Raw genomic sequence first — 65,637 nt, 5'->3', positions numbered from 1 at the left:
TGAATCTCCAGAGTTTATCTTGCTGCCTGCCTCGGTGTGTGGGGAGATACATTTACCGTGAACTTACAGAATTAAAGATGTCCTGTAAAGGCAATTTCAGACCAATGTTTCTTCCTATGGTTTTTTCTTTGTTTTATATATTATCTAAATATATGCATATGCTGTGTAATACTCATAATCCGGCAGTGAATAAAATGTTACATTCTTGGTTTGTAAATTTGTTCTTAGTTTGTGTCTTTTTTAATGGTGACATTTCTCTTTCTTTATGGTATGAAAATAGAACTCTTTCCAAAGAACATCCCATACATTCATGCTGTGAAATAGCTTACAATAAGCACTTGAAGAACAAGACATCTATAATAGATACTGATTTAGAACAACTTCCAAGAGAAACTAAATGGAAAGAAACTGAATAGTGTATCACCAGTAGAATCGTCTTACTGAGGGGTGGGTCCCAAGTGGAGCTTTAGGCAAAACGGCATATGTTCCAGATTGCTCTTAAACACCTTAGGAAGGTGTCTTGTTGGAGCCTCACTTGCCCTTTTGTAACAATCAGCACATCTGGTGTTCCTCAGCATTGGAACAGATCACCCTCTCCCAATTTGAGCTCCAGATGAAGTACTTGCCTTGAATTTAGGGACTTGAAGGAAAAATGTTTCTTTAAACACTGGACTCACTTGAGAGAACTGAAATCTTGCACCACTCTCCCTGCTCACGCTTATTCTGGGGCCTGTGCTTGGTTAGTGAAATGACCCTGGCACAAATAGTTAAATTTACAAAAGTTAAACACTTACATGATACAACTCTATTGTATGTAATATTTCTGGAGGGAAAACAGTTTGGGGGCAGATAAGAGCATATGTAGATACACCTAGATGATCTCATAGGACACATAAGAACTGTACAGTGATTACTTCTGGAGAGAATGGTTGTATCATTTACGTACTTTTTTTGTACTATAGATGATTTCTTTGAAAGGTACTATTTATGTGATAAGAATTTCAAAGTCAAAAAAGAACAAAAGGCCATCCTGGATACTGTGCTCCCCCCAACACTCCCTCTGGATTTGGTTTCATCCCACAGGATGAGGCTGGAATTGTGGGCACTGGCTGTTTTGACTTTGACTAGAGGTAAAAACACAGTGCTGAATTCGTCATTAGTGTTGCTGCTTCCTGAGAAGTTAAGTGACAAGGAGCACTGTTCTCCCGCATCCTTATCCTCCAGAGTGTGCTCTGGGTGAACATGACCGAATCTCTGAGGAGGGCAGGGCTGCAGTGGGGGGAGGGCTGGAGGGAAAGGTGCTCCACTGCTGCCTTTGACACTCACTGAGTTCTCATTTCCCCTCGCAGTCGTCAGGACCTGGCACTTAGGTGGGTTCAGTCAAGACGACTTTGCCTTCCTCTTCCTGCTAACAGCTGCACTGGAGCCGCCTTCGCCGTGGATGCTGCCCCTCTCCTTGGAGAGTCCCCGTCGTTCAGCCTTGCAGAGCACCCATCAGCCCAGGTGACAGCCTGCTCGCTCAGGGCCAACTTCAGTCACATCTGAATATGGACCCGCTTCTCCATCCTGAGACACATTAGTATTCCCATTGTTAGACTCCGTGTGTCTGTCTCCCAAGCTTTCTGGGTTACAGAGGGGTCCTCAGAAATGGGTGGGGGTGGGTGGTCAGGGACTTCAACAGAGCTTCTTGTCTCTGGCCACTGTGTGGTGAAATCTTCCCTCCAATCTGGAGTCTGTTGTGGGATGAAAGATGCTTTTGTGGAGGCGAGAAAACCCGGTTAACTTTTCATCTCTCTCCGGTGCCAGGACATCAGTGGAGTGCTCCTGGAAGTCCAGAGAGATACAGTAATGCACTCTCTCCACACAGAGCCCCTTTCACCCCGCGGCACTTGTCAGACTATGTATGGGGATTACCTCACCACCCTCTTTGGGGTATAAGGCGGCAGCTGTTGACTTCCCAGATGCTTCACATATCCATCCGAGAGGAAGTGAGGGGGCGTTGAGGGTGATGGGATGTATTATCTAAGCTGGACCCAGGCCAGTGTGAATTGTGGCACCAACGACTGCATGGCCCCTGCCCTCAGCTTTCCAGCTCACCGGGAAGATGACAACGACTAATTGTGAGGCCAAGGGAAGGAGGAAGGAAAGGTCAGGCTGCAGGGGCTGGAGCCAGAGTGACCTTAGATTGAGGAAATTGCAGCAGGCAGAGTTGCGTTACCCGGCTCCTCGGAAGTCACGGTGTGTTGTAGGAGGCGTTGTCTTCCAAATGAGAGTGTTCGTTAATTGGCATGAACTTGGGGGGACAGGCATGCAGTCATTCTCAGCAGGGCCCATCTTGGGGGAGAGCAGATCCACTATGGCCCTTATTTGCTACCAGCACGTTGATTGCTTCGCCTGCAACCAAGCCAATAATACTGACCGTGCCAGTCCAGCCCCCTCCCAGGGCATTTCTTAAGGAGGCCAGTATGCCAGAGAACAGCCCCCAAGCTGATTTCCCTAGATCCTTGGCAGCTTTAGCCAAAAGCCTCAAGTGTCAGGAATTCACTGGAAAAGACCTTGGAGCCCTTCTTGTCTGAGTCCTCCCTTCTTCCATTTTACTGTTGAGGACACTATAGCCCAGAGAGACTCGGGCCGGCTCCTGTCAGAGTCGCAGGAGTAGAACAAGGATGAGGATCACCTGATGGGAGTCATATGCCATCCCTGCCCCCCCTTGTGCTGATGTCCCCCTGCTTCCTATGTGGTGGCTGTATCCTTTTTGTAGAGGCATTGACGGGTCAGATAATGTCTGCCTGGGAGGCTGGGCCAGGCCAGACTTGGCTGCTCAGGAGGACTAGACTCAGCTCTGCCTCTGCAGCGAGGGCTTGCCTGGTTTGTCCCTTCATGGTTGCACATTAGCTGAACTTTAGGGCCTGAGGCTGAGGATAGAAAGCTGTGGGGCAAAGATTTATGTTTAACTAATGGATCATAAAAGTAACATAGGCTCATGGGAAATTCAAACTGTACAAAGAATATAAAGTAAGATAAAGCCCCCATTCCCATTCCTGAACTGAAAGTATTTGAATGGGCCAGGCCAAGTTTGTTTTGTTTTTTATAAATTTATTTATTTTATTTTTTATTTTTTGGCTGCATTGGGTCTTTGTTGCTGCACTCAGGCTTTCTCTAGTTGTGGTGAGCAGGGCTACTCTTCATTGCAGTGCACGGGCTTCTCATTGCGGTGGCTTCCTTGTTGCGGAGCATGGGCTCTAGGCACACGGGCTTCAGTAGTTGTGACACGTGGGCTCAGTAGTTGTGGCTTCTGGGCTCTAGAGCGCTGGCTCAGTAGTTGTGGCGCACGGGCTTAGTTGCTCCGTGGCATGTGGGATCTTCCCGGAACAGGGCTCAAACCTGTGTCCCCTGCATTGGCAGGCAGATTCTTAACCACTGCGCCACCAGGGAAGTCCCATGTTTTGTTTTTTAATTTATTTTTATATAGCAGGTTCTTGTTAGTCATCCATTTTATACACATCAGTGTATACATGTCAATCCCAATCTCCCAATTCATCACACCACCCCCCCACCACCCCCACTTTCCCCCCTTGGTGTCCATACGTTTGTTCTCTACATCTGTGTCTCTATTTCTGCCTTGCAAACCGGTTCATCTGTACCATTTTTCTAGATGCCACATATATGCGTTAATATACGATATTTGTTTTTCTCTTTCTGACTTGCTTCACTCTGTATGACAGTCTCTCGGTCCATCCACGTCTCTACAAATAACCCAATTTCATTCCTTTTTATGGCTGAGTAATATTCCATTGTATATATATACCACATCTTTATCCATTCATCTGTCAATGGGCATTTAGGTTGCTTCCATGACCTGGCTGTTACAAATAGTGCTGCAAAGAACATGGGGGTGCATGTGTCTTTTTGAATTATGTTCTTCTCTGGGTGTATGCCCAGTAGTGGGATTGCTGGGTCATATGGTAATTCTATTTTTAGTTTCCCCAGACCAGGTTTTAACTACTTTACATGTATTTGTTTTACTGAATTATCACAACACTGAAACAAGAACTATTATTGTCATTTTACTGATGAGAAAACCAAGGCACAGAGATTAATGTGCCCAGGCTCACACAGTGGTGGTAGAAGCAGGTTTCAAACTCAGGCTGTTTAACTCCTATGCTAGGCTCTTAAATCACGTGACTTCTTTGACCTGCTGTTGCCTCCTCAACAAAATTAGCCTCATGATAAAACACAAGAAACTTACCTCAGAGCTGGGCTGGAAGAAATGTCCGTCTGTGAATGATAGATTAGATCATTTGTATTATCTTCACCCAGTGGAATACTATACAGTGATGAAAAGGGGCAAATTACAGCTAAGTGCAAGAAAAGAGGAACCACACAACCATAATGCAGTGAAAACAGCAAGTCACAATATAATAAAGATGATTCCACTTCTGTATAATTTTTAAATAGACAAAACAATATACTGTTTAGGATGCATTTATAAACGACAGTCTATACAGTAGTCCCCCTTTATCTGCAGTTTTGCTTTTCCTGGTTTCAGTTCCCTGTAGTCAGCTGCAGTCCAAAAATTTTAAATGGAAAATTCGAAAAATAATTCATAAATTTAAAATTGTGCTGCATTCTGAGTAGCATGATGAAATCTCGTGCTGCCCTACGATCCCCAACCATCAACATGGTTTGCTCTTAACACCCCGCCATTGACATTGTCATGGCTCGATGATGCAAGATCACCTGATGCAGATGATCTCCACCTGACATTGTCAGCGGTTCAGTAGTATAATAATGACATAATGCTATGTCACCCACCTCACTTCATCTCATCATGTAGGCATTTTATCATCTCACATTGCAAGAAGAAGGGTGAGTCTAGTACAATAAGATATTTTGAGAGAGACCGCATTCACATAACTTTTATTACAGTGTATCATTATAATTGTTTTATTATTAGTTACTGTTGTTAATCTCTTACTGTGCCTAATTTATAAATTACACTTTATCATAGGCATGTATATATTGGAAAAAAGTAGTAGTATATATAGGGTTTGGTACTATCTGCGGTTTCAGGCATCCACCGGGGGTCTTGGGACGTATTCCTTTGGGGACTCTAGTGACAGGCGGAGGGCGGAGTATCTGAAAACTCAGGAGTGCGCTTCTGCCTAGAGGTGTGGGGTTGGGGATGGGGATACAAGTGTTGGGAGAGGCACTTTTGGGGCGTTCAAGGACCATCAGTGCTTTATTTGTTAACCTGGGCAGTGTTTACACGTGGACGTTTGCTTCATTACTATTTGAATTGCACACACAGTTGAATATATTCTTCCGATTATGTTTCTCAATTAAAAAAAAAGTCAAATTTAGATTACTTAGCCCTGATCTATTAAAATGCAGGCTCTTGGGGCCCAGCTCATTAAAATGCAGATTCTCTTTCAGGAGCTCTAAATCTGGCCCAGAAATCTGCATGTTAACATCGTCCCCTGGTGATTTTTGATGTTTCTGTCACTTGAAGCTGCTCCAAGTTGGAGCGAGCAAGAGTTGATGTGATACCTCTTGAGTGCTGAGAAGCCAGATGCCGGGAAGGAAGGAGAGTGTAAAGCAACCCACCCTGGCACGTTTGCAGATAGCAATCCCACTACCTCTGAAATCCTTAACTTCCCTTTATACAAAATTCTAGTGTGTAACTTACATCTCTGTACCTTTTCCATAACCTGAAAATATGGAGTCCTGTAATACAAATCATGAGCACCCTTGGGCTGCAATAGAGGCCCTCCAAATTGTAAATCCATAAGGCATTGAGCATCTGGACGGAGCATTAGCCTTGGAAAAATTGTGCTTCTTGGTATCCATGGTGTCTGAAGCAAAGCAAAACAGTGTGCAAGGGTGGGATATGGAAACACATTGGACAGAACCCCTTAGTAAAGGGTGTAAAATGTCACTGAGAGCCTCTGCTGTTTTATTGCATGAGGGTAATAAATATTAATAAGGGCTTTCATAAGTTCTCTCATCACATGGGTTTCCCCTAACCCTTTTTTCCATAAAGTCTTAAGTTGTGAATCCTCCTGGTATTTGGGAGGAAATACAGTAAAATCAGGACATACAGTAGAATCAGTACACACACACACACACACACACACACACACGCACACACACACACACTCTCTAGCCTTTGGGTTCCAAGTCACCCTCAAAGCTGCCTCCCCTCCTCCAGGGCTGTCCTCATGTTCACTTGAAGCCTAAAGCATCCTTGCAAGCCTGGGGCCTCTCTTCTTGGTGTTGGAAACTGACCTAAGCCAGTCCTGGTCACTCTCGGGAGCCTGTATCAGAGGTAGTGGGAAGCTGAGTTCTCTCCCCTCTAAGCTGGCTACCCCGTGGTGTGCTATGAAAGCACGTCTCAGGACACAAGTACAAAATTGACAAGTGAGCGTGCAAAAAAGATTCCTGCCACCCGTTGCCAAGGCTCGGTGAAGTGTCTGCTTTCTCCCTCTTGGTGCACTTCTGTGGGGAATGTGGGGATATGTGGACAGTAGGATCACATGGGGATTCTCTGCTAAGTGTGTGGGCAGGAGGAGGGATGAGCTGCCGGTCCTGAGTTCCAGACTATACCGTTCTGAAGGTCTTAGATGGCTGCGCTTGCCAAGTTCTTATGCCCCATTTTAATGGGGACAGAGATACCTGTAAAAGGCTCAGTCGCATATTTTGGAATTGACTCATTTCTCCAGTGGAAAGATATTTCTTTTTTTTTTTTTTGGCCATGTGTGGATCTTATTTATTTCTTATGGAATGGTATTTCTGATATCCCTGCACTACTTGTAGGGAGTAAATAGTCATTCCCAAGGGTTGTGCTCACTTTGGTCCGTGTGCTGGCAGATGAGTGGGGGAGGGGAGATGCTCTACACCCAAAGCTCTACACCAGTCCTCACGCCCAGGAAATCCCAGCAACCTCAAGTAAGAGAAATGGAGAAGCTGGAGCTTCCTTAGGCAGCTGAGCCTCAGAGGGGCCACTGGCCTTCCCTGTGGGATTTGGACATTAGCTTTGTCCCATTCTACTCCCCTTGCCCGAGGAAGCTGTTGAGGCCTGAAGCGTACTTCAGGGCATCACCCCTTCCCCAGGAGGCTGAGCTTACCTGGTGTGGGGACCCATGGTGGCTGCCACCCTCCCCTCCCATTGGTGGCTCCATGGGCCTCAGAGCACCAGTTTCCTGCCTTATTTGTGAAACCATATAAAAGAAAAAATGTGTTTCTTTCTCTACTCACACAATACTTCTGACACCAACCAATTTTCCAACACCAGTTGGGTGTCCTACCATTCAGTTCTGATACTATCTACCTGGCGTTAGCATCAGATTCCACAGGTTAAGGGCTCAGTTCCACAAGACTTCCCACCCCGCAACTCAGAGGCCAATTGCAAGTAGTGGGTCCCCAGGTTACCCACACTTCTGTCTGACTGAGCTACAAATTGGGAATTCTCCTGACCCACTCCTCAGGTTTGATAATTTGCTGAGATGGCTCACCCCTGTGGAGTTGGGGTGCACCACCTTCCCAGTACACTGGATGTGTTCACCAGTCTAGAAGCTCCCCAAACCCTGTACTGTAGGGATTTTTATGGAGGCTTCATCATGTAGGCGTGATTCATGATTAACTCACTCTCTACCCCCTCTCTCCTCCCTAGAGGACGGGGAGGGGGGCTGAAAGTTCCGAGCTTCTGATTATGGCTTTGGTCTTTCAGGTAACAGCTCCCATCCAGGAACCCACCAAGAGTCACTTCATTAGAACAAAAGACATTCCTATCACCCAGAAAATTCCAAGGAATTTAGACCTCTGTGTCAGGAACTGAGGTCAAAGACCAAATATCAGAACAAAAGATGTTCCTGGCACCCTTATTGCTTAGGAAATTACAAAGGTTTTAGGAGCTCTGGCCAGGAGCTGGGGATAAAGACCAAGATAGGTATTTCTTCCTATATCGCAATATCACACTGTAACAAGGAAGGAGTTCAGGGCTGTGCGAATCCTCGTGGAGACGGAGAAGGGAGCCAGACTGCAGTTTCCTGGGTTGGCAGACCTATAGAAAGTGAAGTGGATTGAAAATTCATGCTAATATGGTAACCACTATTTAAATTAAATGTTAATTAATTTGAAATAAATTTAAAATTCCGTTCTCTCATACTAGCCACATTTCAAGTGCTCTGTAGCTACATGTGGCTAATGGCCACCATGTTGGTCAGTGCAGATACAGGATGTTTTGATTGGACAATGCTGTTTTAAATGCTTGCATTAAACAAAATAAGATTTTATCGCCACTACCAAAACATGTTTAATGTAATATGATCACTTCCTTAAAAATGGATCTGAGCAGGCTTTTCAGACATTAATGTGCATAGGAATCATCTAGGGATTTTGTTAAAACGCAGGTTCTGATTCAGCAGATCTGGTAGGAGGCCCTAAATTCAGCATATCTAATAAGGACACAGGTTGTGCTAATGCTTCCAATCCATGGACCACCCTTTGACCTGCAAGGGATTGTAGGATTAGTTACAAACACCTAGGGTGCATCTTTGGTGATGAGCCTCGGGAGTGGGATGCAAGTTCAAAATTGTATGAGTGATGAGCCTCATCTTTCACTCCTGGCCTTGGTCACTGACCTTAGCCACTGTGTAACCTTATTCAGACATGAAAGGCTGAGGGTGGGAGGGCCAGGTGCCACCTGCCAGACGAAGGTGTATTGACACGCCAGCTCTCTCTCTCGAGTTTGCTTAGGGAGGGACTAGCCTGAAAGTGTGGCTTTGAGAGCCCTTGTGACTAAGACCTGCAGGGAGAAAGCAACATCCATCAGGCTGCCTCAGGAAAGGGACGCAGGGACAATGGGGTGTCTGCAGAGGGAGGAGGATTGGGGGGCTAGGTGAACTTTGAGTGGCCCCAGGGCAGAGTGGCACAGGTACAGAGGGGCCATCCGAAGAGAGAAGCAGCAGCCCCAAAGGTAGTGGGGCGATGTGCACCGATGCTGGCGCTCATGTGACACAGCCCTGCCTTGGGGACTCAGAGCTCTTTCGGGGCCCTCCCCAGCCCAGTCACACCTCCCCTTGTCCTTTGGCTGAGCTGGCCTTGGGTGAGGTGTCACTGCTCAGAGTGAGGCCTATCCAGCTCAGTTCAACTCCAGGGTCCAAGGGAGCCCCCATCTCCTCCAGCTGAGGGTGGCTCTGCCCTCTCACTGAGTTGCCCTCACCAGGGGGTCTGTTCCCGGGAGAAGTACTGTTAGAGGTGGTTGTGCGAGCAGGTAAAAGGTGTAACTTCCAGTCTCTGCGTTTTGTTGGAGGCGCGGGGCGGATCGAGGAAGGCTCTGTGGAGGAGGACTCTGTGTGGCCAGGAGGCCAAAGGAGGAAAGGTGGTCCAGGCGGAGGGGACAGTGGGAGCAAAGGCCCAGAAGTGGAAACTCCAGCTTCCTGCTGCAATGAGAGCATGCAGTTCCTTTACGCCTGACTTTCAAGCAGCAACCTCAGGCTGGGGGGCCCAGTCCTGGCCACAGGTGGGCTGGGCTGGGGGAGGCAGCCGTTCCTCAGCTCCCTTCTTTCACCTCCTGCTCCTGGAGAAGAGGACTTCACTCCGGGGGGCAGGCGACCCTGGGTGCTGGATGCCGGGGTGGGGCAGGCCCCTCACACCGCGCCCCCGGCCCCGGCCTCCAGCTCAGTGGGTGGGGTTCCATTCCCCACGCCTAATCCCTTGCAGCTGTCGTCCTCCCCAGGAAAGACAGTTGTGCTGGAGGGAAGGGAAATAGTTATTTTGAGTTGGTCACTGGCTTCTGACCAGGAGAGGTAGATGGCCCTGTCCGGGCCTGGCAATGGGACCAGAGCCACGATTAATTACAGGGGCTGTTGGGGAGGAGGACATGGTCCCCACCAAGATGGGGGCTGTAGAGGAGAGTGATGGACCAGGGAGGAAGCAAGCCCCAGATGGGGGATGCAAAAACGGAGCCCATGTCCTTAGTGTACTCTGGATTTGGCTGGAGAGGATGGGGAAGGTGGACACAGCCTCCCCAAAATAGGCCCCTGTGCCACAGGAGTCCCTGTGACTGAGACTGGGGCTGTGGGGGGAGGGGTCTCCCACTGAATGAGCTTCCTGTAAGGGACTGGGCTGGCTGGTCACCGTCCCCTCTCTTCCAGGCAGGCCCTCTCCAGCACTGCCCTCCCAGCAGAAAGCAAGTCTGATGGAGACCAGATGCTCTGGGGCATCTGCCCTTCCCGCCTGCGGGGTCATTGTAGGGCAGTGAGATGAATGGATGTGCCCACTCTGGGCCTGGATAAGCCAAGTGGCCAGTGATTAAGCCCTTCCCTGTAGCGTGTGCCAGCGTGGGCTTGAGTCCTGGCTCTATTGTTTACCAGCCCTGTAAACTCAGCTACAGTTCACCTCACTGGGCCTTCCCATTTTACAGCAACAGGAATTACAGTAGTGATGTGCACCTCATAGTGCTGTGGCTGGGGTTCGCTGAGAGAATGAGGGGACCATGTTTAGGGCAAGACCCAGCACTCCTGGGTGGGAGTTGTCAGGGTGACGGTCTTTGTCCTCAGTTCATCAGCCTCATGGGTGTCATTGTGGTTGGCCTCCTTCTGGCCCAGGTGTGTCTGCCTGCTTAGAGAGGTTCCATGGAGAGGAGAAACGAAGACATCTTCATCAGGGAGGAAGACGGAGGCTTCCAGAAATGTGGGGAGGAGAGAGGAGCCCATTCAACTGTGCGCCCGAGAGGCCAGGGCCCACATCCGTTTCCTTCCCTGCCGTATCCTCAGCACCTAGGATAGTGCCCAGCACAGGTTTAGTGCTCAGAGCAAATTTTTTGAATAAATGAATGAACAGATTTTTTAGTGAATTATTGGCTGCCTGGGATGTGGAGCCTGGGCCCCTGGCTGAAGGCAACTGGCTGACGAATTCTTGAGCTGGTCAGTGACCCAGGACACGGCCATCAGGTCCCTCTGTCTGGAATCTGAACAGGGAAATAGAGAAGGGGACAGTTAGCAGCAGGGGCTCGGGAAACAGAAGTGAGAAGTGGGCCCAACAGAGCAGGGTGGAGTCAGCCCTTCCAAGAGGGAGGGGACCCTTGGGGAGAGAGTGGTACCTCTTCCCTCTCCCAGGGATTCCTCCATCTCCCCAGCCACCTTAAGTGGCCAGAGTGGGGAAGTTTGAAAGAGGAGAAGGCAGTGCTCCCTGGGGACTGCCCCCCATCCTAGAGACCCTCCATCATGAGGAGCTCATTCCCCTCATTCACAGTCCCCTTCACTGAGCAGACACTGAGCTCCTGCTGTGTACTGGCCATAGTGCTGGGATCTGGGGCTGAACCACAGCCCTACAGAGTGGCTTCTACGATGGGTAGAAACCCAGAGAGGGCCTCACAGCCCCGGCTTCACGGGGGCAGAAGGAGAGGGAGCACTTCTTGGAGGAAGCTGTGTCTACTGTTTGTATGGAGAGCTGAGGGATGGGCACAGGTTGGCCAGGAAAGAGAAAGGGGAGATGACCTTCCAGGCAGAAGGGACAGCATGGGCGAAGACTGGATAGAGCCTGGCCAGTTTGAGGAACTGCAAGAAGTTCCATGTGGCTGGGGTGGGGTGAGAGATGGGGCAAGAGGGCGCACTGGATGGGGTCTCCACTCCGGGGTCCGAGCCTGCCTGTGCCAGAGCATCCGACCGGGCACTGTGACGGACAGCTGCACTTGAGCGGCTTGTCCTCGAAGCAGAGCCAAGTACGAGGCCTGGGGCGGAAAGAGCTGGGCCCTGTCTCTTTCTGCCCCAGGCCTTCACTGCTGCTCCCTGGGACGGTTTCCCCATCTGCACAGTGAAGGACCCAGCTTGCTGTCCCCTAAGGCCCTGTCTCTGGCTCGGAGGGGCCTTGGGGGACACTGTGGGCTCATGGGGATGGAGTGGTAAGATGAAGGGGGGCATGAAGGCAGTCTGGAGGGGTCAGGCAGCCCCACGTTTGGCCTTTATAAGGAAGTCCCTTTTTCAGGGACCACTGTTAGCATCACTCAGGTCCTTGGATCAGGATTGAAAGAGATGGATTCCAATGGCTCCTGGCCTGAATGGCTTTGCCCGTCCCTGGGGAGACTGTCCCCATCCACAGAGCAGGCCCCAGGCCCCCTGGCCCTCCACTCCCTGCCAGGCCCTGGGCTGCCTGGCTTTTCAGGGACGGCTGACTCATGGCTTTGGCAGTCCCAAGCTCAGCCTTTTCCTCCAGCCGGGGGCTGAGGGAACCAAGCCTTTCTCTGGAGTCCTTCCCACCCCTGGCTTCCTGCCAGCTTCAGGCCTTTGCAGAGGGGTCTGTGGCTTTACAGTCGGGTCCCAGGAGCCCTTTCTGCACATTCTCACCTGTACTCCTCACAGACGCACCTGCTGAGCAGGTGTTACTGCCCCACTTTACACAGGGTGGGAGAGGTGGGGGGCACTAAATTTCCAGAAGCAGTAGGAACCCTGCCTAATGATGCACAGCTGGGAAGGGTCAGACTTGCAGGGGTGAGGTGCAGGGGAGTGGTGGAGCGGCTCCCCTGTTCTCACAGGGACAGAGCTCTGCTCGAGGACCTGGCATTGGGCCCCCGTTGGACCTGTAAGGGAGGAATTGGGCCGCCCGAACATTCTCTGAGGGCTGAGCCCTTCTCTCTGCCCTTCTTTCCTTGGGGTCCCTCCAGGCAGGGTCCCAGCACATGAGGGTGGCTGTCACAGGGAGATAGGGAACTATGGGTTAACGGCATGGCTTTTGGGGTCAGATAGCCTTGAATCTGAATCCCAGCTCCACTTTTTAAAAAAATATTTATTATTTATTTACGTATTTGTATCGGCTGCACCGTGTCTTAGCTGCAGCATGCGAACTCAGCTGCGGCACGTGGACTTCTGAGTTGCCGTATGTGGGCTCTTAGTTGCGGCATGCAGGATCTAGTTCCCCGACCAGGGATCAAAGCTGGGTCCCCTGCATTGGGAGCGTAGAGTCTTACCCACTGGACCACTAGGGAAGTCCCTCAGTTTCACTTCTTTCTCACTATGTAACTTGAGAAGTATCCCTCAGTTCCAGATGGAGAACCATTGTGCCTCCCTCTCAGGGTAGGAGAAAGGGGAAGTGAAATCATCTATACCTTCATTCAAAGAAATATTCATTGAGCACCTACTGTGTGTCAGGCACTGGGACAAGAGATAAATGAAAGATGAATGTAAGTTTCCTCACCAGACTCACATTCCAGCTGGGGAGACTGACAAAAAAAAAAAAATAATACAGACATAACAAATGACATGGTAGGCTGGAAGGTGAGGAGGTGGGATAAGGGGAAGTAGAGCTGGCCCAGAGGGGCAGAGGAGAGGTCAAAGTGGGCGCCTCTGAAGTGATGAGCAGTGCAGACGCAGGGAACAGTGTTCTAGGTGGGAGGAACAGCATTGCAAAGTACCTGCCTGGGCTGTGCAAAGTGACTCAAGAAGCAGTGAAAGCAGCGTGGGTGAGAGGTAGAGTAGGTGAGAATGTGGTCAGTGAGACTGGGTGGCAGGGGAGCTGCCCCTCCTCTGTGACCAATTCCACAGGAATTCACTCCTCCACAGCTGCGAAAGGTCAGGGCCTATGTGGATACAGGACACGACAACTCTAACCTTGCTTCCGCATGCTGCAATTTGAGTGTGTTCTCTCTCCTTTCCTGCCATCACATGGCTTCTTCCTCAGGTCCTTGGGCCCAGAGGCCTCCCCCAGTATGGCCTGTGACCCTCCTTCCCACAGGACAGAGAGCCCCACAGCTGCCTGTTACTGCCTCCTGTTTGGGGAGGGCACTGCGTCTGCTCTGGCCAGTCTCAGGGAGCATCACAAAGGCTCCTTTCACCAGAGGGCATTGTAGGGGGACTGGGAGGGGATGCGGTGCCCTCCTGCCCGTGGGCATAAAGACCCCCTTTCTCTTCTGCTGCGTCAGCCCTCTCTCGGCTGGCAGGCAGGGGGGCCGCGTGCAGGGAGATTCTTGTCTTCCTTTTAAAGTACAGGCGAGACTGGGGCCAGGCCAGACAATGGTGGTGATGTACAGTCTGCTGGGCTGCTGGGCTGCAGGGCTGCCTGCTGGGGTGGCACTTACCAGCCAGGAGTGCCTGGCATAGGGAGCCCTGCCCTGCTGAGTCTGGGGCTGCCTGCTTAGGACCCCACAGTGGGAGCCCCGACTTACAAGCTGTGAAGTGCAGGGGCTGTGCTGGTAATCTCAGAGCCCCCGAGCTCTGCTGTTCTGAGGTGCTACCTCAACTGGCCTCGTCTTGGATCTGTTAGCTCCTGGCTAGGCTGTCTTTGCCTCGATGTTTCAGCCCTAACCCATGTCAGGCCCCTCGCACTGCAGCTCTGACATTCTGTGCTGGACAGAGGCCTGCCTTTGGAGGGAGACAGGCAGGAAGTGGGGAGCATGCCGGGGCTGCACAGGTATGGTGAGAGCCTGGGGGAGCACTGGGGGAGGAGGGGCAGGCTGAGGAGCCGGTGGAACAGCTTGGGGAGATGCCTGCAGGACAGCTGGATCTGCGGCACAGGAGTGCTGGAAAGGCAAGGGGAGAGAGGGACGGGGAGTGGGGAGCAAAGGAGGGAGAGAGGAGGAGAGAGAGGGGCAGAAGCGGCAAAGGAGAAAGCCAAGGAAAGTGAAAGTGAGAGAGCGCCCAGGACAGAGAGAGAGACACGCACACACAAGAGAGAAAAGAGAGAACAAGAAGTGATTCAGAGGAAGAGAGAGGGAGGACACACAGGAGGGGGGAAAGCGGGGGAGGGGGGAGGTGGAGAACAGGGAGGAAAGAAAGGATGAGGGAGAGCTAGGCCAGAGCCCCGCGGAGCAGAGAGCGGAGCAGGTGAAAAGCCAGAGAACTTCTCCCCAGGGCTCACCAGCCTCGCCTTCTCACTGCCCGGCCCACGCCCCGCACCCTCACCCCAGGCGTTGCTGGCCAGGGAGGGAGGCGGGCATGGCAGGTGCTAGTCTGTCCTCCACTGGGGATGATCCGGCTGGACATAAGCAGGAACTTTTTGATGAAGAGCAAAACAGGCCCCCAAGGGAAGTGCCCCCCCTCGTTGGAGCCCTGGCCTTTCTGAGGCAGGGGACTGACCGTCATGACCCCTCAAAGGGTGTGGGCTGCACCGTTTTATTCTGGCTTGACAGGACCCAATGCGGAGGAAGGTGGTTTTCTGACCGTCTGCCTCGGTTTCCGTCTATGAGGCAGAGAGGTGGTCAGGGTTCTGGGCTCCTGGATGGGGTTGGGGCCAGGCTCTGGGGCCAAGTCACAGTGGGTGAAGTCACAGTGTCTCTGTCCAGGTGGGTCTTGGGGCCTTTCCACCCCCAGCCTTTGTTCCAGGAAAAGGCAGCTAGGGGAGGGGGTGGGAGGCAGGAGTGTTTCCAGGGAAAAATGGATCCTTCCATGGAACAGGCAGCCACTTCACCCCTCCACCCCCATCCTACCCCCCTCCTGCCAGCAGCGCCATTCCTTCCTTCCTCCCCTCTTGGCAGGAGGAACCCAGCAGCGGGAAACACCATGCTGTGCTCCCATCTCCCACCTCAGCAGTGCTGAGCCCAGGGTGGCCTTGCAGGGGGGGCGGGGGTGCATGTGAGTGTGTGTGCGTATGAGTGTGCACATGTGCACACACGCACGGCCTGGCCAGCCTTGCCTGCAGCCGTGGAGGTGGGAGAGGCAGGGTGCATCAAAGGGAAAGAGGCAGCCTGAACTGAGCACCGGGAGCCTCAGTTTTGTCATCTGAAATATGGGCACTAGCCTTGTCCTGCTTCCCTAATAGGGCTGATGTAAGGATCACAGAGCCACGGTGGGGGAGAGGGAACATGTCCCTGAGGGCCCTAGGTACCCGTTGCCCTCATACCGACCCTTGAGGCAGGTGCCCTTTCCCAGTGAGGAGCCTCAGGCTCAGAGATGTAAATGGCCCACAGGGGGCAAGTGACTGCCCTGAGACTGGAGCCCAGGTCTGACTGATGCAGTTATTGACAGGGTCCCTGGGTGCCTCTTCCTCCATCCTGGGCTTTGAGGCTCCTTGTCCCGCCCCTTGAAGAGCTGCCTCTCCCCAGGGACCGGGGGCCCTTCCTGACTTAGGGACTTTCGGCAGGTTGTTCCAGCCCAAAGAATCCCCGCAGGCCACCTGGTCCAACTCCTTGTCATTAATTTGAAGAGCCTGAGGCCCAGGGGCCCAGAGCTTCAGGTTGCAAAGCAAAGGGGCAGAGCTGGGATTCCAGCTTCCTGCCTGGTGGTCCCAGCTGTGGGCTGTTTTTCTCTCTTCCTTCCTTTAAGCATGAACCTGTTCCTGGAGGGGTTATCAACACAGGCGCACTCCCCTTCCTCACTCTCTTCTGCCTGGCCCAAAACCCACCACATTTCCCCTCCCTCCCCAAACACAGGGCTCAGCAGGGTAGGGTTGCTGAGTGAAGCTTCTGGACACCCTTCCTGGTCCCACCCCTTTCCAGCACGTGAACTCCTCCTCCCGCAGCCTGCTCAAAGGGAACCAGCTCTTCTCCAGACCCCAGCTCTGTACCCTGACCCCCTCGTCATGGCCTAAACACCGTGGCCTTTGGCTGGATGACTGAGGCCCCCTGAGACCAGCTCCTTGGTTGGTCAGCCTGGAGACCACCCTCACCACCGCCACTACCACCACCAGGGGACAGGAAGCAGCCAGAACCATGCCCCTTCCCCAGTATCACCTTTTTCCTGAGTCCAGGTCTGGGGAGGCTTCCAAGAGGAGGAGGGATTTAGGGAGCTGCTTACCCATCTAGACGTGACTTGTGTAGGGATGGTGCCCGAGGCAGAGAGAGGAGTGGAAGGTGGACAGGGCTGGGGAGAGGTCCAGAACATCCTTGGCACAGAGGCCTGCGGCCCTCATAGAGCCTGCTGGACACACAGCCGGGCCGACCAACACGACCCAGGGGAGGGAGGTGGGACACAGCCAGAGGAGATGAGGCCCAGGGGCACAGACACCAGGCCTGCTGGGAAGGCACTGGGGCAGGGGGTGACCCCCACATACCCGGGCTCAGGCCACAGAGTCAGTACCAGCCCTGAAGCTGCTGCCCTCCCTGGGTTCAGCAGTATGTCATGTGTCACGTCTGTCTTTGGGTGCCCAGTTCTGGGCTCTGGGGTGCCTCAGATTCCACACTTGCTGTGGGCAGCTCCCACTTGGTGGGGTACTCCCTGCTGCAGGCGCTGTTCATGTCCGCCCAGATCCCCGGGCTGGTGCTCCCATCCCTGAGCCGCTGTGCTATGGGCTGCTCTCAGCTCACCCCCTCCAGAGGCTGCCCTTGGCTGATGGGAGCCGCATCACCTGGAGATGCTCGGGAGGTTATAAGCAGTGACTGACCAACATGGGCGGTTAGCAGCCAGGTCCCTTGGCCTCTGGAGTCCACAGTGTATTTGGTACCGTTCACAATTTGGAGGCCTCGGGGATCAGGCTGAGGCAAGATTCCTCCTGAAACCACACCCTGTTTGGCTTCTTTCTCTGCCCTATTCTCTGCTTCCCTCACTTTCACATGGATTGAGGATCCCAGTAAACCACTTGCCTAAAAATTGCATCTCAGGCTCTGCTTCTAGAGAACTTGATCTCAGATACCCAGAAAATTGACCTGGTGGCCTCTCCTATAGAATGGTACCAGGGCTGGGGAAGGGGAATATGGGGGGCCAGTCTTAGGGGCACAGGAAAGCCTCCCTGAAGAGGTGACATTAGAATCAGGGCCTTGAAGGTTGAGTAAGAATTGTTGAGCTGAACAGCGTCTGCTTCATTTGATAAATCTTGCCTGATTAAATTGCTCAGGACAGGAGAGGCCAGAGACACAACAAAAGCAAAGGCCCTGGGGCAGGAAAAGGCAGGTCATGTTCAAAGGAGAGAGCGGACCTGTGGCTGGAGGGGTGGGGCATGGCAGCAAGGTAGGAGATGAGACAAGAAAGGAAGTTAGGGCTGGGCAGAGGGCTGCCGCCACCATGCTGTAAGCTCACGTCACCCAGCCCCACACAGCGCTCACGGCTGATGGACTGTCAGACTTGCTGAGCCCAGATAGAGCCTCAGAAGCCTCACGCTGTGCCTGGCAGGCTCTATCAATCTACTGAATTAGCACGTGAGGTGACACCCATTTATTGTCCCTACCCCAGAGAAAGGCCAGGCTGGACCGTCATGGGAGGTGTGGGCCAAGCCCAGAGGCCTGTGGAGAATGGCCCGAGTACAGTAGGGGCCTCCCCAGGGAAGTGGTCATTGTGGCCCATAAATAGGTTAGGTGGCCAGGAAACAGGAAATCCTGACAATACAATGAAGCCTGGGGCACAGGGGTTTCCTCCAGGCTGAGGGCTGGACTGAGGATGCTTCTTCGGCCAAAGGCCTCGCTGAAGCAAGACACCCTGACCACTGGCCTCAAGTGCCTGACTTTTCCCACAGTCCTCAGGGGGACTCTGGGCCCACCCTCACCCGACCCGCCCCAGCCAAGGGCAACTCAGGACAGGCCAGCACATGCCAGGACTGGCAGCAGAACCCTGAGGGAGGAGGGGTGACCGGCTTGCTCCCAGCTGAGCTTGGAACCAGGTGGTGATGGGAGCAGCTGGGGCAGCCAGACCAGGGGCCAGACGCCAGGCCAGGGGGACTCCCTCAGGATCAGAAGGTACTTCTGCCAGGCGCTCTGACCCAAGGAGCCTGCACATCTCTAAGCCGGTGTCGGTGGGCCTGTCTCTGCCCTGGGCTCTGCAAGGGCATAGCAAGCACCAGGCTGACCCTACCTGGACCCCAACAATGGAGAAAAATGAGTCCCTCATTAGAGAACCAGGCAGCCTATAAAACCACATCCCAGAAGAATTTTATTAAGAAAAGCAAATAACAAAACATAATGTCCTATAGGATCCCTATTTTGTTAAAATGCACACAAACGTAAAAATCTGTGTGGGTGCGTGTGTATGTTTGCGCGCCCATGCATGTGCACAGAGGAGACAGGAAGGGGGACCAACAGAATGTCAACGGGTGTCAGGGGATTTTTATTTCTTCCTTGTTCTTTTCTGAACATTCTAATTTTTCTACAATGAACTTTGTAACCATAAAAAAAAATCAAAACAAAACACTCAAATCCTGCAATACGTGTTTTCTTTTAAGTAAAATGTTTACTAAGAGTTTTTAGAGAAGTGGAGAAATGTTGATAATCCAAGCTGAGGGGAAAACAGGATACAACATTGTATACAACATATGTAAAGGACAAGAAGCTCAGGGCAGGAAGGGGACAGGAAGGAAGCACGTGGGGTGTCAGGGCCAATGGCTTTGCAGGGTCACCACCGTGGTTCCACCCACCTGCAGTGTTAGAAACCCCACACTTTTGTGCCCACTGTATCCCTAGTCTTTAACATTTTTGGCAATCCAGAGTGTAGAAGATAGAGTCTTGTAATTTGATCCCAGGGGTGGAAGATAGTCTCATAATTTACACATCCCTGATTATTGAGTCTCTTTCCCCCAAGAAACATTTTATTATGAAAATTTTCAACATACAGAAAAGTAGAAAGAATTGTACAGTGAACACCCATTTACCCATCATGTAGGTTCTGCAATTTACATTTTACTAGGCTTGCTTTAGCACATATCAATTTATCCATCCATCCATCCATCAGTCTTTATTTTTTGATACATTTCAGAGCAAGTTACAGGCGTCACTACACTTCATCTTTAACACTCGAGCATGTATATCATTAACTAGAGCTCAGTCTTTGTCTATCGCTCTCCCCCCTCATCTCTATGTAAAATTTACACATGATGATGCAAAAATCTTAAGTGTATCGTTTGATTGGTTATGACAAATGCATACACTTGTGTAACCCAGACCTTTATTATGATATATTTTAGAACGTGACCCCCAGAAAACTCTCTCTTGTCCCTACCTAGTCAATCTCTGCTCTGACTCCTCAGAGGCAATCACCATTCTTATGTTTTCATCAGAGATTAACTTTGGCTGTTCTGGAACTTCCTATAAATGGGATCATAGAGCTCATACTAGTTTGTGTTTGGCTTCTTTCATTCAACATTATGTCTTGTGAGATTCATCTATGTCATTGCAATAATTAGTTACTTTTTATTGTTGAATAGTGTTCCACTGTATGGACAGGCAAATACCCATACAATATTCATTGAATATATATTGTATGGATATACAAATGGATAGCCAGGTGTATGGATACATTTCATACATGGATAAGGATACACTGTATGGATAGTTCTCTTGTTGATGGATACCTGGGCTGCTTAAACTTTTCCTTATTATAAATAAAGCTGCTATGAACATTCATATGCAAATATTTTGTGAACACATGCTTTCATTGCTCTTGGATAAATTCCTAGGAATGCAATTGATCCGGTTGCTTTTCATGTTTGTTAAACACTTGAATTTTTCTTTTGCCTATTTTTTGGTCTTTTTCTCATTGATTTGTAGTGATTTTCATTATTAGTGATGAACCCTAGGGATGCAAAAAAATTTACTATAGTCCCTTGCCCTCAAATTGCTCAGAGTTTAGCAGTCATGGACACAGTTAGGATGTGATATGGTGGCTGCTATGCATTCATTTATGTCTTTGTAAGTCTGATCATGCCACTTCTCTGCTCAAAACCCGGCCATGGCTCCACTTCACTCAGGGTCAAAGCCAGCAAGACCCTACATGGTCTCACACGATCTGGTTCCCTAGGCTCTGGCCTCACTCCTACCACTTTCCCTGTGCAGTCTGCTTCAGCAGCTCCAGCTCCTTGGTGGTCCATAAGCCACCAAATCCCCACCCCAGGGCTTTTGTCCTTGAGAGTCTCTCTCCCTGGAACATTCTTCCCCACCCCAGATTTCCACAAGATTTGCTTCCTGTATTAGTTTCCTAGGGCTTCCATAACAAATTACCACAAATTTGTTTACTTAACATAAATTCATTCTCTAATGGCTCTGCAAAAACCTTTTTCCCCATTACACTTCCATTCAGAGGTTCTGGAGACTAGGACATAGACATATCCTTCTGGGGCCACCATTCAACCTACTGTACTTCCTAATCTTCTTCAGGTCCTTGCTCAAATTTTACTTTCTCCGAAAGACTTTCCCTGGACATTTAATTAATTAATTAATTTATTTATTTATTGCCACACCGCGCGGCTTGCAGGATCTTAATTCCCCAACCAGGGATCGAACCCGGGCTCCGGCAGTGAAAACGCCGAGTCCTAACCGCCAGGAAATTCCCATCCCTGGACACATTATTTAAAGCTACACACACACATACACACACACACCATTCCAGCTCTCCTAATCCTCCTTCTCTGCTTGATTTTTCTCTCTAGTCCTTACTTGCAGGTATACCGTGTGTAGTTTACTTTACATGTAGATCTTTATTGTCTGTTCCCCTATTAGAATGTAAGCTCCATGAAGACAGAGTTTTCTCTGCTCTATTCCTAATGCACAAAACAGTGCTGGCAACACAGAAGATGCTCAGTAAATAACTGTTAAATGAATGAGTGAATGATCATATTGAACACCAAGCTCTGCTTTAAATAGAAAGTTATAAACAGTAGGAGCACAGGAGGAGGGAATAAATCATTCTGTTTGGAGTCTTATCCAAGCAGGATTCACAAAAAGGGTATATTTGAGCTGGACCAGGTGGGGATGGGGAGGTGTGGGATTCCCCAGAGGCAGACAGGACAGGACCTGAGAAAAATCTTTTTGGCTGCCTGTGTGGAGGGTGGTATGGAGGATATGAGACTGAGGAGGGGGGTCTCATCTGGGACATGAAACAGGGCTCAGTGTGTGGGTGACTGCTGTGGCCCAGAAGGAAGGGTGAAGGAACCTCATTCCACAGTAGAAACAGAGGCCCTAGGAGACGCATTAGCGCATGGAAGTATTGATCATGTGCTGCGATGGCTCGGGTGTGGGGAAACGGGCTCCTGACACACTGTTGGTGGCAGTGTGAATTGGGGCAACCTCAGTTGGGGCAATTTGATGACTTTAAAATGCACATGGACTTCCCTGGTGGCACAGTGGTTAAGAATCCGCCTGCCAATGCAGGGGAAAACGGGTTCGAGCCCTGGTCTGGGAAGATCCCACATGCTGCGGAGCAACTAAGCCTGCGCGCCACAACTACTGAAGCCTTCGCGCCTAGAGCCCGTGCTCCACAACAAGAGAAGCCACTGCAATGAGAAGGCTGCACACTGCAATGAAGATCCAACGCAGCCAAAAATAAAAAATGTAAATACAATAAATAAATTTATTTTTAAAAATAAATAAATAAAATAAAATGCACACATCCTTTGAGCCAGGAAGTTCACTTCTAGGGATTTATTCCACACATATGCATACTTGCGCATGTATGTTAGAAAGTAGCCTATTGCTCAAATATATGACAATTTTCTATTTCCTAAAGAGATCAAAACCAAAAACAGCATCACACCTATTAGGAGGACTATTGTCAAAAAACAGAAGAAAATGAGTTTTGACAAGGATGTGGAGAAATTGGAACCCTTGTGCACTGTTGGTGGGAATAGAAAATGGTGCCACCACTGTGGAAAACAGTATGGTTGTTCCTCAAAATATTAAAAATAGAATTACCATATAATCCAGCAATTTCACTTCTAACTATATACAGAAAAGAATTGAAAGCAAGGTCTCAAAGAGGTATTTGTACACCCATGATCATAGCAGAATTATTTACAATAACCAAAATGTTGAAGAAATCCAAGTGTCCACTGATGGATGGATGGCTATATGAACGAAATGTGGTCTATACATACAACAGAATATTGTTCAGCCTGAAAAAAGGAAGGAAAATTTGACATATGCTGTAATGTAGATGAACCTTGAGGACATTATACTATGTGAAATAAGCCAGTCACAAAAAGACAAATACTGTATGATCCACTTTTACGTGAAATAGTCAAAATCATAGAGACAGAGAGTAAAATGGTGATTGGGAGAAACTAGAGAATGAGGAGTTATTGTTTTGGGGGGACAGAATTTTAGTTTTGCAAGATCAAAAGTTATGGAGATGGATGGTGGTGATGTTTGCACAATAGTGTGAATGTATTTAATACCACTGAACTGTAAACTTGAAAATGGTTAAGACAGTAAATTTTATGTTATGTGTATCTTACCACAACTAAAAATAATAATAATTTTAAAAAACCCAACAACACATTCGTGGACCAGCTTGTATTTATAACTTTTAGGTATGTAGGTTAAATAGTCAAATACTTAAAATATTTAGTGTATTAATTTTTTATACATATATTTTTAAAATCACATATTAGATAAAACATCACTTTAGAAATATAGCTTTGTCCCCTCTATCACATTAAACAATTATGTTCTACTTTTTGCATTACACTTCTGCTGATGCATCTCTGTTACCTTTTTGTCATTGTTACATGAAAAGGTGCTCAACATCACTAATTGTCAGGGAAATGCAAATCAAAACCACAATGAGGTATCACTTCACACCTGTCAGAATGACTATTATCAAAAAGACCACAAGTAATAAGTGTTGACAAGGATGTGGAGAAAAGCGAACACTTATGCACTGTTAGTAGGAATGTAAATTGGTGCAGCCACTATGGAAAACATTATGAAGGTTCTTCAAAAAGTTAAAAGTAGAACTACTGAAGGATCCAGCAATTCCATTCCTGGGTATTTATCCAAAGAAAACGAAAACACTAATTAGAAAAGATATATGCACCTCTATGTTCACTGCAACATTATTTACAATAGCCAAGATATGGAAGCAACTTCAGTGCCCATCAATAGATGAATGGATAAAGAAGATGTGGTGTATATATACAATGGAATATTACTCAGCCATAAAAAAGAATGAAACCTTGCCCTTTGCAACAACATGGCTGGACCCAGAGGGTATTATGCTAAGTGAAATAAGTCAGACAAAGACAAATATGATATGATTTCACTTATATGTGGAATCTAAAAAACAAATGAACAAACATAACAAAACAGAAACAGAGTCATAGATTCAGATAACAAATAAGTGGTTGCCAGAGAGGGGGAATGAGAAAAATGGGTGAGGGAGATTAAAAAGTATGAACTTCCTGTTGCAAAATAGTCATGGGTATGAAATGTACGGTGTGGGGAATATAGTCAGTAATTATGTAATATCTTTGTATGGTAACAGATGGTTTCTAGATTTATCATGGTGATCATTTTTAAATGTATAGAAATATGGAATCACTATGCTGTATAATAGGAACTAATGTGTTGTAGGTCAATTATACTTCAAAAACAAACAATAGAAAAAGGGATCAGATTTGTGGTTAACAGAAGCAGGGAGTGGGGAGAAGGGGAATTGGATGAAGGTGGTCAAAAGGTACAAACTTCCAATTATACGATAAATAAGTTCTAGGGGTGTGATGTACAACATGATAAATATAATTAACATGGCTGTATGTTATAGATGAAAATTATTAAGAGAGTAAATCCTGAGTTCTCAAGAAAAAAAGATTTTTCCATTTCTTTAATTTTGTATCTACATGATATGATGGATGTTCACTAAACTTACTGTGGTACCTGCTTCATGATGTATGTAAGTCAAATCATTATGTTGTACACCTTAAACTTATACAGTGCTGCAGGTTAACTATATCTCAATAAAACTGGGAGGGAAGAAAGCTTCCATTTAAACCATTTTTAGGTGTGAATTCAGTGGCATTAATTACCTCCACATTGTTGTGCGACCATCACTGCTATCTGTTTCCAAAGCTTTTTACATCACTCCAGACTCTAAGCACAAAGCAATAACTCCTTATTTCTCCATTACCCCAGCCCCTGGTAACCTCTAATCTACTTCCTATTTCTATGAATTTGCCTCTTCTAGATATTTCTTACAAATGGAATCATACAATCTTTGCACTTTTGTGTCTGGCTTATTACACTTAGTGTAGTGTTTTCAAGGTTCATCCGTGTTGTTGCCGAATCATATTGCATTGTATGGATATACCAATTTTGTTTATCTGTTCATCTGTCGGTGGACACTTAGGTTTTTTCTACCTCGTGGCTAGCTTGCCTATTTTTGAATTTTATATAAATGGAATCATACAGCCTATACTCCTTTATGTATACCCTCCTTCGCTCATGTTTCTGAGATTCTTCCAAGCTGTTACATGCTGTTATAATTTGTTCATTTTCAATGCTCTATAGTATTTGTATGTATATACCACAATCTATCCATTCTACTGTTGTTGACAGTCTTTGGCTATTACAAATTCTGACACCAATTCTGATGTGCGTTTTTCAACATTACCATCAGTCAACTCAATTCTGACGCTACCTGGAGATATCATTAGATCCCACAGGTTAAGGACCCAGTCCTACAAGACGCCTCCCCTAACCCACCCCACTCCCCTGGCCAACTTCCAGATGCCAATCAAAAGTCCAGGTTGTCTCCTGTGCTTTTGACTGACCAACTATAGATCAGAGGTTCTAACGAACCCCCCACTGGGTTCAATTAATTTGCTAGAGTGGCTCGCAGAACTCAGAGAAACAGTTTACTTTTCAGATTACCAGCTTATTATAAAAGGATATAACTCAGGAACAGCCAGATGGAAGTGATGCATAGGGCAAAGTATGTGGGAAGGGACTCGGAGTGTCTATGCCCTCTCTTGAGTACACCACTCTCTCTGCATCTATATGTGTTCACCAGCCTGGAAGTTCTGCAAACCCCACCCTTTGGGGTTTTTATGGAGGCTTCGTTACATAGGCTTGATAGATCAAATCATTGGCTATTGGTGATTGACCTTAATCACTAGCTCCTCTTTCCTACCCAGAAGTTGGGGCGGGACTGAAACTCCAAGCCTCCAATCATGTGGTTGGTTCCCTTAGCAACCTGTCCCCAATCTTACCTTACCTGGGGGCTTTCCAAAAGTCACTTCAATAGCGTAACGACATACCTTTATTGCTCTCATCACATAGGAAATTCCAAGGAATTTAGGAGCTATGTGCCGGAACTCAGAGGAAGACCAAAGGTATGTTTTGTTTTGTTTTGTTTAATTTACTTATTTTATTTATTTATTTATTTTTGGCTGCGTTGGGTCTTCGTTGATGCACACAGGCTTTCTCTAGTTGCGGCGAGTGGGAGCTACTGTTTGTTGCAGTGCGAGGGCCTCTCACTGCGGTGGCTTCTCTTGTTGCGGAGCATGGGCTCCAGGTGCGCGGGCTTCAGTAGTTGTGGCTCATGGGCTCTAGAGCGCAGACTCAGTAGTTGTGGCACACGGGCTTAGTTGCTCCATGGCATGTGGGATCTTCTCTGACCAGGGCTCGAACCCGTGTCCCCTGCGTTGGCAGGCGGATTCTTAACCACTGCGCCACCAGGGAAGCCCCAAAGGTGTGTTTTTTATTATCGATCACAATATCGTACTACTGCTTTGAATTTTCTTATACATGCCTTTTCATGAATATGTGCGAGCATTTTTGTTGAGTATATTTCTAGGAGCGAAGCTGCTGGATCAGAGAATATACATATGTCCAGCTTTCACAGATGATGCCAAACAGTCTTCCAAAGTTGTACAATTTGTATTCCTACCAGCAGGGTATGAGAGTTCTGATTGCTCCACATCCTTGTCAACACTTGGTATTGTCTTCTGTTTTCATTCTGGCCATTCTGGTGGGTAGATAGTAGTATTGCATTGTTGATTTAATTTGCATTTCCCTGATGGCTAATGAAGTTAAGCGTGTTTTCATATGTTTATTGGTCATTGGGATATCCTTTTTTAATAAAGTGCCAACTGAGTCTTTTATCCATTTTTCTTTTGTATCATCTGCTTTTTTTTTCCTTATTGTTTCGTAGAAGTTCTTTATATAGTTTGCATACAAGTCTTCTGCTGGCCATACAGATTGCAAGTATCTTTTCCTGATCTGTGGCTTCCTCTTCATTTTCTTAATGGTGTCTGATGAAGAGACATTCTTTATTTTTTTATTTATTTTTTTTTTGCGGTATGCGGGCCTCTCACTGCTGTGGCCTCCCCCGCTGCGGAGCACAGGCTCCGGACGCGCAGGCTCCGGACGCGCAGGCTCAGCGGCCATGGCTCACGGGCCCAGCCGCTCCGCGGCATATGGGATCCTCCCAGCCCGGGGCACGAACCCGTATCCCCTGCACCGGCAGGCGGACTCTCAACCACTTGCGCCACCAGGGAGGCCCTGAAGGGACATTCTTAATTTTAAAGCATTGCTTTCTAAAGTGATCTTTAAAAGGTTTGTTTACAGTGTTATTTTAACACTTGCAATTGTGAAGTCATATCCCCAGGAAAAATTATGGCATTTGTGTTAAATGCCTTTGCCTCCTTTTCCCCCTCTAACCAATTCTGTTGGGTGTCCGCCATAAACATCCCAAATTAGAATTCACTGAGGTCATTTCAGGCTATTGTATCTTCCGCAAGTAGTACTTCCTTGTTTAAAATAAAGGAATCAGAAAGCATCAGGTAATGGGAATTTGTATATACAGTAAAGGGGACTCCCTCTTTTCTGAGAGATTTTTTTGGAGGAAAAAAAGTTGCCTAATATCCAGGCATAGCCAGTCTGTATAGAAGTAGTCTCTGTTCCAATGCTGTAATAGAAAAATATTGGAAATACCCGCACATCCTAATTGTGGTATATTCATTCATTGGAATACTAAATAGCTATTCAACAAAGACAGGTGAATTTATGCATAAGAATGTAGACTTAAGATGGAAAAAAAAGCCGGGAGTGGAACAGCATGTGCATTAAACTGTGCACACATCTCTTCTTTTTTTTTTTTTGTGGTATGTGGGCCTCTCACTGTTGTGGCCTCTCCCGTTGCGGAGCACAGGCTCCGGATGTGCAGGCTCAGCGGCCATGGCTCATGGGCCCAGCTGCTCCGCGGCATGTGGGATCTTCCCGGACCGGGTCACGAACCCATGTCTCCTGCATCGGCAGGCGGACCCTCAACCACTGCGCCACCAGGGAAGCCCTCTTCTTGAATATGCAGTCTGCCTGGAAGGAATCACACTAGTGGTAGGAAGGGGATGGGGGTGCAGGAGTGGAAGGGAGCATTATATTCTTTTGCAAATCATTTGGGGCATTCAAAATATTTTTCAACCCGTGTGCATTTATTATTTATCCCCCAAAAGTAATTTAAAAATTGAAAAATACAAAATATAAGAATTTGAAAGGGAATAAAAATTTTCATCCTAAGAAATGTATGCAATCCTTTGAGTCCTGAATGGTTCCCTTCAAAGCTGTCAAAACTTCTCCCTACAACCTCTACTGTTGGGGTAAGGACCAAGGTGAGGGCTAAACATTGGGGTGTCTCCTTTTGGGGCTGTACTCTCAGCAGTGTGGGACCCACCTATGGCCAACTCTCAGGGCTAACATCTCTGTGAGGCATAGTAGGTGCAGTGCCTAAGGTCCACAAGAGTTCTAGCAGCTCATAGAAATGTTGGAATTGATTTAAAACAGTAGAAAAAGGATACAATCATGCCTCGATTATATTTGTCTTTATACCAACGCAGTCATAAAATATAATTATATATCTATAGCTATATCTGTAATTTTATGTGTATGTAACTGAGCAAGGACTCGTGTACCCACGGTGCAGAAAGCCAAAGTCTGACAGCCGGTGTCTGCAGCAAAGTAAGGGTTTATTTGCAGGGCACCAAGCAAGGGAGTGGGAGACAAGTCTCAGATCCACCTCATCTTGGTCTTCGAGTTAAGGATGTTTTAAAGGTTAAGGACAAAGGAACTGGGATTAGTCATCATCTTGTGACGTTTCTGTGACATTTCTTAATCATGTTTTTAGGAGTCAGGATGTCTCTGGCTTACGATTCTCTAGCCAGGTGGTCCATGGCTGAGGCGGGTGGCGGGAGCTGGTCTGTGATCTCATCTTGCCCTGGAGAAAGAACCTGAGTTTGTACATTAATGATGAATCTCTAACAGCAGTTTTAGGACATTACCGATGTTATGGACAACAGCAATCTTAGACATCTGACGCTGGTTGATTAGGGTTCAGTTAGCATAGGACTGAGATCACGGGGGACAGCAGGGGAATCAAGTTTTGGATAGAGAGATTAATCATAAATTCAGTAAGGGGATTTGGTTTTAGGGGGACTCGGATTCATATATATATATAAAAGCATATATATAGTTTTTTATAAGGAAGGGTTCATGAAGGTGCAGAAGTACCTAGAAAGTCATAATGTGGCCCTGGGCACATTTTTTCTGTAAAGGGCCCCATAGTAAATATATTAAGCTTGGGGGCCAGATGGTCTCTGTTTTGACTGAACTCTGCCTGTAGCAGAAAGGAGCCATAGACATACACAGATGGATGGGAGTGGCTGTGTTCCAACAAAATTTTATTTACAAAAACAGGAGGTGGGTGGGGGGGTTGGTCCAGGGCCAACCCTCTGCATTTGGTGCCCGGGAAGTTTCAGTATTTGTTGAATGAATGGGTGGACTGGAGAGGGGGGATTGCTACCAGGACTGATCCTCGTCTGGTGGTTGAGTTTGGGTTTGGGGGGTGGGGAGTGGATACTGGGCTGGGGGTCAGTTTTCACGTTCTCAGCCCCTAACTTGCTGTGTGACCTTGGGCAAGCTGCCTTCTCTTGCTGGGCCTCAGCTCCCTGTCTGTAAGGTGGAGGTTATACCTCCCATTTGCTGGACTGTGATGAGAGAACGAAATGTAACAGAGGATATGGAAGTGCCTGGAATAGGAAAAGGAGATTCCCACTGGGAAGCTCAGGGCAGGAACTGCCAGCTTCCTGGAGGCCTGGCAGCCCAGGGAGTGTCACTTTGGCAGAGGAAAGAAGGGGGTGGGGCAGCCAACAGCGTGACCCGAAACACAAACAGTCCCCAGAGAGGGGCCGAAACTCTCACACTGGTGAAAACACGCCTGTCAGGTTTCTGTCCTGCCCCTGAACAGGAGAGGGGAAGGCGCTCCAGGCTGGTCTCAATTGGCAGTGGCCGCTAGTGGCTGGCAGGGCCTGGGTCCCTCACGTGCTCTTGGGCATGTGTCCAGCCAGAGGTGGCCGCGGGTGCCCCAGTGTACAGCTGTTCATCAGTCAGGACACTCGCTCCAGAACCCGAGGCTGCACCTCAGGGGCCCGGACCCATGGGGGGAGCCCCACATCTGCATCACTCTGCAAGGTTACCCAGTGGCCCAGTCAGACAAGCTGTCGTGCGACCTGGAAGGGCAACGTGGAAGCAAGTATTAAAATAGAAAACACACATGTCCAGGGATCTGGGAATTTCAGCTTCTCTTCTGTTGTATTAGTTAGAGCCCAGGCAGGATACAGAATTCACTTCACACAGGACCAACAAAATGTAGTTTTAGTGACTTACAGAGGTGTGGTCAGGACCACTGGACTCTACAGTGCAAGTTGAGGCACAAGACTGGCCTAGTGGGGTGCTATTGCCACCCTAGACGCAGACCCAAACTCTGCTTGATTTGTTTATGAAAACAAGTAAGATCACTTGTTTATAAAGCCTTTTGTTAACTTGTGAATTCGCAAGGAAGTGAGGGAGAGTGATGGGGCTGTACATCCTGACCAGGCCAGCAGGGGAATGTGGCTGAGGAGGAGTGCATCTGGGCTTCCAGAGCTCTCACTCTACAGCTAAGTGGTATGTGACCTGGGACAAATCTATTCTCATTGAGCCCCAGACTTTGGTGACAAAGGACTGAATTAAGTGACAATTGTGTTCGGTTGTATTTTTTTTTTTTTGAGTTACAAATCACAGAAATTCCAACTCAAACTGGATTGACCAAAGAGAGTATTTATTGGCTCTCACAAGAGTAAGGGGGATGGCTGTCAGGTCTGGCTGTATCCAGGGGTTCAAACAATGCCATCTTTCTGTCTTGCGTCTCCGTTTCCTTGTGTGCTGCTCATTTTTTTTTTTTTTTTTTTTTTTTTTTTGCGGTATGCGGGCCTCTCACTGCTGTGGCCTCTCCCATTGCAGAGCACAGGCTCCGGACGCGCAGGCTCAGTGGCCATGGCTCACGGGTCCAGCCGCTCCGCGGCATGCAGGATCTTCCCGGACCAGGGCACGAACCCATGTCCCCTGCATCAGCAGGCAGACTCTCAACCACTGCGCCACCAGGGAAGCCCTGTGCTGCTCAGTTTCACACAGGTAGCTCTATGTGTGAACAAAGGCCAGAGATGACTTTGGACATAGCCCATCCCTGGTAGGGATGGAGGAGGGGATAGGGGACTGCCTCCACCTGGGTCTCACCTGTCCCTGAAGTTGGGGGGGAGGGGCAGCCTTTCTGCAATTCATGAACTCAGAGTGGGAGAGGGATGGGTCCCTAAAGGAGCCAAGAGATGGGAAGATGGGTGCTGGCAGGCAAAAGCACTGATGCCACCACAGTAAGCACAGCTTCATGTTTGCACATTTTTAAGTGCATCATTTCACCGATTCTTAGCACCAGCTCTGGAAACAACCCCCATCTCCTGGCAAAGGCTGAGAGCTCAAAGAGTTGCTTAGACAGAGCTGGTCTCCAACCCAGGATTTCTGAGCCCTGATCTAGGACTTTTTCTGGTTCACCCCACTGCCCTTCTCTGATGCCCCTTTCATGTTTCATGCTCCTGCAGTTCCGCATTGCCCAGGGAAGATTGCTGGGGCAGGGTGTGTATGCAGCCTGTCTTCCAATCAAACTCTGTGGCCCCTCCTGGTAACTGGGGACAAAGGGAGGACAGGGGCACCATTCCCTCACCCTCACCCGCACCCCGCCCAGGAAACTAAGCTCTGTTCTCTGGGACCCACTCCCCCATCGGTGACATCATCTGCACACACAGCCATTGTCTGCAGAATGTCTTCCTCTCCACCAGGAACCCTTAAGAGGCTCTGGTGGGAGCAGGGAAAGACACCAGGAGGGGCCAGTGGGAGGGGAGGGGATCTCACTAGGCAATGAACACAGCTGGCAGAGGCATCTTCCCCAGAACGAGCACAGCCCCAGAGAGCTGAGAGCATGGACTAGAGCCAGTACCCATTCTTGTCCTGGCCTCCGTTTACCCATTTATGGAACTTCCTGGCTCTAAAACTCATTGATTGACAAAGGGTCAATTTTGTCACACTATAAAAGGTTCCGGGCTTCCCTGGTGGCGCAGTGGTTGGGAGTCTGCCTGCCGATGCAGGGGAGATGGGTTCGTGCCCCGGTCTGGGAGGATCCCACGTGCCGCGGAGCGGCTGGGCCCATGAGCCATGGCCGCTGGGCCTGCACATCCGGAGCCTGTGCTCCGCAGCGGGAGAGGCCACAACAGTGAGAGGCCCACATACCGCAAAAAAAAAAAAAAAAAAAAAAAATGTTCCCACAAATCAGTGAGCAGAAACGCCCTCAAAGAAAACTGGGCAATGGGCATAAGCAGGCCTTCCTCCTCTCCCCTAAAAAAAATCCTCTAAACAGTTAACAACTAACATGAGAAAAATGTTCAAACTCAGCAGCAATCAAAGAACTGCAGGTAAAACCAACAAAACAATATTGCTTCCACCAATCATGTTGATAAAAACAATCTCATTCCAGGTGTGTGAGGGGTGGGGGGATGGGCACTCAGCCACTTGCGGGAGGGGTAGAAACAGGTGCTACTCTCCTTCTGGAGGGTAATTTGTCAGTATGTAATAAAAGCTTAGAACATTGTGGGCTGGTGATTCCACTTTGTTTTCATATCTAGAACTTTCTCTAAAGGCAAGAATCATGGATGTTTGCAGAGGTAGTTTAGCAAAGCATACAGTAGGCAGAGAAATATTCTAAAATCATAGATCCCACCTCCTCCCTCCCCATTCCTTAAAATACTCCAAAGTCTTCCTGTCAAGCTTAGAATAAATCCAACTCCTGACCCCGTGGCCTGGCCTTGCTCTCTTTCTCTCTCCTTTTCACCTTCCTTATCTCCTTTCTGTTCCTCAAATTTGTTAGGCTTGGTCCAGCCTCAGGATCTTTGCACTGGCTACGTCCTCTGCCTGGGATGCTCATCTCCCTCGAATGTGAGCCCCATGAGGGAGGGTCTCTGTGTTAGTTCCCTGCTGGATCCTTGGCCTGCCCCCTGACAGCAGTAGATGTTCATTGAATAAATGAACAATTGAGAGCAGGTGCGGCTTCAGTTCAGGCCCCACCACTGATTAGCTGTGTGACCTTGAGCAAGTTCCTTCACCTCTCTGAGCCTTGGGCTCCTCTGGTGTGAAGTACAAATAGAAGAACTGCCCTGTGGGGTTCTTATTAGGATTAATGTCAGTAAAGCATTAAAGTCTGGTGCAGTTATGAGCCCTCAAAAACTATTTGCAATAATTATGGATGTTTCCAAAATATTATCTGTTACTGTCCAGACGTGGGTTGAGGAATCTCCTCCAGGGCATCTGCAGAATGTATCCACCAAAAGCATGTTGTAGAAATCAACCTGTGGACATGAAAGGGTTTAAAGATATACTGTTTACTCACTTATTTCATCATGATGGGCATACAATGCATCCTCAGAAAAATTCAAGCAACAAATAAAGTGAAAGTCTCCTGCAGGTCAAATTTCTCAACCAAATTTCATGCTATATTAATGAAAAAGGCAGGTTATAAAAACCAACATGCCTGGCTTCCCTGGTGGCGCAGTGGTTGAGAGTCCGCCTGCCGATGCAGGGGACACGGGTTTGTGCCCCGCTCCAGGAAGATCCCACATGCCGCAGAGCGGCTGGGCCCGTGAGCCATGGCCGCTGAGCCTGCGCATCCGGAGCCTGTGCTCCGCAACGGGAGAGGCCACAACAGTGAGAGGCCCGCGTACCGCAAAAAAAAAAAAAAAAAAAAAAAAGTTGTTTGGTGAAAGAGTAGATATTGATGGCATTTTTCATAGACGGCTTTGGCTTTTCTGTGGTTTTCTCATTGTCTGTTACCTTATGCCATCTGAAAAAGCCCATGTAACAGTTAAGTGAGCCTCCCCACTCCCCTCACCTGCTACCATTTGGCTACGTGATTCCCAGGGCCTCTTGTGAAGACTCAGGTGTCCTATGTTGTCTTAGGCAGCATTACTGAGGCTGGGAGTTGTGCCAGGGACCCCAGTAAACATTCTCAGTAAACATTCAAGTGTTGAAGAGATGGGTGGCTTGTGGTCCTGGGGTTTGGCACTTTCCTGAGAAGAGTCCTAGATTTGCAAGAAGAATGTGTTAAGCTAAGCACAAACTTGGAACTCAGGGCACCCTGGGCATCAGTGAGGACAAACAAACAAAATAATCACACAATGGCTTAAGAAATAAAAGGAGTTTATTGGTACATGTAACTGAAAGAGCTTCAGGCACAGCTGGATCCAGGTGCTCAAGTGGTGCCTTCCAGAATCTTCAAGGCTCTATATTCCTCTGCTGGCTCTGCTCTGAGGCAGGCTCTCTTTGTGTGGTGGCAAGATGACCCATCAGCAGCTCCAGAGTCACACTCCAGGAGCTCAGCAATCCCAGCAGACAGAGGGCCTGTCTCTCCTTGGGGCTCCAGAAAAAGTCGCAGGGAGTCCCTGATTGGCCAGGCTTGGGTTTTCTACCCACCCTTGGATCATGCGCTCTGGTTCTGATTGGCTGGATTCTGGGTCATGAGATCATCTGGCCACCAAGGCAATAAGGCCAGCTCTACCAGAATCCACGGGCTGGGAGGAAGCGGGGTCTTGTTCTCACGGGACAATGGGGGGCTATTTGCAGAGGGCAGATCTCCTCTCCACTAGCTGTGTTGAAGGCTGAGCTTCATGTACGCATGAAGCAGAGAAATGCCCTTTATCAGGAAAGCTGGATTAACCACAACACCCTGACCTCAGTTCTTCCAAAGTGCAGAAGAGGGAGGCCCCATGAGGGGTGGGGAGGTGGCGTGGGGTGCATGGTGAGAGAGGGTGGGGGTGGAGGAGTCCTGCCTGGGCATCAGTTTAAAGACTCAGTGAGTGACTGTGGCCAAATCAGCCCCCTGTCCAGGCCTCAGTGTCCCCATCTATAAAGGAACCTTAATCTGGCTGAAGCCGACAGGTTTTAGGATGGCACTGTGTAATTTTCTGATGAAATTATTGGGGTATAGCTGCCCCTCCCTTTCCACTGACTCAATAATTTCTTAATGGAATCCAGTTTATTGCTGTGATCCATTCTGGCAGGGGAGGGGAATGATATAGTTTTTCCAGGAGGGGCCTGTTAGATTGGCTGCAAGAGAAGGGGAGTTCGGAGGCTATTTCTGGCAAAGAGTGAGGTGGGTGAAAAATGTAGGGGTGGGAGGTGACAGGAGCACTTGGGGAGAAAACCTGAGCTGGGGCCTCGTGCTCAAGATCTGGAAAGAAGGCCTGGCGCTGCGGGTGAGGAGGGGCTGGGCCGCCAGGGTCGGCAGGGTGAGGCCACGGCAGCTGAGGCGGGGAGCTGGTGGGAGAGGAATGTCCCTCTTCCTGGCACCTGTCCTTGGGCTTGTCGGCCTTTGACCCCATCCCACAAATACTCCTGGAGAGGAAGGCAAGGAGGTATGCCTCCTTAGTGCCCATCAGGTACCTGCACCTAAAACAGAGATATGAGTAACAAACTACTGAGAGCCTGCTGTGGGCTGTTCTAAGTGTTTACGTGGATCAGCTCGATCAAGCCTCACAGCTGAATGAAATAGGCATGGCTATTAGCCGCATTCTACAGATGGGCTCAGAAAGGTGAAGTGACTTGCCCAAGGACACACAGCCTGTGAGTGATGGAGTCACATTCAGCATCTGGGTGCCTGTAGGATGGGAAGACTGGAAAAGGCAAGCCTTAACCTGTGCCTTAAAGGATCTGTGTAATTTGAATAGGATAAAATGTGCAGGGAAGGGTTTTCCAGCAGGAGGGAACAACACAAGCAAAGGCATAGAGGCGAGCAAGTGCCAGGACATTTGGGACAGAGCAAGCAGCCTGGGAGGGGCTCTGCCAGCGCTTTGTGGGTCATGAGGCCACTTGAGCAGTAGGCCGAGGGCGGTACTGCTGTGTCCTGAGAGTGCCTTGAGGCCTGGAATCCCCAGCATTCGCCAGGAAAGCTGAGAGGAGGCTGTGTCCAACCCCCTTGTGTGGTTTCACGGATCGAGGGGCAAAGTCCGGGCCCCTGAGGCAGAACTAGAGGACCTGGAGGGGCAGGAAGCCCTGCTCCTCTTGGATGTACACGGAGGAGTCCACTGCCGCCTGGGCGGCTGTGGATGGACAGGAAGCTGGCCATTTCTTACCGTGAGCCGGAGGAGAATGGCCTCTATGTGAGCCACAACAAAAAGGCTTTTCTGCCAAGTCGGAGGGGGAGGAAGCGGCCAGCTCAGCCCTGCCGCAGCCTGAAAGGAGGCTCTGTTGGTGGCCCTGGGGTCTTCGATGTCTAGAACGTGTGAGGAGGGAAGGCCAGGGTGGTCAGGGGCCTCCTCATCCCTGCTAGATTCTCCAGCAGTATGGGGGTGGGGGTGGGGGCACTGGGCTGCTGTGCAAGTCATTCTGTCTGGGTTCTAATTGTCCACTTCCTGGCCATGTGACCTTGGCCAAGTCACTTCACCTCTCTGAGCTGCGCTCATCTCGGGAGTGAAATGTAAGCAAGGGAGCATGCAAGACAACCGGAGTCGTGATCACACACTTAGCACTCGCCAGCACTTGACAGCCAGCGTCCTCTGATCATCCTTCCAGCAGCCAGTGGGTTAGGTCATGTGATCCCTTCCACTGAGGTTTAAGTACCGGTAGCACCAGGGCTGAAGCCCAGGACGTTTTGGACTCTAAAACCCCAAGCTGGGCAAAAGCTAGAGGAAAAGAGGCTGGAAGGAAATACACCAAGCTGTCCACGCTGGCTGGGGGAGTGATGGCAACTTATCTTCTTCTTCTTTTTGTTTATCTGTAATGTCTTGCCTGTTTTACTTGGGAATTAGCAAAATATAAAGAAACAAAAGATGCTGAGGGAATGGGGGGCTGGGAGGGGCCCAAGGTGAGCTTAGGTTACAGCTGGATTTAAAAAAACAAGGCACATTAAAGATGTGGGCTTCTGTTTAATCCTGGGGAGGAGGGGGTCACTGGGGCTGCTGGGCTGTCTGGGGCTGCGGAGAGAGGGCCCAGGCGCTCCCCCACCCCTCGTGCCTCAGAGACTTCCACACACCTGGGCCCCTGAGCAAGGATAAACTGGGCTCGTGAGATGGGCTGTTCCTTGAGCCGCCAGGTTTCTTTGAGCTTCTAGCCAGGAGCTGGGGCTGGAAGGCTCCTCAGGCGGTTTCCTGAGGAGGTGAGGCCTCTGCTAAGTCTCCCCTCGGCTGCGGAAGAGCTCGGCCAGGAGAAGGCCTTTCATCCTGTCCTCTCTCGTCCCCCTGCCCCACACCGCCCTCCTCCTGCCTGGTGACCTCTGGGCTTCTGGGTGACCCTAAGGCTTCAGGCAGGAGGCAGACCTGGTGGGGCCACGCGGCTGCTGCCGCAGGAAGGCTGACGAGGCAGCGTCTACCCGCCCCCCCGCCCGTGCCGCCCACCAAGGCCCCTGGGCTGGGGGAAGCACACAGGCGGTTTCCTAGCTGAGCCTGAGTGGCCTCTGGGGCTTCCGAGGGCCAGCGTTTCCTAATCTCCTCAGCCAGTTTTCAACACAAAGAGAGGAAAGGGCGGGATGAAGGGGGCACGCAGCTGCGGGGGAGGGTGGGCCTGGAGCAGGCTGGAGGACCCCACCTAAGGAGCTCTGGGGGCCTGGCCTGCTCCGTGGCTGAGCATCACGGTCCTGGGTGCGCAGGCTGGCGCCCAACAGGATGGGCCCAGAGGTCGGACGTGGAGTGCAAGGCTCACCAGCCAAGCTCAGACCCGAGGGCAGCGACGCCCGTCTCCTGCACTCCTGGGCATCGTCTGCCCCCTGCCCGGGGCGAGGTTTTCTGCTTCTTCGAAGAGGGCAGGTCCTGGGTGGCCCCTCACCTTCTGGGCAGAGCAGAGGAACTTGAGGGGAACTTCTGGAATCCACAGTGGCATCGTTTCTCATCTCTTCCTGTCCAAGCTGGGTCTTCAGGCTGCCTAGAACCAGTCCGGATGGGTGGGAAGGCTGGGTGGCCTGGACTGGTTATCCCTCCCTTCCTAGACGTGCAGGGTGTGCGGGAAGCTGGGTGCCCTTTCTCACCATGAAGGAATGGCCAGTAAGTTCCCCGCCCCTTCTCTGCCTGACCCCAGCAGGGCCACCCCTGGTCACCCTCCTCTGGTCTATTGAGGGCAGTTGCCTCCCACTCTTCCCCAGAGCTCTGCCCCTTCCAGGGCCATCGGGAAGGAGCCCCCGCAGAACTGTGAACGAGGTCTCTTTGGCGTGGCGGGGGGCAAGCCCCCTAATCCCAGCCTGGACCGCACCCTCCCCACCCTAGTCACCTGCAGCCCCTCCAGCTGTAAGCTCCAGCCCAAGGCCTCTGACAAAGGAGGCACGCTCGCCGGCCGTACAATTTAATCAGTGCAGATTATTTACAGAAAGAAACATATGGGGGTGGACACCGACCCCCTCCCTCCCCACGCCCCTTGGCTGGCTCACCGGTGGTTCTGAGGATGGAGGGGGGAGGAAGCTGCTGGACCCGCACTGGGGCCAGCCCATGAGGAGCCCCTCCCCGCAGGGGCCTCGGGGATTCTGGGTGGCAGACCTGCTTGCTCAGGGCTGCAGGGAAGCAGAGGGTCAGAGCCGGCTGTACAGTACCATTTCCCACAGCAGCCTCACCTCCTGCTTACTTTGGGAAGGAAAAGAGGGAGGAATCATCTCCACACTCAGGGCTGAGCCCAGGAAGGGGAGGATCTCCAGGCTACCACTAGTGGGCTCTTCTGGGGGCTCCACAGCCCTGTCCCACAGCCTGTGTGAGGGGATGAGCTGCTGGCCTCTCCCTACCAGTGCCCCTGAGGGACAGGGAGCTGGCAGGGAGGAACACCCCCAGGCTGGTGGGCACGTGCCTGTGGACACGTACTGTGCCAGCCTGGGCGCCCATCCGCCCGTCTCTCCCCGGGGGAGCCAGGACACTGGCAGCTGAGCCTGAGGCTGCTGGGGTTCTGAGACCTCTGAGGATGGTGGTGTGGGTGAGAGAGGGAGGGAGGAGGCTCACGGAAAGAGCCCAGTCGGGTCACGGCTCAGAGAGGAGAAAGTGGGCGGGGGTGGAGACCCAGCCTGGGGCCGAGGCTGGTGCTACCCTTGGGGAAGGGGCCTCGGCAGACCCCCTTTGGTCCTTGGTAAGGCAGGCCCAGGGCCCCTTCTCCAGAGAGGGAAGGAGGTGCGGGCTCAAGGGGTCCAGGGGAGCTGGGGGCTGTTGGCCCTGTGCTGGCCAGGGGCAGGGTAGGTTCTTAGGCACAGGGAACCAGGCTGTTGGAGTTGTCAGAGGTGGGTGGGAAGGAACCGGACCTCAACAGGACTCTCTCGATCAGCGGGCCACCTCCCCCTCTGCCCCCTCTGGCCTGGGGCTGCCACCGGGTGAAAGCTCTTTCTAAGACCACAGAGACTCAGAGGGCTGGAGACCAGTTAGGCCCCACCAAGCTCCAAAGCCAGCAAAGCCCTCGGTTCTGGCCCTGGTGCTCAGGCTGAAGCCCAGCAGTCCCTTGGCCACTCTTCCAGCCAGGCCTTCTGACCCTGCTGCCCTGGCTAAGCCAGAGTGGGTGGGAGCCTGATTCCCTGTCTGGTGCAGAACTACATTTAGAAAACTCTAACCCCCTGCCCTGAGGGACCGCCCTGGTCAGGAAAGTAGGAAGAAATGCTCAATTAGTGTGCAAAAAAAAAAAAAAGATACCTGGGCATAAATAAACAAGGGGGCAGGCCTGGCAGGGATGTTAGAGGGCCTGGAGGGGCCCCCACCCAGGGGCTGAGGGAACCACTGAAGGCTCTGGATGAAAGGCCCCAGGAGCTGTCTCAGAACCACAGGCGCGGCCAGCCCGGCCCCTTAGCACCGTGAGGAGCAGGACGGGCTGGTGCGGAGGGTCAGACCCACTCCTGCAGGGAGCGCTTGCAGTAGAGGAGCATGCGGGGCGCACCCTTGCGCTGCATCTGCACCAGGGCGTAGGTGAGGCCCAGGATGCAGAGCAGCAGCAGCATCGGGGGCACCAGCACCATCACCATGTTCACCGTCCGAGTGACCTCCTCCATCTGCACCACCACACGGCTGCCCCCGTCCTCGTCTGTCCCCTCCCCGAAGTCCCCCTCTTTGCCGCCGGGGCCCGCCTCGTGGCCCTCGTTGCCCTCCTCACTGTCACCACCCGCCCCAGGCTCTGCACCCCCGTCAGGGTTGAAGGGCGGACGGGCCACATCAGGCCATCGGGGCCCCGGCTCCACGTGCTCTTGGCAGCCCATGAAGTCCCGCAGGATGGACTTGGGGTAGCCGGGCTCCATTCGCAGGCGCTCGTTGTCAAACTTCCAGTATTTGGTGCCCTTGTAGAAGTAGGTGTAGGCTGCGAGGGCAAGCAGACCGGAGGGGTGTCAGGCCGGGGCCCACCCACTGGCCAGAGACCTCGAAGAAGACCAGGGTGAGCTGAAGGGGCCCCAGCTTTAAAACACCATCCTTCTCACTTGCTTCCCTGGGTATCTTCAAATCTGTCCCTTACCAACTTATAGGAGGCAGACCATGCTCAAAGAACAGGGTTTAGGTCAGGGGCACGACTAGAATCCTGTGCTTCCTGGCTGGGCTGACATTGACTAGGGCAGCGCACAGTAGGGTCCAGTAGCCTGCTGGGTTGTGGGCTACAGTCAGGGAACCCAGGCCTGGCTTCTCCCTGCACCAGAGAGGCCAAGGCCTCTCTGCTGCAGGCTGATGCAGGCTGCAGGTCTGCTCAAGGCCACACAGTCAGCCTGCATCAGACCTGGAGAGGGGACTGATGCCACCTCGGACCAGATCTCTGTCTTGGGCACTCCACCCACATCCCTTTAACTCCAGGAAGGGCCAGGTTTGAACCACCAGGTGCGTCTCTACTCAGCTGAGCACAAGGAGGTCAGAGCAGCTGCAGAGTGAAACCATCACGCATGGAAGCCATGTGACATGCATGGCAGCTGTGTGACCCACCCGAGCATTAGCAAAGCCAGCCGGGTCTCCCCTGAGGCCGAGAACCCAGAGGCTGAGAACCAGGGCTGATGGGTTTTCTTAAACTCACCAGAGATCCTGCTGGAGAAGTAAAAGCCACAGCTCCCTGTTGCTCAGTTATAACGACAGAGATCATGCTTCCCTGCCAAGCGGGTAAGGGGGCACCCCGGGAGGACTCCCGCTCCCGTCGCTCTGAGCCAAGCTCACCGCCCACCCCCGCCAGGCTCGAGGCTCTGTGGGGATTGGGGCAGCTCTGAGCACCAGCTCTGGACACAGGCAGGTCTGGCTGGACTCTTGACTCCGTAACTTCCTCACTGCGGGATTTGGGGCTCTTTACGCAAGCTCTCTTTGGCCTCTGTAAATGGGGTAAATGGTAGCCTGGCACAGCTGTGTCCCCCATGCATGCCATCTCGATGCTGGTGACCTCAGGCAAGCCCTGTTCTCTGTGTATGGAGGAGGGGGGAGGGTGAGTGCTGGGTAGACTGGGAGGGGGCTGGCCCTGGTACCTGCATCGTTGCTCAGGAAGGCCCCCTTAGGGGAGGTGGGGATCCCCTGCCACACGCTGATGGGCTTGGGATAGCCGGGGTCTCCACGCTGCGTGTCCTCATTGAAACGCCAATACCTGTGACCAAAAGCACCGGGCTGCGGGCCAGCTGGGGCCTGGAGCCCGGTCCGCATGGGCCATGGGTTCTTTCTGGGCAGGCCTGAGGGTGGGGGCCCAGTGCGGGCCTTTTCCCTTTCGAGGAGGGGTGCTCACCTGTCCTCTTGGAAGAAGAAGGTGTGACCTGTGGGCTCCCACCAGATGGCTGTGTCAATGCGGTCGTAGGGGATACCCAGGCCATAGCTGGTCAGTGGCTGTGGGTAGCCAGGCTCCAGGTTCGCTTCTCGGAAGAGCCAGTAGCGGCCACCTGTGGGAGGGGCGGGGGTGTGAGGACAGGCCTGGGGCCGGTGGGGGTTGTGCAGGAAGGGGGCACCAGGAGGGATATTCTGGGCTCCCAAATCTGTTCACATACATTACCACACTCACCACACACACACACACACACATCCTCGTACACAGGACAGGCACTGACACCTACACACCCATGACAACATACAGCGCAACTCACCCTCGCATCACACACAGTGGACACTCATGGACACCTGCGACACACCCATTTATACACATACACATTGCCGGGTCACACCTGTACCCACACCACACACAGTCGCACTGTATACGGGCCTCTATTCCCACTTGAACATCCACCCCCCACACAGTTCTTGTACAGAGAGAGGAAAGAGGGGGAGCCCTGCCTGGCCTCTGGGTCTGGGGGCTGCATCCCTGGGGCACCCCAGTGCATGGCCCAGGGCTCCTTACTTTTAGTGTGGACCCAGCCCTGTCCTCAGGGAGTTCCTGCCTGGTTGAGGCTCGGGCCAGTGGGGCTGGGGACACAGCTGATCCATCAGGGGTGCTGCCCTTGAGGCCCTCCCCAGGAAGGCAGGCCCCAGAGGGAGGGCTGAGGGGAGGGAGCTCCATTGTCTCCACAGACAGACTCAGGAATCCTGCCCCAGAGTGGGCTCGGGGACCCACTCTTGTAAGGAAGGGGCAAGGAAGGGGCACAGGATGCAAGGAAGGAGGGCGATGGGGCGGAGCCCCTGTGCTGCAGAAGATGGACACTTGCCTCCAATCAGAGCAGCCTCTGCCGCCCAGTCCTCTGGTCTCTGTCTACGTCCCCAACCCCTGCCTTGCTGCCAGAAGGACTCGTCTCCCCCGAGTAAGCCCACGGTGAGCAACAAGGCGAGATGTGCACGGTCCTTCCCTTTCCTCCTCCCTCAGTCCTGGCTGGGTCAGAGGTCAGGCCAGAGGTAAGGGCAGGAAGGCCGCCCAGTCCCCTCCCTCCTACCTGCCCCAGCTCACCTTTGAAAAAGACAAAACGCCCGTCTTGGCGCTCGTAGGCAGCACTGATGTCACTGGGCAGACCACGCCAGAAGTGCCCGATGGGCATGGGGTAGTTGTCCAGGACCCGGTTGTGCCGGACCCGCCAGAACCAGCGGCCCTGGGGAGGGCACGGGTGTGAGCGAGCATGGCAGGCTTGCTGCCTTGGCCTGGGGGGAGGCCCCCCTCAACCCACCCCTTCCCCGGTCAGGGAGGGTCCAGGGGGAGGTGGCTTAGGAAGCCAGGGCGGCACCAGGGAGAGAGCCCGGGTGGGGTGTGGACTCCTAGGCTTATTGTACGATCCCGGGCAATTCTCTTGTCCCTCAGGCCCGTTTCTTCTTGGTCTAAGGTCTGATGGCTCCCCAGGGGCTGCTCACTGAAGCGGGGGCGGAGGCGGGGCAAGGGTCTGGGGGAGAAGTGGGAGGGTGCTGTCTGCTCTGAGCCTGGGCCAAGGGGCTGGGGAGGCACAGGCAGGGCCAGACCTTGAACACGAACATCTCCCCACGCAGCACGGCCACCGTGTCAAAGTCCCCGTCGCAGATGTTGGGGCCATACTGGTCGGGCCGCTCCGTGGCTCGAGGCTGGGCTGGGGGGCCTGGCTTTGGGGGCTGCTCCGGCTTCCCGCCTGGGGGAGGTAGCTGAGGGGGTCTGGGGGGTCGGTGGTCTGGCCGGCCTGGCCGCCGGGGGGTCACAGTGGGAAGAGGCCGGGTGGGCTGTGGCTGGCCATCTGGGGTGCCTGCGGAGGGCGGCAGGGGGAAGTGAGGGGGTAGCCCTGGAACTCAGCCAGGATGCCAGGGTCTCCTACTTAGAGCCCTGAAGCCTGGGGTCCCCAGCCTGGGGAGACCTGTTCTCCATGGGCAGCCCACCCAGGCGAAAGGCCCTATCTGGCCACAGCAGACCCCTCCCCCGCATGGCCAGCAGCCCTGGGAGGACCTCCATCCTCCTCCACACAGCCCCTTCCTTGACCTCCCCACACTGGGCTTGGGTCACTGCGCCCCTGAGGCTGCCGCTGGCTCCACCCCTCCTCGGTGATGTTCCCCTCAGGATGCCAGCCTGCTCCAGTGGAGGCTCCAGGAAACAGTGGACACAAGCAGAGGGAAGAACTTGGTTCCCAGGTGGCCAGGAACACAGTGAGGGCTCAGGGTGGGCACTGAGTGTGGCCCTGACCCACCAAACTGGCCCCCAGGACACCTCCCCACCGGAGGCCTTCTCTGGTGGGGCCTGGTTGCAGTGGGGTGGCAGGGATGCCACCTGCCTCAAAGGCACTGGGAAGTGATAAACCAGCAACACTCAGTGGAGAGCCTGGGACAGGCACGGGCTGGGAGTGACAGTGGTAGGAATGGGGTCCTGGGACCCCAGGGACACCCTCGGTCTAATAAGAATATCACTCAGGCTGAGGAGGAAAGGGGGGCAGTGAGGGGCCCTGGGGCCATCATGAAAGCTCTGGGTGAGGGCCTTGAGGGAGGGCCAGGTCCTGGAGTCGGCCAGCCCTGGGTTTGATTTCTAGCACCACCATTTACTCACTGAATGATGTGGACAACCACTAATCCTCTCTGGGCCTCAGTTTCCTCATCTACAAAATGCGGGTAGCAGTAGTACCTACGCCTCGTAGGGCTGGGAGTTGAGAGCAGCGTGCAGAGACCACGGCCACACCCATGCCACCCGCTCACCATACAGCTGCTGGATGCCCCGGAGGTCGTCCTCGGGCAGCTGGAAGTTGTCAATGTCCATCCACTGGTAGAATGGTGCCATGATGGCGCTGGGGTTACTTGAGTGCTCCAGCCCCAGCGCATGGCCCAGCTCATGCACTGCTACCAGGAAGAGGCTGTTCCCTGTAGTGGGGGCAGGCAGCACAGTCAGCTCTGACCTGGCCCATGTCTTGGACACCCCAGACAGGGCTGGGGTGGGCTGAGGGGGCCAGAGAGCCTGGCCATGCTTTACTCTTAGAAGAAGCTAAACTGCTCTGACTTCTGGGCCTCTAGCTTCCCCATCTGGAAAATGGGTATGATGATCCCTTCCCTTCCCTACCACCCTCCCTTGGAGATGATAGGCAGGAAACTGAGACCAAGCGTTACTGCTCCCGAGGACTGCAGGGGGCATGCTCTCTCCTCTGAGCCCTGAGGCTCCAGCTCGCCTCCCCTGTTGTCACCCTGACCAGCTGTTCTCACCATGCAGGTCAGTGCTGGAGAAGGTCCAGGGCTCATCTGCATCGAAATGCGTGTCCCCGCCCAGACCAGGGCCAGGGAAATAGGCGTGGGCCAGAAAGCCACCTGTGCCATCAAACGGTGAGCTGTCGCCGTGGAAGCCAGAGGCAAAGAGTACCATGATGTCGGCCTCCTTCTGCCGCCGCAGCCGGATGTCCTCATAGGGTACCTCCTGGAAGACCAGGGGCGTGGCCTGCTCCCACACGCGGAAGGCCCGACGCACCGCCTCCAGCGAGTGGTACCAGCCCAGCTTCTCCGTGTAGTTCTGGATGCTGCAGGTGGGCAGAGAGAGGTGTGAGTGAACACAGGGCCTGGGGCTGCTGTCCACTGCTAGCACTCACTGGGTTGGGGGCGGGGACACATGGTCTGAAGGAAAGGGGATAAGATCTGAGCTGGTTCATGGACAATACTTATCAATATCAACTGTTAGTTTACTTTGACATGAATTTGAAGAAAAAAAAAAGAACTAACGTGAAGCCAAGGAATTCATTAGGATATCATTGAGTAAGGTTGCATTGTGCCAAATAAGTTTATTTTAAGAAAGAAAAACATTAAGTAATTAAAAGTATAGGTGATACATAGCCAAGAGAAAGACCTAGAAAGTGGGATGCAAATGGCTGCGGTTTGGGAAACACAGGCCAAGAGGTTCTGAATGCTGGGCTCCAGGGTCAGGGTGACCTGAGTTCAAGGCTCAGCTCTAACATTTTCTGTGTGACCTTGGGCAAGTGACTTAATCTCTCTGAATTTTAGTTTCATCATCTGTAAAATGGGAAAAGGAGGGCAGCGCTTTCATCATGGAGTGCCTGGGAGGATTAAATGACTTAACTCAGGTAGAACATGGGCACATATGAGCCTGCACATGATAAAAGCATGATGAAGCCTGTTCAAACTCAGGACTGCTGGCTTCCAGAACATACCTCTTTCCAGCATGCCAGGCTGTTTCTCTACTACCAGTGTTCTGCAATTTAGTAGGTTAAATCTATGTATAATTCTAAAAGAGCTCTTTCTCTCTTTATATTTTACCCTACCATCCATATTCTCCTACAAACAATTCTATCATTATTGCAGATAAATATTAACCAAATATACCAGCCCCTAATAATACGTATCTGTCCTTCTAGATTTCCGTTGCCTTGAAGAGTACAGACTAAAGGCAACTGTGCCTCACACTTGACCCAAACAAAACTGTGATGCCTATAAAGGGTACATATTCTGATGTTTTCTTTCTTACGTAATTTTATTCTGAGAACATGTAAATGTTAAGCATTAACAAGCATATCACACACACACACACACACACACACACAGCATGATGAAGCCTGTTATCTCCCACATCAAGCAGATTAAGAGTCCATGTGCTGGACAGATCTCCATCGAAGATCATGAATCAACTCATGGATCATGAATTCACTCTGGCAGCCTGGGTCTATGTGACCTTGTGGGCTGCTCTTCCTCAGGAGATGGAGCTGCGGGTGGGGTCATGGCTGGATTGGAATAAGAAGGGGGAACCCTTGGGGACTGCCACAGAGCTCAAGGCTCGGGGGGGTTCTTGCCAAAGGACTCAGTGGAAAAGAGGAGGGTGCTTGAACCAGGGTCTGTGCAGGTGACTTGCTGCTTGCCTGCTTGCATCTGCCTGGATTCAGGCACCCCAGTCCTCCCTTACCCTTCAGACGCCTGAAGCCCCCAGTTTGCACTGGTGCAGGAGCCCATCTGGGCAGGTGAGGCCAGCCCTAGGTTGCTGGCGGGTCAGGGGATGGAGGGAAGGAGGACAGAGCAGAAGCAGTTCAAAGGTCCTGCCCTTCTCTGGAGGGAGACTGCCTGGGGTGGGTGGGTGAGTGGGGTGACCGGTCTAATCAGCATGGGAGCGGGGTTGGCAGGATTGGACGGCTAGGCCGGACACCCTGCAGTGGGCTGCTGGGAAAGGAAGCCTTCCAGAGGAGCCCCCTGGGAAGCCTGAGGCCTCAGCCCAGGCAGAGAGGGGCCAGCTGCTTCTGGAGGGTGCCCTGGGGGGATGCCACCCTGGGCAGCCAGGGTCCCTACCTGAAGGTCAGGTGGTGGTTGTTCCACTTCCTCCCGGTGAGGGCGTAGCGCTTCCGCCGCCGCAGATTGGCTTTCACGCGTACCCCGAACTGATCTGGCACTCCACAGCGGGGCCGCTTCATCCACCTAGGTGCACAGCGCCTCCCCTCAAAACGCCTGCCTGCTGGGCTCTGCCTCTTCCAGGCAGTCCACCGTCTCCCACCCTCCCCCCGCTGGCTTCCAGCTGCCCCTTATATGGGTGTGGAGGGGGTGAGGGACTCTCAGCTTCGAGCTCCTCATCAGGAAAACGGTACAGTGATCTTGTACTGGAAGACTGGGTGCCCAGCAGTGGCTCTGCAAAGGTGAGCCCCTTTTCAGCACTATCACCCAGGAATGGGAGGAGAGTTACCCTGAGGCTTCTTATCCCTGATACCTTATGCTCTGTGCGTGCTCATCAAGGATGTGGCTTTGGGTCACATCACCTCTGCCAGATTCAGAGCAAGGCCTAGCTAGGCAACCACATGTGTGCATGTGTGCTGCACCTCCCCGTTCCCATGCCTGTGGCAGACATCACTAATCAATCCTATGCTCCTTGCTGCTGAACTGGGCTTTGGCCTTAGGAGCCTTTTCAACACTAGGCAGCAGGCAGCCATTCCCAACCAATCAGAGCTAGCACGGAGGATCAAGCCATATGCCATCTCTTATCGAGGCCACTCTTTTCTGGAAACTCCATATGCCAAGCCTTCATCAGAGCAGGCCAGGAGGGCAGGTGCCAGTGGGGTCTGGGAATGGCCCGACCGAGGGACTCACGCCTTGGTCTCTTCGTCCAGCACACCCGTGATGGGGATCCCGTAGAAGCGCTGCATCTCGGCGAGGGCCGAGGCCAGGATCTGGGCGGAGCGCATGGTGGACATGTGGCGGCTGGGCTGGGGCAGGTAGCCATAGAGCCGCAGCCAGTTCTGCAAAGGAGAGGCCATGACCTGGTCAGCAGGTTCTGGCACCGCTACCTCCAAACATGCATGGCCTGCATCCCACCACCTCTCACCTCCACCACCATCACCTCCCGTCACCACCTCCCTCCAGGTGACCATGTGAGCTTCTGTACGCTCTCTGTGCTTCCACTTCCTACGGTCTGTTCTCAAACAAGAGCCGGAACAGAAGGCCTTTACAAGTAAGGTCTGGTCAGTGTTCTGTCTAGAACCCTCCAAAGACTTCCCATCTCAGAGGAAAAGCCAATTCTCACAGGAACTACCTGTGAGGCCCCAGGGCCTTTGCACTTGCTCTTCCTGCTGCCTGGAGTGTTCTCCCCACAGAAATCTGCATGGCTCATGCCCTCATTTCCTTCAGGTCTCTGCTTCATCACCTTATTGGAGGAGTGTTCTCTGACAAATGTAAAAAAGACACCCATCCGCTGTACCCTGTACTCCCTCTCCTGCTTCCCTGCACTTGTCACCATCTGACACACTGTATGTTTCACTTAGGTGTTTATTATTTGCCTTCCCCCATTAGGACAGAAGCTGTGTCTCTGAGGACAGTCCACAGTTGCTGTCCTTATTACTGTGCTGGCCCCTCCAGGGTGGGGCCTTCTACCATTCCAGGCAGACCACTGGGGACCCTACAGGGTTCAGAACCTCTTGAATTCTCACCAAGTAGGAAAACCAGCCCCTTGGTGCTGCTCCCCAACAGACCCTGAACCTTCCGGAGGGAAAGCAGGTGGGTTCAGGCCGCCCACCCAGGCCCAGGAGGGTGGGACAGGAGGCCTGAAGTCCAGTCTCTGCTCTGCCACAAACTCTGTTCTCTCCGGGCCTGAGTGTCCTCGTGTGCAAAATGGGAGCCATGGGGTTGTCAGGGGGTGGGGTGAGAGAGATGGACATGGGAAAAGCAGCTGGGACACAATGGGGGTGCCCGTCCCCTTCAAGACTTGCTGGGCAAGTCTTCTCATCCATCTACCCATCTGTCTGTCTGTGTGTCCGCCCACCCAGCCAGCCATCCTGCCAAGTGTTTCTGAGCACCCTCTCTGTGCCAGGTGCCATGCCAGCTGGAGGCCGTGGATGAGGCGGCTAAAGTGTCCTGACCCCCAGGGGTTTATGATCTCCTTGGGGAGACCCGGTGCACCCACAGAATGAGGAATTCATGCTGGCAAGTCTGTGAGCAGACAGGACCACTGCAGTCAAAACCGGTGCACGGGATCCCCAGTGAGCCAAGCTGAGTGGTGGTAAGGAAGGGAACTCTGCCCTGCCCACCTGGTGCCCCCAAGGCCACGAGAACATGGTGACCACTGTGGGAGGCTGGTGAGCAGAGGCCAGGGACTGCTGTGGGCCTTGGCTACATGGAAGCATGTCCTTTGAACCCTTCCTTGTCTATCTTTGGTCTCCGGGAACCCCCAGAGTGAGGGGACCTAGAGGCCTGCTCTCTGAGATGCTCTGGAAGGTGAGGGCTGCACATCAAGGGCCCACGGGGCAGGATGGCAGCTGGACATGGCAGTTGCTCTGGGCCGACAGCCGTGTGTCAGCTGGCCTGGGCCACGCTCACGTCTGTCTGCCACCAGGGTCACATCCAGCTCCAAAGGTACTGACCTCCCTCAGTGCCTCTCACCAGCCCAGCCCTGGCACCTGCCCAGGCCCCTGGTATGGATGGATTGCCCACATAGCCCGGCTCAGCAACGCCCAGGCTGCCGCTGGAGGGAGCAGAGGCTGAGCCAATGAGGGCGGCACGGGGAGACTGCCAGAGCCTGAGGAGGCCCAGCCACAGCTTCGAGGCCTCGCAGGACAACGCGGCAGACACCGAGCTGACAAACGACCACGGCTCTAGGGACAGATCCTGGCCCAGCCACTTTGCTCGCCGTGCCTCAGTCTGTAAAAGGGGGTTGAATCAAGACCTGCCTCATCTCATGGATTTCTGTGAGGATGAAATGGGCAAGTCCACAGGAGCCCTTGGCACTGTGCTGGGCAGGGGAAAGTGCTCAGTCAACATGGTATTAATGACAGAGGCTGGTGAGGGCAGGGGCACTGCCCGGTTGTTCCTAGAGTGGCAGCCTGTTGCGTCTGCCGACAGGGTTGAAGGATCCAGGCTCCGACAAGGCAGCCTTGGGTGGGGGCAGGGCAGCTGGGGGAGGCAGGAGCGCCCTGTGGCATCCCCCATGGACCCCCACTCACCCCTCCTGCCCAGGGCCCCCTTCCTTCAGGTCCACCAGACACTGGCAGTGTTATGGGCACCCTCCCCATTCTTCCCAAGCATGGAAACCTTTCCTGAGGCTCCTGTGTGTCTGTAAAGGGGGATGTCCACCACGCTTAATGGACACGGTTTGCCTGAAGAAGCCTGGAAAGCTCTAGAAGGCGAGGCTGTGATGCTCGGCCAGCTCTAACAGTGAAAGGAATCCAGCTGGAGGTGGGGGGAGAGCTGAGGCTGCTGCTGACAGATGAGGGCACCTCTATATCACCTATTTGCATAAGGTAAAAATATCCAGGGGAGCGTAATCACAGGCCACCAAGGGACTGATTAGCAGTGTGGCGAGTGACAGGAGGAGGGCAGGGCGGGGGAGGCTCAGGCTGGGGCCCTGGGGAGGGGAGGGAGCTGGGCCTGTCTGCAGTGAAGAGCTCCAGAGCCCGGCGGGGGGGATGGGGCAGAGGGGCCCCTTCAATACTGGGCACGGCTCGGGGGCTGACGGGAAAGGCCCAAGGGTGCCTGTGGACCCTCCTTCACACAGACAAACACCCTCTGAGTCCCAGGGAAGCCAGGAGCTTCCATCTCGGTATCAGCCAAGGCTTCCTGATGACAAATGTCTCTCGGCCACTGCTGGGTAAAAAGCTGAGGCTGAGGCTGAGGACTGGTGACATGAGTGGGCTAAGCTGAAATACAGCCTTGGCCCAGAGCAGCTGAGGCCCCGGAAGTCAAGGTGAAGGAGCTGACGAGCCCGCCTGACTGGCAATGCACCCACCAGTCAGTCTACACCGCCCGCGGGGCCGGGGCTTTTCCTTCCCCCAGTGTCCAGGAGAAGTTTCTCATCACCTTACTGCTCTGCTAAGTTCGACAAGCCCTGGGGGTGGAGGGGAAAGACCATGGGGGGCACAGGTGCACGGCAGGTGCTGCCCTAACTCCAGCCTCCTGAGGGGCTCTGCAGCCCTGGGACAAAAGCGGGAAGCAATTCCCAAGGTCATGACTGACCCCTGGTCTCAAAGTTGGGGAGGGGCTGTGCTCAAGCCCCTGCTGCTCCTACCAGTAGAGACTGTCCCTTCCATAAGGTGTCTCCTTTTCCGTCCGGTCACCTCGAGTCTCACAGGTGGGGTGAGCCAAGCAGTGAAGCTTTGTTGCTCAGCTGGGGAAATTGAGGCTCAGGGAGGTCAGTAAGCAGCAGAGTGGTGGGGCCTCCTCCATGAGGACCACTGTCCAGTGGGAGGCAGGTAAGGGTTCTGCAGAGAGAGCTCTGGGCCACAAGGCCCCCTCCTGCCTGCAGCCCAGGGAGGGTGGCTGCTGCAGGATACCCCACCCACCCTGGTTCTTTCAGCCATTTCTTTCTCAAGCTCCAGACCCCATCCCTTAAGTGTGTGTAGAGGCTTCAGGTGAGTGGTTGGCCCCAGGCAAAGAGATGTAGAGCCATCAAGAGTCTGAGGGGGAATTCCTGGCCCCCTGACCCCTAGGAGAGGCCATAAATGCAGCAGCCAGGGGCTGAGAATCTGCTGGAGGCCAGACTGTCCACTCTCGTCGCCCCATTCAATGCTCACAAGTACCCCATCCCCATTACACAGACAGCAAGTTTCAGAGAGGGGGAGGGGCCCACCCAGGGTCACGCAGCTGGTCTATGGCTAGAACCGGAGCCCATAAGCAGTGCTATTGGACCAGGCTGTTTGTGAAGCAGCAGCAGCTCCTCTGGGCCTGAGGCAGGGGACACTGGGCTCTGGCCTTTCTCGGGAACAGCGCCCAGCATGGCACTGGGGGAGGGCGCCCAGCCCTCCCCACACTCCACATCTCCGGCTGGGTCTGGGCGCTGGGCCACGTCGGCAGGGCTGCCCCCCAGGACTGCCCAGACAGCGGCGAGGCAAGCCCTCCCCACGGTGGGCGGGTGTGTCTGGGAAGGAGCTGCCCGATCAATACTGTGCATTAAGCAGAGGTGGGGGCAGGGTGAGCGTGCTGCCGCCGCCGCATCCAGCTCCTCGGGGCTCAGACAAACCAAGCCGCCTCCCACCCGGCCTTATCAGACCCTGTGCGATAAGAAAAATCTCTCCTGGCTCTGCTTTGCTTCACTCACCCACGGCTCTCTCTGCAGGCCAAGCAGACCCTAACGGGGCTGCCCAGACAGGCACAAAAGGCGTCTTGTCAGGCCCGCCAGCGACGGACGCAGACCTTTCATGGTGTCCTAAGGTCCTCACTGTGCCCGCAGACGGCATAACTAGTCCGAGGCCGGGGAAGAAAGGGGGCGCCAAGCCAGACCACCCTGTCCTTAGTGGATCATTTACTCCCTTTAGTGGCAGCATAGTCCATATTTAAGCAGTTCTGGAAGAACACACTTGCTCTTTTGGGGCTCAAATCTAACCCAGCCCCCCAAGATGGGAAAGTTGCAGGTGGGGAAGGGGCTCTGGGTGGTGGGGAGAGCAGGCCGGGTGGGGGACGTCCAGCCAGGGAAGCAGGAAGGAAGTGGACGCCACTTCTTTACCCTGTGGCCTCCCAGCCTGCCCTGCACTCCTTAACCTGGAGGGAAAAGCAGCCGGGTCCTCGGCCAGTGGGCGGGCAGGGGTGGGGAAAAGGGCCCTGTTTGCTAGTGGTTTCGGGCTGGCTGAGGGCCAGGCCTGGGGCCTCACCTGGAACCCCCCTGTAGGTGTTGTCTCTTACATGGGGCGGCCTTCCAGGCAGAGCCTGGGTGGCTGGACAGGCAGGGGTAGGGCTCCAGGCTCACGGGCTTGAGGGCGGGCCCTGGCTCCACCTCCACACCCTCCTTCCCACCTGGCTCAGGCCCATCAGGCTCCTGCCAGGCGGCACTTCCAAAGGATGACACCCTGGGCTCTGACCCGTAGCCTTTAACCCAGCCTGGGGGCTGGGAGCTCAGGCTCCTCTGCCACCACCCAGGCTGGGGAGTCAGGAGTAATGTCTCTCACCTCAAGGTCTCAGCTTCTTCTTCTGTACAATGGGGTCATGACTGCACCTAAACTTACAGTTAATACAGGATTAAATGTGAAAATGCTTACAAAACACCCCTAGCCCCTGCCCAGGATAGCACCAAGTATGTTGAAGGTGCTCAAAAATAACACTTGATCCCCCATGGGCCCCACGTGAGGGGCACCATACATAGCATTCGGCATTTTACACATAAACGCACTGAATTTCCCCAATAACTCCATCCAGTAGATACTATTACTAGTCTCATTTTGTAGACAAATGAGAAACTGAGGCTCAGATGGGGTCAGTGACTTGCCCACAACAGCAAATGCCATGTGCTTCTCATGGTCACTGTATTTTGTCACCATTTTGTAAGCGCTTCCTATGTACCAGGCGCCAGGCCCATGTGTGGTGGACACGAAGCTGGGCTCCCACCCCTCTGGGGGGGGCAGCTTCTTCTGGGAGAAGGACCAGGTGGTGTCCAGGGCTAAGGGCGAATCCTTGAGAGCAGTTCCAGACCCTGACCTCCAGGCTCCGTGGCTGTGGGGCATCTTCGAGGGCTGGCTGATGGCTAAGACCCAGGTCCCCATCTGTCTGTCCAGATACTGGAGGTTGAGTTGGCTCTTCTTGCTCATTTCCTGCTATTCCCACAAGGGAAATGGGATCTGGTTAAGACGCATCCCTCTTTGTCTCTCTAGTCCAGGACCATCTCATACATCTCTGCTGTTCCTGCCCGGGGCTGCAAAATCTGTACTACCTCCCCTAAAGGGCTCAGGCATACCCAGAACCACCGTTCTTCTGGGGAACGGCCTCATATGAGCTCTAACTCAGCGGGGGCTTGTCCAGTCAGAAGGCACTTACTGTGTGCCTCAGGCCTGGAGTGTTCAGCCACCTGCAGGGTCCCAGGTCCTCACATTCATCTGTGGACTCCTCCCTGGGCCCTCTTTGAGCTGGAGAAGGATCTAAGCAGAGCCCCCAAGCCCCCTCTGCTTCTGCTGACTCACAGAATACATCTCCACGCCCAGGGCAGAGCTGGCCATGGGGCTTGACCCCTGCCCAAGTGGTCAGCTGTGTGAACTACATAAATGTTGGGACGATACTGAAGATGCCAACTGCCTTAACGAAAATACCATAAGCTGGGTGGCTCATAACAATATTTATTTCTCACAGTTCTGGAGGTAAGAAATTCAAGATCTGGTTTGGTGAGGGCTCTCTTCCTGGCTGTTAACTTTTTGCTGTGCCCCCACATGGTGGAAGGGGCAAGGGAGCTTTCTCAGGCAGTTTTAATTATCTTTTTTAAAATTTATTTATTTATTTAATTTACTTTTGGTTGCGTTCAGTTCCACATTGCTGCGCACGGGCTCTCCCTAGTTGCCGTGAGCGGGGGCCCCTCTTTGTTGCGGTGCGCAGGCGTCTCACCGCAATGGCCCCCACGCACTGTGGAGCACGGGCTCCAGTAGTTGTGGCACGCGGACTCAGTAGTTGTGGCTCGTGGGCTCTAGAGTGCAGGCTCAGTAGTTGTGGCACACAGGCCTAGTTGCTCCGCGGCACGTGGGATCCTCCCAGACCAGGGCTCGAACCTGGGTCCCCTGAATTGGCAGGTGGATTCTCAACCACTGTGCCACCAGGGAAGCCCTCTCAGGCAGTTCTTATAAGGGCACTAATCCCACTCACGAGGGCTCTGCCCTCATGACCTAATCACCTCCCAAAGGCCTACAGCACCAACTTTAATTGGAGGTGGGAAGCAGTGGCCACCACTACAACCACCGCAAGCTGGCCTCAGGCAGAAGTCAAACTTCCAGCTGGGCAGAGGCGTCGATGGCAGGGGACATCTGGACCAAGCAACAAAGGGGGCATGGAGGGGTGACCAGAACCAAGTGCTTGGCAGGGAGAGGATTTTCCTTGCCGGGCAGCGTTGCTATTCTGAATTGGCATCAGAGAACATGGGTAGTATTTGCAGGGATTTGCAGGAAGTCTTCTAAGGCGGGTCTGGGTGTGTTTCTAGGTTGCTTCCTCTCCACCCTCCTTGGGCTGGGGCAAAGGAAGGCGTCTGAGTCCAGGGGTCAGAATGGGCAGGCCAGGTGATGCACACACATGGAGCACACACTGGGCTGTTCTCTGCAAGGAGGAAGCTGACTGACTGGACCCCAGGGCAGACCTAACACAGGGCCCTGGCAAAGGGCTGGGCATGAAGGGCACAGCCCAGTCGGATCCCGAGTGCCTGGCAGCACCAGTCAGCCCAGTTCTCTCTGGGTTTTGAAATAAAGTATGGAGAGCAGTAGCTTGTTAGTGATAAGAGGAGGACAGATTAAAAAGCAGAGCGGGAGAAAGAAGGCGAGAAGATTCAGCTTCTGTAGGTTCCCAAAGACAAGCCCTCACATTAACCCCTTCTCCTCGCAGGTGGGCACGGGCGCCCCTGCTGCTTCTGCTCCAGTTAGGAAAGGGCACTAACAGGAGCACACGGTGGGGCCCCAGGGGCCAGCATGGAGGCGTGGGCAGAGACGAGCACAGGAAGCCTGGGGCTGCGGCGCCACAGTTAGACCTGAAGGTCAAAAGCAGAATTCCAGCTGACTCCTACCCCTTTTTTTGCTCTCCTGCTAAGCTGCCAGGTAGGGGCGAGGAGGTGGGTGTGTCCATGTTTTAGTGGCAGTGGCACCACACCTTTGAACTCTACCGGCCTGAGTCAGCTCCATGCGGAGGGGTGGGTGGGCTGAGGGCCTAGAGGTGTGTCTGGGGGGGAGGGGGAGGTGGGGAGAGCCAAAGCTTCTCTGGTGAAAAATCAAAGGCACTTAAGTGGAATATGCGCTATAGCCAGAAAGAGCAAGACAGAAATCTGAAGGAGGGCCTGGACTCTCAGGTCAGGGAGGCCAGGAGCTACAGCTGGCTCCTCAGTCAGGCGGGGCCTGGGTCCCTGTGGGCCAGAATGGCTGGAGACTGGGACCTGACAGCCAAGGGGGGAGTGGGACAGGGCAGAGTAGCTCAGCGGTGGCTTCCCCAAGGAAGACAGCCTTCTCCAGGCTGAGGCCTGCCAGGTTGCCGGTGTCTACTGGCTCCTAGCACACGTCTGATTCCTTAGTCTGATAAGATGCCTCTGGTTTCTGCCCTGGGAGGGAGAGAGAGGGAGAGGGGCTGGCCTTGCCTCAGTTTCTAAGCTGCTCAGAGACAGTCCCAGCCATTGACCTGGCTGGAGGTCTGGAGCTGTGGTCAAGGACCAAAACCCTTCTCCAAGGGACGGAGGCTCTAGACACAGGGTGCAGCCAGGCCCAGGAATCTCTGATGCTGGTTCTTGGTTAGCATGGACCTCGGGACAGTTTTCACAGCCTCCGGGCAAATGGGCTGGCTGCTGAAGCCATTTGACTCTTTGGGCCCAGATCCGGCCAGACTTGATGGGACTCCATGGAACAGCCTGTACTCCAAAGCCAACTCTAGGATCTGGGATAGCCCACCGGTCTCTAGTCCTGCACCTACCTTGGCTTCCAGCATTCAAGGGTGCCCTGTACTTTCCAGAGTTTCTTCCCGCAATAGCCCAACCCAAGTTTCTCCCGAGGGGAGGGGCTGCAGGTCAGTCACAGAATCCCTAGTCAGTGCCACACAGGCATAGGGCCCATGGTCTGTGCCCCCGTGCAGGCCCTGGGCTATGGGTACTCCCGCAGCTGGGAGAGCAGGAGGTGATGGAGGAGCAGAAGCAAAGGAAAGAGAGAACGAAGGCCCTCAGACCACAGGTCCCAGTGCCCCAGGTCCTGGCCATCTAAAATGCCAAATCACAATGCCTGGCTACCAAATTCCAGTTGGGTCTGCGATTGCTTTCTGTGTGGAGATGCCGTTTCTAAGTATAGATTATAAACTCCTCGGGGGTGGGTCTATGACTTGCAATTCTTTGGTATTTAACTCCAGAGAGTGGCAGGTGGGCCCAAACAGCACTCTCAGCCCAGTACCTGGATGCAGGCTGAGGGGCAATCCCCACCAGCAGGAGTCCCCAGTAAGCCCCTGCCTGCCTGCCTGCTTGCCTGCCTGTGTGATTGCGGGGTGGGGTGGTGGAGATGGACTGGGCATGGCCTGGGGTCCCACTCTTCCTCCTGCCAGGGCCTGGCTCCCTGTAGCTTTCCCTGGCTGGGCCGAAGAGGGAGGGCAAAGCAGGTGGGGAACTGGCTGGGAGGTGTAACTTGAGCTGGGAGGAATTCCCTGCCCTTCCTCAGTGCTTTTATTAAAGTAGGGCGGGGAAGGGCAGGCTTCCATCGGAAAAATCTCCCAGGCAGCCGGGGAGGTGGGGAAGCCGCTGAGAGCTGGGAGGGAGCACCGGCCTGTCTGCAAATAGAAACGGCACACAGGGCAGCAGCCCGGGCAGGAGGCTCCAGGCCGGCGCAAGGGCACCGAGGCCCGAGCCTACCGGGGACGCGCTGAGGGGGGTGTCTCCCCACCATGCCAAACCTCTCCCCTTCTCCTGGGCGGGGAGCAGGGTCTTAGGAGTCGGGAAAGAACGTCAACGCTTTTGCTCTGGGTCAACGGAGCTAGTGCCCTCACTGTCCCTAATCCGGAGGACGGCGCTCGGCGACCCCATGGAGCCGGGGGCGCTGGCTGGACGCAGCTCTGCGCCAGGAGGCGGCGCCTAATCACCCACGGGACCGCTCCAGAGATGGGCCCCGGTAGGGACGTCTGCCGGGCTCCTGGTGAAAAAATGTTCGGGGTCCACCCTCTTGGGCCCGGGCCTTGGCGTAGGGGCGCTCGCTGGTGGAGGAAGCGCCGGGTGAGACCGGGTCTCCCTCTTAGATGCCATCTGGCCGTGGCGCGGCTTGCGCGCAAGAGTCTGAGAAAGTCGCCAAAGCTCCCCCTCAACCCGAATGGGCTGCCTCGGAGGTTCGCACCGCCTCCCCCTATCCCAGCCCGCCGCGCGAGGCTCAGTGTCGCCCAAACTAGAGTCTATCTAGGCAGGAGCGCTGCCTGCTGTGCCCGAGACCCCCCCCCGCCACACACACACAGAGCAGCCCCCTTCCCATTCGCAAAGAACGTCACCATGCGTCCGCAGAGCTCTCGAGGAATCAGGAGTCCGGTAGGGAGGGAAGGAGAGGAACAAGGGCTGGGGGCGGCAGAAGCGGCTCCCGGGACGCGGGCTGGGAAGGATCAGTGCCCAGGGCGGGGCTGTAGGGGTAGAGAGCGGGCGCAAGCCCTACGCCCTCCAGGGTTTGGGAAGAGGTGCACCGCCAAGGGCCAGCTGGGGAGGGGCAGCTTGCCGGGTCCCCTTTCTTCCCCGCCCCCAACTCCGGGACTGGGGTTCATCTCCGCGCTCTTCCTCTCCACGCTTCAGGCTGCGGGCGTGGCTTCCTTCCCACCCCAAGTCCCCCAGCCCCAAGTCCTCCAACCCGTGGCAAAGGGACTGGGCGAGGGCCCTTACCTCGGCATTGACTTCTGCGTCCTCCGCCGCTGCGCCGCGGCCCAGGCAGCCCAGAAGCACCAGCAGCAGCGGCAGCAGTCGCGGCCGCGCAGCCGCCTCCCGGCCGCTAAGGAGACTGCCCGCCCAGCCCGGCCGTCCGGGCGCGCTCCGGTCGCTGCCCATGCTTCCGGCGACCGGCCTGGCCCGGGGCGCTGCTGCACGCGCGGCTCGCCCGCTCGCCGGGTCCCCGCACGCGGCTCGGAAACTTGCGACGCTCCCTGGCTCCCCGCCCGGCGGGCGCGAGGCAGACCTCCCGGTCCCGGCCACCGCGGAGCCGCTTAGGTCTCCTCGGCAAATTCCCACGCCCGAGGAAAAGCGGGCCGGGCAGGGCCGGGCGCTCGGAGACTGCCCACGGGGGAGAGGGCGGGCCGGAGCCGCCCGCCGCGGGGTCCTGCAGCCTCTGCGCCCGGGGCCCGGCTCTCGAGAGCAAGCGCAACTCCTGAGCCTTTGTCTGGCTCAGCGCTCCGGCCGCCCGGTCCCGCGGCGCCCCCTGCGCGCCCAGCTCCTTCTGTCCATGTCCGGGGCCAGGCGCTGCCCAGAGCGCGCGCCTCCCGCCCGTGGATCCTGCTCGCCCCGCGCCCGACCGGGCCCGGGTCCCCGCGCAGCCCAGGGATGAGGTGCAGGGAGCCGGTCGGAGCGAGTGAGCGAGCCAGAGAGCCGGCGCCAGACGTTCCCGGCGAATTCCGCGCAGCCCCGAGCGCTCCCGGCCCTCCTCCCCGCGATGCACTACCGCCGCTCTTAAAGGGCCAGTGCTCTCGTGGCGGGCGGACCCAGGCGGGGGCCGGGGGCGGTACCTCAGCCCGAGGCTTCTTGGTAGCAGGTGCCGGCGGTGGAGCCGGACAGGCGACCCTTTTACTCTTCCCAGACGGCGGGAATCCTCCCCAGTCCGCCCCCGTCACTCCCCTCCTTGCTTTTGGGGAGCTGGGTCGACCCCCAAGAAGCCCGCCCCACAGAGGGAGGGGCAAAAAGGAATGAAGACGCCTCTTTCTCCCAACTAGTGGGTGGGTGGGGACACTGAGGCAGCGGTGAGCAGGGAGAGCCGAGGAGAGACCCAAGTGTCTGGTTTTAGGCTAAAAAAAAAAGAAAAAGAAAAAGATAAAAATCTAGAGATTTGTTGGCCTGAGGTCTCTTTTCAAAAGCCTCAGAGTGTCTTTGGCCCTTCAGGACTTTTCTCAGTTGCCAAGTGAAGCGTTGGGTATCTTGGATGGGCAGTGCCAAGCGACAGAGACGCGGTTGCAGTCCTGCGTTGCCACATACTTGCTGTATGGAGGTGGGCAAGTTACTTAACTTTTCTGAACCTCCAAGTCCTTATCTGGAACGCAGGGCAAAGGGCTGGGGTGGGGGGTTAGATATACTTCTGGCTGCTGGCCTAGCACACATTAGGTGTCCGAGCAAAGAACACTATTTTGTGCAAATGAAATGTGACAATGCAGCCCCACAGGGTGCTGGGCGGGTGGGCAAAACTCCCCGCAGAGCGGAGCTTAAAGTGCTAGTTTAATTCTATTCCAAGAGCGGCTTGAGATCCGGTCGGTTTGGATGCTGAAGACTTGAGGTGGGAGGCCTGTGTCTAAGGTCCACAGAGGCTGCGCATCCAGACCAAGGGAAGTCCGGGAGGGGCAGAGTCGTGAGGTGAAGACCCCCGCGGGAGGGCAGGAGGGCGGAGACCGTCCCTCTCCAACGCCACCTCCCAGCCCCGGAAATGGGAGCTTTCCTTACCTGAGGGCAGGTTTCCCTAATGTAAGCCCTCAGGTCGCCTGGCAGGCCTCACGTCCTGGAAATCCACAGAGATCTGGCAGAGCTTCAGAAATGGCCTGTTCACCGACCTGCCAGGTGAAGAAAAAGAGCACTGTTAAAGAGAACAGGCAGTAAAGTGACGAAGATAGATTTTATTAAAAAAAAAAAAAACTATTGCAATTGAGACTCCGATATAGAACTGGGCCTGATTCAAAATACAACTGGAACAAGTGGGGATTTACTGCCAAGGAGCAAGTGGGGGGGCGGGGCGGCATTGGTGGATGGAAAATTACTAAGGGGAGACATCAAGTCTGGGGGGATTCTGGCTGAAGGCAGGTGAGGGTGATCAGATATCCCCTGGGGCATAGTGGGGATGCTGCGTTTGATCAGGTATCAAGGGTGGGGCATTCAGCTAAACTGACTTAGCAAGATTCTTGCTAAAACTGGATTCTGGAAGGAAGTACAGGGATGGGTCTTGTTGGGGAGAAGGTTCAAGGGAGCCTGACTGAAGTTTGGTTAAGCAAAGGGTCTTTTTCACTTCCCCCTTTTATTCAAGGGAAGGAGAGGCATTCTTTCCTCTGATCAATCTACATCCATTTCTCATTTTATTGCTTTTTATTCTTTTAGAACCAGCTGAATCATCTGTTGAGACTTGATGGTTGCTAATTGCTGTACTGTAGGATCCACAGACATTTGATGAGAGGAATACCTTGAAGATAAATGGAAAGATGAAGGTTAGAGGCTGAATTGGCCCTTGTGCCCAACTTTGGAGACCTTCAGGGATCTACCAGAAGTCCCAGGACCTGTTGTCCTTCCTCAGTGGGTGGTGTCAGCGCGATGGTGGTGATGCACACACTTCTTCATTCACAGCTCGAACCTTCCTGGTTATGGCAGAGATGTCAGGTAGACTGCTGAGGACAAAGGTGCAGCAGTTGCTTCCAACCACTGTACACGTGCCCCCTTTTCGGGTCGTACCAAGGGCAACGCAGTTATGGAGAATAGCACGCTGGGTTTCTCATTGTTGGTGAGTCACTGATTTCAGGCCAGTGGTGCTGTTATCTGGGAACAGGGTGAATTGCTTCAGCAATGAGTAGATGATTCTGTCATTGAGTCAAGCTTCTTTTGTTTTTATTCGTCTTTTTTTAAATTTATTTATTTATTTATTTATGTTTGGCTGCCCACGGCCTTTCTCTAGTTGCGGCGAGTGGGGGCTATTCTTCGTTGTGGTGCGCGGGCTTCTCATTGCGGTGGCTTCTCTTGTTGCAGAGCATGGGCTCTAGGTGTGTGGGCTTCGGTAGTTGTGGCACGTGGGTTTCAGTAGTTGTGGCATGTGGGCTTCAGTAGTTGTGGCTCACGGGCTCTAGAGCACAGGCTCTAGAGCACAGGCTCAGTAGTTGTGGCACACAGGCTTGGTTGTTCCGCGGCATGTGGGATCTTCCCGGACCAGGGCTCGAGCCCGTGTCCCCTGCATTGGCAGGCGGATTCTTAACCACTGCACCACCAGGGAAGTCCCGAGTCTAACTTCTTGAGCCAGGCTGTAGATTCCTGGGAATGGTACCCAAAAGGTGGCAAACCGTTCCCCCAAAAGTAGTGAGGTCGTGGATGGAATGTAGGCCCAGTTCTGTAGCTGTTTTTTCCTAAATTGTTTCCCTGGGAACCAAGATCATCTACAATGATCCTGGATACCTTTTGTTCCTACAGTGAGAGGAGATGAACCTGAGGGAGTGGGTGATTGTTTTAGAGACAGTTTAAGAGAGGAAGGAGGTTGTGGGGAATAGAGTAAGATGAAGGGATTGGTAAGATTGGCAAGGTAGGAAGATCTGGCCCAGTTGGCAAGTAACAGCCAATAAACTTGGGTTCCATGCACAAAATAAGAATCATCTGGAGTTAGCGAGGGGCCATAGCGATAGTTATCTGATGGCTGAGGGTAACCAAAGGATGCTAAATTTAGGGTGGGGAAAGGATTTGTTTGAAGGTAGTCCCTGTGGGGTTGGTCTGGGTCCCAGAAATTAGGCTGGGAGGGGCAGTGGGATCATTTCCACTCATGTGAGGGATATCCAGGATTCCTATAGTGGCTTGGGGGTTTTATGTTTGATCTAGTGGCAGCTAAGGAAGTATAATGGTGAATGCTCACTCTCAGAAGGGAGCCAGTGGCAAAATGACGATGGCAACAGACTTGACCCTTGTGAGGATAGACTGGAATAGGTGCAGGGGTTTCTTACAGTATAAAGTGGTGGAGGGGTGACTTCCCTGGCGGCTCAGGGGTTAAGACTCCACACTTCCATTACAAGGGACACAGGTTCCATCCCTGGTCAGGCGGGGAACTAAGATCCTGCATGCCACACGGAGAAGCCAAAAAAGAAAAAAAAAAAAAAATGGTGCAGGGAAAGAGAGGGAGGGTTTTAGCAAAATAGATATCCTGATTGATCAAGGGATCTGGGAAATGCCAGATCAGATGTGCGCACAGGAAAGGGAGGACAGTACCAATAGTCTGTGGTGTTAATGGAAGTGGCAACTAGTTTAGCCAAGCTTACAGGTTCTGTGGGCAAAATAGTCTTGCTGAGAGAGGGAAAAGCAGGGCATGGAAGAGGAGCAGGAACTCATAAACTTAGAAATGAAGGTGGAGACTCATCTCAGGTGAGGGAAAGTCATAGTTAAGGCAGAAGGTTTTTTTTTTTTTTTGCGGTACGTGGGCCTCTCACTGTTGTGGTCTCTCCTGTTGCAGAGCACAGGATCCGGATGCGCAGGCTCAGCGGCCATGGCTCACGGGGCCCAGCCGCTCCGCAGCATGTGGGATCTTCCCAGACCGGGGCACGAACCCGCGTCCCCTGCATCAGCAGGTGGACTCTCAACCACTGCACCACCAGGGAAGCCCCAAGGCAGAAGGTTATTGTGGGAAGAGCAGGAGGGTCTCCATGCAAATGGTAAGGATAAGAAGCAGAGGAGAAAGGGGAGGGACCCAGGTGGGTCTTGTTCTGTGGTCTTGAGTGGAAATTGACTCCCTCCTGACCTCATTTACTGTTCTAAGGTTCTTGGGGCAACTCTCTGCCCTGGCTGTCATCTGCTTATGGAGGCTCTCAATAGAGACCCAGTTTGAAGTCCCACTTGGAATACTTCCACGGTCTGAATAGTTCTTGTATTTCATTTTTTTAAATTTTAATTTAATTTTATTTTTATTGAAGTTTAGTCGATGTACGGTAATATTATGTAAGTTATGGTTGTATAGTATAGTGATTCACAGTGTTTAAAGGTTACACTCCATTTATGATTATTATAAAATATTGGTTATATTCCCCATGTTGTACAATATATCCTCGTAGCTTACTTTATACCTAATAGTTTATACCTCTTAATCCCCTTCCTGTATATTACCTCTCCCCCTCCCCTCTCCCCACTGGTAACCACTAATTTGTATTCTATACTTGTGTGTTGGCTTCTTTTTTGTTATATTCACTAGTTTGTTGTATTTTTTAGATTCCAGATATGAGCATACAGTATTTGTCTTTCTCTGTCTGATTTATTTCACTTAGCATAATGTCCTCCAAGTCCATCCATGTTGCTGCAAATGAGAAAATTTCATTCTTTCTTATGGCTGAGTAGTATTCCATTTTATATATATATACCCCACGTCTTCTTTATCCATTCATCTGTTGATGGACACTTAGGTTGCTTCCATATCTTGGCTATTGTAAATAGTGCTGCCATGCTGTGAACACTGGGGTGCACATATCTTTTCAAATTAGTGTTTTGGTTTTTTTCAGCTATATACCCAGGAGTGGAATTGCTGGGTCATATGATAGTTCTATTTTTAGTTTTTGGGGAAACTTCCATACCATTTTTCACAGTGGCTGCACCAATTTACATTTCCCTCAACAGTGTTCCCTTTTCTCCACATCCTCTCCAGCATTTTTTATTTGTGTTCTTTTTGATGATGGCCATTCTGACAGGCGTAAGGTGATACCTCATTGTGGTTTTGATTTGCATTTCCCTAATGATTAGTGATGTTGAGCATCTTTACATGTGCCTATTGGCCATCTGTATTTCCTCTTTGGAAAAATGTCTGTTCAGTTCTACTCATTTTTTTAAATTGGGTTGTTTGTTTTTTTTTTGACATTGAGTTGTATGAGTTATTTGTATAAGACTCTTGTGTTTCTTTAGTTGTGAAACATGAGCCCAAGGTTGAACACCCTGTGATTTGACAGCAGTGTTAGCAAAACTGTATAAGGTCCCTTTTGGGCTCAAGATTGGTTTTCTAATGGTGGCATTTCTAGAATACCAGATGGCCTACTTGTAAAGCACATGAGGGATCAGGAAGTTCTAAAGGGAAGGCAATCAAGGGAAGTCTTGACTTGTTGATTATAGGATCGAGTATATTTTGTTAATCCTTGACAGTATCTAAGGATGTTGCATTGAATTAAGTTAGAATCTTCCACTAGACAAGATGAATAAGGCGTCTTTGTGGGCCTTCCTGTGATCATTTCAAAAGGGGATAGCTTGCCTGGAGATAGGGGTGATGATCTGAGAGTCTTAAGAGCAAGGGGCGGTGCTTGTGGCCATGTAAGTCCAGTCCTTCAGACAGTGGAGCCAGTTTGGTCTTGAGAATGCTCTTTCTATGGCACCTGATGGCTGAGGATGGTAAGGATGGTGGAGTCTTTGACTAAATGTGTTGCCTTTTCAATTTCCTGTATAATTTTACCAATGAAATGTGATCTTCTGTCACTAGAGATGGCAGAGGGGATGCCCCAAGTGGGGAAGATTTGTTGCAGGAACACTTTGGCATCTGATGCTGCTGAGGCATTCGGGCAGGGGAAAGCCTCTAACCGTTTAGAAAACAGGCAGACGACAGTGAGAACATGTTGGTAGCCTTGTGCTTTTGGTAACTGGATAAAATCTATTTGCTAGTGAAGGAAGGTCTGAGGGGGAGGTGCCTCCCTTCTTGCCCCACCTTTACAGGTTTTCCAGGGTCATGTTACTGGCAATCGAGGCAAGTGAACTGCTTGATCCAAATAAAAGCCAAAGGGTCCAAACTACTGTTTGTGTAATGCATCCTGCATCTTGTCCTTTGCATGTGAGTCATGTCATATAAACCACACACAGTGACTCAAGAGAGATACTTAAGAGCTACCAAGCAGCCGTCTGGGTGCTTGCAAAGTCCATGTGAATGGCTTGAACAGCCAGCTTTTCCCCATCCAGTTCTTACTGAGTCTGAAGCTGTTATTTAGGCCATGTGGACCCCTTTTAAGACTTCCTTAGGAGTCATCCTAAATGAGTGCTCCCCCTCAAGAAAAGGTGAATAATCCCATTGGGATCTAGGGCCTTGAAGCAGGATGCAGGAGGCATGGTCC

General features: G+C 52.7%; 2 protein-coding genes across 3 annotated transcripts in view; one reads left to right on the top strand and one right to left on the bottom strand.

Moving 5' to 3' along the window:
• The window catches only part of CFAP20 (cilia and flagella associated protein 20), a 12,328-nt gene extending 12,111 nt beyond the window's left edge, over window positions 1-217 (top strand). Inside the window, exon 6 of the mRNA XM_060084200.1 lies at window positions 1-217. This exon is cut by the window's left edge and continues 212 nt beyond it. The gene's annotated coding sequence lies outside the window, so the exon portion shown is untranslated.
• A 38,078-nt stretch (window positions 218-38,295) lies between these two features.
• On the bottom strand, window positions 38,296-58,682 carry MMP15 (matrix metallopeptidase 15). Of its 2 annotated transcripts, XM_060084572.1 has the most exons (10): window positions 58,520-58,682; window positions 47,851-47,999; window positions 47,062-47,187; window positions 44,986-45,293; window positions 44,488-44,649; window positions 43,300-43,553; window positions 42,800-42,938; window positions 41,657-41,807; window positions 41,406-41,521; window positions 38,296-40,273 (listed from the first exon to the last, which is right to left on the bottom strand). In XM_060084572.1, the coding sequence occupies exons 1-10, from the start codon at window positions 58,679-58,681 to the stop codon at window positions 39,807-39,809; spliced, it is 2,034 nt and encodes a 677-aa protein (XP_059940555.1). In that variant the 5' UTR covers window position 58,682; the 3' UTR covers window positions 38,296-39,806. The 2 variants fall into 2 exon arrangements, with proteins under 2 accessions (XP_059940555.1, XP_059940556.1); XM_060084573.1 differs by lacking the exons at window positions 42,800-42,938; window positions 43,300-43,553.
• Window positions 58,683-65,637: the final 6,955 nt, after the last annotated feature.

This window comes from Mesoplodon densirostris, chromosome 19, assembly GCF_025265405.1.
Source record: "Mesoplodon densirostris isolate mMesDen1 chromosome 19, mMesDen1 primary haplotype, whole genome shotgun sequence".
Taxonomy (NCBI): domain Eukaryota; kingdom Metazoa; phylum Chordata; class Mammalia; order Artiodactyla; family Ziphiidae; genus Mesoplodon; species Mesoplodon densirostris.
The sequence above is the reverse complement of the archived record's forward strand: the minus strand, read 5'-3'. Positions and strand labels throughout refer to the sequence as shown.

What these genes read in the sequence shown, in the direction of transcription:
- MMP15 (XM_060084572.1), bottom strand. Translation starts at nt 58,681, where the DNA reads ATGGGCAGCGACCGGAGCGCGCCCGGACGGCCGGGCTGGGCGGGCAGT. An exon ending in CTGGACGAAGAGACCAAGGC is followed by an intron (nt 47,188 to 47,850) that starts GTGAGTCCCTCG and finishes CTGTGCACCTAG; the next exon opens with GTGGATGAAGCGGCCCCGCT. An exon ending in CTTCCTGAGCAACGATGCAG is followed by an intron (nt 40,274 to 41,405) that starts GTACCAGGGCCA and finishes TTGCCCTCGCAG; the next exon opens with CCTACACCTACTTCTACAAG.